This window comes from Pistacia vera, unplaced genomic scaffold (assembly GCF_008641045.1).
Source record: "Pistacia vera cultivar Batoury unplaced genomic scaffold, PisVer_v2 Contig52, whole genome shotgun sequence".
Classification (NCBI taxonomy): domain Eukaryota; kingdom Viridiplantae; phylum Streptophyta; class Magnoliopsida; order Sapindales; family Anacardiaceae; genus Pistacia; species Pistacia vera.
The window spans coordinates 1,546,150-1,618,238 of record NW_022196357.1 but is presented as its reverse complement, the minus strand read 5'-3'; the positions used below and the strand labels follow the sequence as shown (position 1 = coordinate 1,618,238).

Sequence of the window (72,089 nt, the reverse complement as noted above, 5' to 3'; positions counted from 1 at the left end):
ATGATTACTTAATTAATTATAATTTTATAACATTACTTAATTGATTTATAGTATAATTAATTATAGCATTACATTAATTGATTACTACTTAATTAATTCGGCTTATAAGTTATAACATAATTAAATAATTAATTAATTGACTTATATTAGAAATTTAATTAATTATAGATTTATAGCATTACGTTATAGATTTATAATATAATTACTAATCAATTAACATTTATTATAAACATTAGTACAAACTTAATTAATGATTAAAATTTTAATTAATTATAATATACATTAAAATTTTATAGTATGATTATTTAATAGTTAATTCACTATACATTACATTATAGTATGATTATATAATTATTATAACATTACATAATAATAATTACTTAATTGATTATGTCATTATATTATAAATATTAGTAATTCTAATTTACTACATAACATAGCATAATATTTAAATTAAATGATAAGAAATTTAATTATTATAACATTACCTTATAAACATCTATAAACATTAATTAATTATTAAATTATAGTTAAATAATTACTCAATTAAATTATAATATTATTATTTACATTATATATTATGATCACTTACTTAATTATAGCCATATAGTTAAATGATATATAATTACATAATAGTTATGAATTTAAACATTACATTATAACATTAGTAATTTACTATTTACTATATTATTACATTACTTAATTAACAATTAAAAATTTAATTAATAACATTATCTTATATATTTATAATATGATTACTTAATCAATTATAACATTCTATTATAATATTAGTATATTAATCATGATTTGAAATTTAATTAATTATAATATTAAATTATAGATTTACAGTATGATTACTTAATTCATTATAACATTACATTATACTATTATAGTATGATCAATAATTAATTAACATTACATAATTAAATGATTACTTAATGATTATGATTATGATATTATGTTTTAAACATTAGTAATTACTAATTTACTACATAAACATTAGCACAATACTTATTAAATGATAAAAATTAATTAATTATACATTTCATTATAAACATTAATTAAACATTACATTATAGTTAAATTACTCAATTAAATTATAATATTTATTATATAATTATTATTATGATCACTTACTTAATTATAGCATTACATAGTTAAATGATTACATAATTACTTAATAATTATGATTTATACATTACATTATAAACATTAGTAATTTATTATATTATTTTACTTTCTATATTGTTGTTTGTTTAAATGATTTTGGTGAAGTTATTTTATGTGAATTGTGATGAATAATTATTTATGTTTTGGTTTTGATTGACGAATTTTATGTGAATTGTGATGAATTGATTAAATTCAAGTGTTGCTTAGAGATTACAGGTTATGAGTTACATTGGACACAAATGAATGAATAATGAAAATTTGTTAGGGGTGTATTTGTAAACTTATAAGGTGTTTTTATTATTTTTTAAACTAATAGGGGGGTAATTGATTTTTTATAGGGTACACTGGAAAGAAACCGGAACCTGCATTTTAGGTTCCGGTTCCTTGAATTGAAGAACCTGCACTGTGCGGTTCCGGTTCCGGTTCATTTTTTTGGGAACCTGCACTGTACAGTTTCGGTTCCGGTTCTCCCGAAAAATACAGAGTACTCGGAACCGCTCACCCCTACTTTTCAGTTATATCATCATCTAATTCCTTGGTGTCAAGACAACTACTTCTAGCTTACATTGTTTTGGTGAAGTGTACTACTGCTCTGTTACTCTCTGAAGACAATAAATTTTTTTCAAGAAAATCTGTAAAGTCTTAGTTTTAAGGACATGAATTCAAAATAGAATATTCAAACATATATAATTGCTTGCTGTTCTAACACACAAACTTAATAAAGATGATACATAAAGATTCCCTATTTATGCAAAAGACTTGTAGATTAACTTTTCTTGCACTCTCCCACCAAAGACTTCAATTCCATGTGTTATCAACTCTTCAAGTCTGAAAAATAAAATGATTATAGTTCCAGGAAGAAAGAAAAAGAACAATTTAATACTTGTGGTTAAAATTTAGATAACTTAATTGGCACGTCTAAATTTCTAAAATAACTGAAAGTAATTTATAAATATGAGAAAAATATCCTTATGAATGATTAACAAAGTGAATGGTGATCCCAATAAGCCCAGAACAAAGTCAATTAAAATTCTTATGGTTTTACATTTAGCTAGGTTGATCAGAGTTACTCTATTTTCTTTGATCAGAGTAACGGTTGTTCTTAGGGTTTTAGATCTAGCTATGTTGTTCAGAGTAAATAATAGGCTGAAGAAATTGAAAACAACTCAAATTGATAATTTTCAGCATGATATTAAGAAAACCATTTAGATTGTTTAATTTATTAGTTAATATTTGAATATAACAAGTTACCTTATAATGAGGTGCAAACACTTCTTGGCTTCTTGCACTTATGGATTTCTTCTTCCTCGACTTCTTCTGTTCAAGCTTCTCACTCTGGTCAGTCCCTCTCTTTCCACCATCCTTATAAGCCATTCTGGTCTCCTCATTGTGAATACAATATATCCAATAGACAAACCGATCACTAACCCACTTCCATAACCCATCATAGCGATTTTCCAATCAAACCAGCTTGGATCATTGTCGTCTTGAGAAAATATTGCTGATGGTGGTTCAATTGGCTTATCACTGCTACATTCTTTCGACATTGGAAATCCACACAATCCCAAGTTTCCAATGTATGAATCATTTGAAAATGTATTAAACTGAGATCCTTTAGGTATAGGTTCCGCAAGCTGATTGTATGAAAGATTTAACACTGCAAGAGATTATTGACCTCAATCATTTAATAGAATGTTATTTTAATTATTGATGTTTTTGGTGTGACAAAATATAATTAGCAAATAAGGTTGTCAATAATTTTTTTTTCTTCTTAATATCATTCAAAATTATGCATAGGATTAATATAATCATTCTTTAATGTAAATGTTATAAATTTCAAGACATTTTTACTTAATAATATTCATATATATTATATATTAGTTGTAAAATCTGAAAGTATTTGAAATATAACAAAGTAAAACATGCCCGTGCAACTTAACTCTATTTATATCAATACTATTGCATTAAATTTAATAACAATTCATTAAAAAAAAAAAAAAATTATTGACAACCTTATTTGCTAATTATATTTTGTCACACCAAAAACATCAATAATTAAAATAACATTCTATTAAACTGATCTTTTGGCTTAAATTTTCATTAACTTGCCAATTGTTTGGGAATCTCTCCAACAAGCCTATTTGAAGACAAATCCAATGATTCAAGTTTTGTCAAATTTCCCAATGATGATGGAATATGACCAATAAGGTTGTTGTTAGAAAGGTTGAGAAGTTCGAGTGAGTTGAACTTTCCAACTATTTCTGGAATCGATCCTCGGAATTGGTTGTTTGACAAATCCATGGCTGCTAAAATGGATAGAATTCTCTCAAATTCTCTAGTAACTCCTTTAACCACCAAAACAATTGAATAATACTCAAAAACATTTGACCCCACAGATCCCGCGGAATATGCCTCATATTCCCCCATGTAATCAAATTCAGGACTACCTTTATCTCCACGCATCATAGGTTCAGATTTTTCAAAATACCTTACTGGCAAAAGACCAGTAAATTGATTGTGAGAGAGATCAAGTATTCGTAACTTAGTGAAGGGAAATCTTGTTGTTGAATATTCAATAGGACCATGAAATTTATTACTTTTCAAGACAACAACTTGCAATTTTGGAAGACTTCCTAACCAATGAGGAAATGTATCATTAATCATGTTATTCCCAACATCTAAAACTTCCAACTCATTACAATTAACCAAAGAGGTTGGTAACGATCCATTCAATCGATTGCCATTAAGATTAAGATATCCAATATGACCATTTGAGAATGAAGGGATGTGACCATGGAAGTTATTTGTTCGCAGGTCCAAGAACACGAGCGTCTCATAGCTTTCTAGACATTGCGGAATTGTTCCAGTGAAGCTGTTATTAGACAAGTCAAGATGTTGCAAATGGCTCAAATTGCAAAAGGATTCAGGGATTCGTCCGGTCAAGTTGTTGTTTGAAACTGAAAAGTACTGCAGAAAGGGTGGTATAGTCATAAGTGATCCTTTGAGCAAGTTGGATTGAAGGTTCAGAAACTGCAGGTTTGTCATCAATGAAATATGCTCAACACTTGTTAGAAAATTGCTAGAGAGATCAAGATACCGCAAGCTTTCGCAATCTAGATGCTCAACACTTGATAGAAAATTGCTAGAGAGATTAAGATACTCCAAGCTTTTGCAATCTAGATGCTCAACACTTGATAGCGAATTGCTAGAGAGATCAAGAACCGCCAAGCTTTTGCAATCTAGATGCTCAACACTTGATAGAGAATTGCTAGAGAGACCAAGAACCACCAAGCTTTTGCAATCTAGATGCTCAACACTTGATAGAGAATTGCTAGAGAGACCAAGAACCGCCAAGCTTTTGCAATCTAGATGCTCAACACTTGATAGAGAATTGCTAGAGAGACCAAGAACCGCCAAGCTTTTGCAATCTAGATGCTCAACACTTGATAGAGAATTGCTAGAGAGACCAAGAACCACCAAGCTTTTGCAATCTAGATGCTCAACACTTGATAGAGAATTGCTAGAGAGACCAAGAACCACCAAGCTTTTGCAATCTAGATGCTCAACACTTGATAGAGAATTGCTAGAGAGATCAAGATGCCACAAGCTTTTGCAATCTAGATGCTCAACACTTGATAGAGAATTGCTAGAGAGATCAAGAAACTCCAAGCTTTCGCAATCTATATGCTCCTGTGGGGAAATTGGACCAACAATACTATTATTTGAAAGGTCTAAACTTTCCAAACTTTTCATGTTTCTCAAGAAAAGAGGAAATTCAGTTAGGTTGCAAGAAGAAAAATTAAATTCACTGAGCTTGGGTAAGATAAAGTCAACCATATCACTTTTTAATGACAGAAGGTCATTATACGAAAGGTCTACAGTAATGAGATTTTTGAGCTTTGAAAACTTCTCCGACTTCACAATGCCGCTCAAATTATTTGATGAAAGGTCGAGACTATTAAGGTTTACATGTTCAAAGATGGAATTTGAAACTGGACCTGAGAGTTTGTTGTTGCTGAGATCTAAGCGACCCAAAGATGGTATTCTGTCAGTTAAATTTAAAAGATGACTGAACTGTGGAATGTGGCCCTCGAATTGATTATCGGATAAAACCAATTCTGAAAGTTGAATGTGATTGAATGCTGATGGAGGCAAATAACCAGTGAAATTATTTGCACCAGCATATCCAACAATTAACTTGCTGAGGTTACCAAAAACATCCGGAAACTCGCCTGAAAACTTGTTCTCAGACAGATCTAAATAATTGAGTTGGCCAAGGTTTGATAACAATGCTGAAACTTGACCAGAAAAATTATTGGAACCCAAATTCAATAAATTGATTTCCGTGAGGTTCCAAAGTGATGTTGGCAGTGATCCTATGAACTGGCATTCAGAAAGATCCAGCTCATTCAAGTATTTTAGATTACCAATTGTGTCGTACAACATTCCTGAAAAAAGTGTTGAAGAGAGATCCAAAAACCTGAGGGGACTACTCCAGTTTGATTTTGGTAAACGGCCAAAGAGATCCATATTTCCTGATAAACGTAGCTCCTGGAGGAAAGGAAGGTGGAAAATATCATTTGAGAACTCGCCCTGCAGCGAACAATAATCAAGACCGAGTGATATCAAAGAAGAAGATAGGTTTGCCAAAGAATTAGCTTTAACTGAAGACATATCCACTTCATTCAGATGAAGATATCTTAATTCTGTTAGGTTTTGCAACAGCTTACGAAATCCATGTTGGTGCAATTTTAGTCCTCCAAAGCCATATTTAGTAGATAGATCAAGTGAAGTCAGTTTAGACAGGTGAAAGATTTGAGTGGGAACTAGGCCACTGAAATTGGATGTAGACAGATTGAGATGTGTCAATTTCATGAACTCACCAAAATTGGAAGAGATTTTGGATCCACTGAAATCATTACAAGCTAAATTAAGCTTTTGGAGATGGGGAAGCAAGAAGAGACTGCTGTTAGAGTGAATAGAACCAACAAGCCCACTAGAGCCAAGATTAAGGCCAATCACATGACCTGTGAACCTATCACAAGTGATTCCATCCCATGAGCAGCAATCATTGCTCTTATTCCAGGATTCTGTCCTAGGATAAGAACTAGAAGAGGTATATCCTCCACAAAATCTAGAAGCAGAGATATTAACTGAAATTGAGTTCTTGAAATGGAGTAACGCAGAGCTTTCTTTAGGAGGGCAAAGTTTTGTCGATGGAGTAAAAGAGTTGATAGCTTGAAAATGTAAGAACAATAAGACGAGGCAGGGAATTAGACAGTGCCATAATAACCCCCACATCCTTTTCTCTCTACAGAAAACCGAAGAAAATGAAAGATGCATATGACTGTTGAGAGAAATGAAAACTAGAGATGATATCTTTGTCCATAAGTCTATGTTTATATATTCAAAAATTTAGTCCATCAAGTCTTGGTCTTGCAGAGCAGTGAGCACGGCTAGTTGTAAGTCTTGGTCTTGTGGAGCAGTGAGCACTGCACGGCTAGTTGGAAGTCTTGGTCTTGTGGAGCAGTGAGCACGGCACGGCTACTTGTAAGTCTCGGTCTTGTAGAGCAGTGAGCACGGCTAGTTGCCAGTCTTGGTCACCAATTCCAAACATCATGTAAAAGCAGCTAATTTGATTAGATGAATCACCATCAAAATAGACGGAAAGCAATGCGAGTTAACTACTAACCAACCAATTTTTAGAGTGAGCTACTTTTTCCCACCATCATTACGTGGTCGGATTGTAAAAATGCAAAGAGGTTCAACATGAGTTTTTGAGTTTGAGTTCTCTCATATACTAATAGGGATAATTTCTTAAGGGATTAATTACACTTTCTCATCACAAACTTTTAAAATACCACTTTACTACCTAAATTTATATTCTGTTTTTTATTTCAGTATCGTTGCGACCCCGCACTACCACCATTATTTCTTGATCATCACTTATCAAAATCCTTCAAACCCTATTTTCCCTGACCTCGTCAATCGCAGACGAACAATTAGGGTTTGCACAACTGCCCCTCCCAAGTCAAATTCTAATCAATTCCAGTCACAAAAATTCAACCTTCTACCACCAAAAGACTCAATGACCTCCCCTCTTTAAAAGCCCCAAAATCTTAGACCAAGTTTACTCTTTATCTGTCGCCGAAATATAAATTTATATTGTAAAATGGTGTTTTAAAAGTATGTGGCAAAAGAGTGTCATTAAACCATTATTTAGGTGGGAAAATGTTGTTAACTCTCTCTCTCTCTCTCTCTCTCTCTCTCTCTCTCTCTCTCTCTCTCTCTATATATATATACTGGGGAATAGTCTTAACAAAGGTGATTATGAATAGAAAGAGAAATGAAAACAGTATAAAAATACTTTGACCACCAACATTAAATCAACACAAATTTTTTCAACAACCTTTAGCAACATATCGTTTTAGACAGTGAATCAAAGCAATTACAACTAAGATTCTCCAGCCTAAAAGTGGGCAGAGGTCTGCTCTTGTTTAAACTTTTATAAAAATTGAGGCTTCGTTTGGTTCAAGATTGGGAATACTACTCTTAGTATTTCCAAAAAAGTTAAACAGTAAAATACCCAAAAACTCTCATTTTTTGGAATATTATTTTCAATATTATTCAATTTTTTTAAACCCTCTAAATTTGTTAATTCAATTAAATACCCCTAAATTTTTTTTTGAAAATTACAAAAATACCCCAACAATCCACATTTACCAGATTCCGGTCACCACTGCCGGAAAATGACCAGAATCTGATAGGATGGCGCACTACCGGCTGAATCTGGCCGGTAGTGCACCGAAAAAGGCCAGATCTAAGGCCAAAGATCTGGCCGTTGACGGCCAGATCTTTGGCCGTAACAGTCGGTCACGACGGCCAACAAACGGTCGTCGTTGACCATCAACGACGACCGTTTGTTGGCCGTCGTTGAGAGCAAATACGGCTAGATTTGGCCGTTGACGGCCAGATCTAGCAGTAGATTTGGCATTTGCCGGTCAGATCCATGCCGGAAAAGACCATATCGGCGCATAACCGGCAAGATCCAGCCGGTCACGCGCCGATAAAGCGACTCCGGCCACCTCCGGTGGTGGTGGCCAGCTGGGGGTGTTTGAGGGTGGGTTGGGGGTGTTTTTGTTAATTTTTAATATTTATTATATGGGATATTTTGTAAAAAAAACAAATATAAGGGGCATTTTATTAATTTATAAATCCTACATCGTAATATCCGCCCAATTTAACTTTTTTAAAAAAACTTTTCCCAAAACCCCCAAATTTTGAACCAAACGAAGCCTAAATAATTTCACCGTAATTTACCCAAAGTAAATTTCACAATCAACTATTGTTTTCAAAAAAAAATTATTATCATAAAATTCTTTGCTTATTGTTTTATTCCTATTTCTAATGTTCATATCGACTTAACGAGATTTTTTATTTTTTATTGTTATATTAGTTTATGTTTATTTTTTATTGTTATATTAGTTTGTGATTTCATACATATTGTCTTTTGAAACTATTAATTTTAATTTGACAAATCTTTCATCTTCTCGGCTGTTAATTTTGTGAATTAATTAGTGCAAAAGAAAATGGAAAATCTTTTATCTTTTATTCCTTTGAAGTCATTTTGTTGGTTGTAAACTCGATAATTCAAATAGAGCTGCACCCTAAAAACTGATTAATATGCTTTATGCATGCCGTTTCCCCGAAATTGCATATGTTTAAAGAACATAATTTCATGAACAGAATGAAATGAGAATCCATTTAACTTAATAGAAGAAAGTTGATTAAACATGCTTAATGTCAAGCAAAATGCAAGAAGCAAGAAACAGGGCAGGGCTCAAAATGGAAGTAAGGGCTGGTAGCTGTAAGTCTTGGTCACCAAAGTCTACACTTAGATTCCAAACATCATTTATATGTAGGGGTTGGGGCGGTGAGAAGGCAATCAATTTGGTAAGAACAGTCACAACGTCCAGGAACATTCAAAATGGAAGAAAAGCAATACATAACTCTGAGAACGTGAAAAAGTAGATAAGACCAAATTTCAACCACCTTTGGCAATATATCTTTTTCATAGTGGAGTCAAATGGTATTCTCCAACTTTAAAGTAGCCACGGATATTCCACCACAATTGACTACACTAATATAAAAATTGAGTGTTAACAGTATGTTAAATTAGGCTGATTTTTTGTTAATTGGAGATTAATTTTTTCAGTCTTAACTCTTCTACCCACCAATCAATCAAGCCAATTAACTCAGACTCAGCTCTTCTGTCAGTGCAATAAGAATATGTTTTCACCATGACTTCTAATTTGGAGTTAAAACCATAGCAAAGTGCAGAAAACACAACACTGTAACAGAGAATGTCTTCTAAAATAAATTTAGTAACACTGATATACAACTGCTTAGAGGTTGAATCCTGTTTCCAACCATTTCGACTGAAATTACACAAATACTCAAACCTCCCTCCTACACCCTTTACTCATCTTAACCAAACAACACTAACAAGATCAAACACTAATCGTCGCATAGATTTCATGTAAGGCCTAATACCTTCTCCAGGTCATCATCTTCAGTGTCTGCAGCATTAGCGATGAATTTTAAATTCAAGCGGAAGAGACGGCTGCATCTTGATTTATTTGAAGCTAAATCTGTACAGAAATAAAGTGAAACACAATTTGCTGTGGAGAGAAAGGCCCATCCATGTACACCAAGCATGCCCAGCTAGCAGAATACTATGATTTGCTCTTGCTTACTAGTGTTGGGGTAATGGAGACAATGCCGATAAAGAAAAGCGTTGCCATGGATTTTAAATCATAAAGATCCCCCAGAGACTGCAACTCTCCAAGAGCAATTCCAGCCTGTACCGCAGAACCAGGTGACTCAGTCACAAGTGATAAAAGTCTTCATACAATTCAAAAATATATAAAAAAAATTTAGGTAGCTTCATGCTAACCTTCCCCCAGTATCCCAACATATCATACAGTGGATCACGATTCTGATATATTGAGGACATTTGTAGAGCAACCCAAACAAGGCAGATCAAAAAACCTTTTGACATCCATGAATATCAAAAAGAGAGAAAGAAAAAGAAACAATTACCAAATTAATTCTGAGTTTTCCAATCTACTTTCTCACCACGAGAATAAACTTCCTACATGATTTAGATGAAAAACAACAAATTTCTTAGCAAGAAATCACTCTTCAAGAGGATCCAAGACAGTCTTACTTCTCCCACTTTATCCAAGTTCTTTGACATGTGAATGTTATGACAACTTTCTAATAATAATGTCTTGTTTCACTCTATATAAAGTAATAATATGTTCCTCACCTATGTTCAATATAACAATTATAAAAGTCAAATTAGGATAGTTAGGTTTAGAGACCAGAAAGCTTTTGCAAGTTACTCAATAGATAACACGTAAGTTCAGACTTCAGAGCTATTAATCAATAACTTCCCGACTCACATACCTTGACAGTTACATAAGCAGCGGGAATGAGTCATATAACAGTAGCCAGGAAAAATATATGATATGGCACATCAACTATTGGCGAAGCAACATTAATAAATGTGTTAGGCAAAGTTGGGTCAGTCTCAGGAAAAGCATGTAGTTCAACAAACTCTCTCTTCTTCTAGCTACCTGAAGTAAAAACAAAAAAATTTATTCCACCTTTTAGGTTGATATAAACAAAGCCCACTTTGAGTTGAGATTCACCTGATCTTGGAAGAAAACCAGCTTGTCAGGCCATAATGTAAAGACAAGAGGTCGCCCAATCAATTTTGACAAGAAATAGCAAGAAGAAGCACCAGCAGTAGCAGTGAACACAACCAGAGCTACACCCTTGATGACACCAAAAAGGGATCCAGCGAGCAGTGACATAAAAACAGTCCCCGGAATCATGAAAGTTTGCATGAAAATGTAGACCACACAGTAGCCCACCAGGACCTGTACAGTATAGTCACTTGTGTAGTTCTCAAGGTGATCTCTGCAAAATAAACAATCACACGAAATATGGTCAGTATATAGCAGGAAATAAGTACGTCATATAATCGGAAACAAAAAGTATTACAATGTAAAACACAGCAAAGAACAGCAGGTTGAAAGGAGATTAGCCATATTGTTCATTCCAAAACCAAGACCAAAAGGAAACAACAATAGTTTTTGCAAAGATAAAAAGAAATTTACCCTCAACCAAACACTCCCCAACCTAGTGTTAAACAGGCTAGAATGAAGACTTCTTGTATGACTAGAAGAAGCTTTACCAGCTAAGCTAGCAGAGTATCTACAATAGTTCCCCTCTCTCCCGTAAGATTAAAAAATGAATGAGAAGCTGCATATGCAAATTTCAAAATACACCAGATGTATGTATCAGCTGACAATAAGACTTCTGAGAATAATAAGGATTTTGAAACCCAACAATTCAAAAAAGCAAGTTTCTGTTAGATCAGCACCTCTGCCACTCCCGTTAAATGGTACGTAAAAATATAAATGGTAAATAAAAATAATATAACGTCCAATTAAACTCAGTCAAATCTCCACAGACACTAATCACACTTCCAAAAAAATAGCAAAAATCATCAGCATTCTTCAAATGGCCCAATGCCTGTTAATTTTTTATCCCACTGGTTCTCTCCTGGTAATTCTTGGACCATTTTCAGGTCTCCCTCAGTTAACTTCACAAGAAGAAAACGAGCTTTGGAATACCTGAAGAAAACTTAATTTCCCTTAGCAAAGCATCTGTAATTAGTTTTCTCCACCCCTCCAGATTGGTTTCCAACAAAGGCATTTAAGGATTTCCGGTAAGTCTATCACTAAATTCTTTCTAAGAACAACATGCAAGTGGAAAATCATTCTAAAACAATAAGATCCTTATTTCCTAGCACAGATCAATATGGAAAACCATGTTCATAAAATTATTTACTTCAAATACAACAATTTCCTGAACCAGTAATCCTAACTCTACAATTAAAAGCTTCATCCGCTTTCAAAAATGATAGATCTACAAAGGCAATTTCTTTTAATTAACACCTGAAATTAACCCTTTTGTCGGAAAAATTCAATAGCCAAATCAAACACAACTCTGCTTTTGTTTTACACCCCAAAAGAGAATCTACTGAACAATGGATAAACAATCGCACACAAAACAAAATACCCAAACACCCATTTGCCTAAAATGAAACTTATTCCCAAAAAAAATTACATTTCCCTTAGAAAAACCCAACAAAAAACAAAACTTTACCATCAAAAAATTCACCTTTTAATTGTCAGAAACAAGCAGACCAGACCCTCAATTAAAACCCAGAAAAGATATACGATACCTGAGGATTTGAAGATCCTCAAGGCTTCTAGGGAGCTTAAGGAAGCTGTAATCAGATGCGGGCATAGTCAGATAAACCAGCAACAGCCCCACCACGAAACCCATCACCACTGTTGAAGCCACCGCCACCTCCCAAATGCTTAAAGGAAACTTGTTAATCGATTTCACATCCTCATTACTCTCTTCAATCTTCCCCATCTCTTCTCTCTTCTTTCTTCCCTTAACCTTGATTTCACAATATATATGTAATGTAAAAGAAAAAAAGAAAAAAAAAAAAAAAGGAAAGCAACCTAAAAAGAGCTTGATTTTTTCTCCTCTCCTTATTCTTTCCTTGTGGGTCACTTCCCTTCTTCTAATAGCTGATATTTGTTATGGTTTTTCCCTATTTCTCTTCCCTTCTTCTCCTTCCTTATCTTATGAAGAAGAGAAAGAGAAAAGAGGAAGAAAGAGAGACAAAGGATATTCGGAAAGTATATAGAAATTCAATTCGCAAAGCTACTCTACAAGATTCAAGTGTTTATTTATGGGCACTCAGCCTCTGCGTCTACGGTACACACTCTTTGCTCCAACCCAACAAGACATTGATTGGTTTGGCGCCTTCTTCTTCTTTTTCACTTTTGTTTTTTTCCCTTTTTTCTTCTTTAATTTACAATATAAATCATATTTTAATCTTATAAATACAGTATACATATTCAATGCATAGCCAAATAAATTGTGTCCAGGTGCATGATAACCATTTTATTATTATTATTATTATTACTACGGTTAAATTATTGTTATATTTATTGAATTTATTTTATGGTTTTCAGTTTTATGGTTAATAATATGTTAATAACCATTTTATGTTAGAAATGAGTTTGGGTTGACATTAGATTTATACGATTTTGCAAATATAATTTCAACTTTATTAAACTTAATAACCCATTAAAAAAGTATTTTAATTTTTACATTTAAAAATAATAAACCATTTATGAAAAGCATTTGTATTTAAATAATAAATAAAAATAAAAAACTAATTTACATAAATAATAAAGAAAGAGAATGAAATGCAATGACACGTAGTGGGAAGAGCACAAAAACAGAGAGGCTATAATTGCAGCACGTTAAGCAGAGGCATGTGCGTATCCCTCGTATCGCTCGACACTCCACATTTTTTACGCGAATCACCAAAATACCCTTTTTGTTTTCTTTCTCGCTTGGGGATTGTGATATTTTAACTTTTTCACCTTAAATTTATATTCCTTCTTATGCTTAGCTCTATACATCAAATCACGAGATATTGAAACAGCCGGGCCGCCGCGAGAAAGTATATTTTTGAGTCGTGTCCGAAAGCAAATAATATTGGGTGCGTTTGGTTTAGTATTTTGGATAGGATTTTAAGGGTAGTATTGGGTTATTGGATATGGGAGTATTACGAGGTAAATTTTAAAAATTTATAAAAAAGCCCTTAGGTTTACTAATTTAACTAAAGACCCTAACATGTAAAATGACAAAAACACCCCCACCACTGCAGTGTCAGATTCCGGCCACCACCGCCGGAATCTGACCGGAAAATTTCGTTACGGCACAGACTTGTCGGATCTGTGCCGTAACACATCGTTATGGCCTTTTCCGGCTAGATCCATGGTAGATCTGGCCGGAAAAGGCCAGATCTATGGTTTGTTTTGGCCGTCGACGGCCGGAAAAGGCCAAACGACGGCCATCTTTGGCCGTCAGCGACGGCCAAAGATGTGGCCGTCGTTTTCGATCGACGACGGCCAAGATTTGGCCGTCGTTGACCGTCAACGACGGCCATTTCTTTGGCCGTCGCTGACGGCCAGATCTGGCCTTTTCCGGCCAGATCCGTTGTGGATCTGGTCGGAAAAGGCCACAGCGGTGAACTTCCGGCCATTTCTGGTCGGAAGTTTGGCCGTTGTACAGATTCCGGCTATCACCGACGGTGGTTGCCGGAATCTGACAAGTTGGGTTGATGGGGGTGTTTTTGTTAATTTTAAACTTTTTTTTCAGGGGGTATTTAGTGAAATTAATAACCTTATGGGGTTAAAATGTAATTAAAAAAAATAGGGTAATATTTTGAGAATATTGTACCAAACGCGATTTGAAAAATAGGATCCAGAATAGGGATAAAAATATTAAACCAAACGCATACATTATGAATCTTTTAATTTGATAAAAAGATTTTTTAGGATCTGCTGGAAGTCTTTTGTTTGCTAGTTGTGGAAGGTTTTTAATGAGGTTGGTTGCGAAGTGTTTTAAAATTATTATTTGTGAGAATTTATATGTAATGGTTTTAACTAGTTTAAAAACCCTTTGAAGCAGTATAATGTGTTTTTTAAGGGTTTATAAAATATCTTAAATCAGAATGTTTTGATTAGTTTTAAAATTTTATTTCATAAATATCCTATCTATTATAAAATAATATCAATTATATTGCAATAAAATTTAACCATAATATGTATGTCTTACAAGGTATTTAATGAAATTAATAATATTATGAAGTCTAAAAGTAATTTAAAAAATAGACAAATATTTTGAGAATAATGTGTCAAACAACATTTGAAGAATAAGATTGGGAATATGAATAAAAATAACAAGCCAAACGCACCCTTTGAGCCGTGTCTGAAAGCAAATAATATTACGAACCTTTCTTTGAATCTTTTAATTTGATAGAATGGATTTTTAGGATCTGGAGGGATTTTTCTTTTTTTTTTTCAACTAGTTTTCGAGGGTTTTTAATTAAATTAGTTTTGAGTTGTTTTAAAATTATTATTTTTCAGTTTTTTATGGATTGATATTAACTAGCGTAGAAACCCTTCAGAACTAATGTAGTGTATTTTTTAAGGATTTATAAAACATCCTAAATTGGAGTATTTTGGTTGGTTTTAAAATTTTATTTTATAAATATTATATCCACTATAAAACTATCCCAATTATATCCAAAAAAATTAAACATATTATGCGTGCCTCCAACCATATTAAATATAAAATAATTTTAAGCAGTCATAAAAAAATTATTAAAATCACATTTCTACATGTTTTCTCATAGAAGTAGAGCTACAATTTTTTAATCATTCCGAATGTTACAAAAAAATGACAAAAAAATGATAAGGAGACTTTATCACACTTGAAGTTATAAATATAAAACAAATAAAGAACTCTTACCTTGTAATTGAAAAAACAAAACTTTCAAGTACTGATTCAAGTTGTGGTATTTTTATGAGCATATATATAAATTTATCATTTTAAAAAATTATTTGAAACGTTAGAAAATAAACTCTCAAGCATAGATTAAGTGTTTTAAAAACCTTTACTAAAAATCTCTTAAAATCGTTACAGTGATTTATCCTCAAAATCGCTCTGATAGTTTATCCTGATAAATGCTAATATGAAACTCTTAAGTGGACTCTTAAATAAACTTAACATCCTTGCTATATAGTACGAATATTAGAAAGAAATATTTCTTCTAATTAAAGTTTTGAACCAATCAAATCTAAGCAAGTTAAGACATCAAAGCAAACGATTGCTTGCCTAATCTTTTAAGCAATTACAATTTAAATGTCAATTCTGATTTATGCTAAAAATTAATTATAATTATTGAATTATGTTGATTTAAGATCACAGCTGTAATGATATGTGCCACATGCACGAGGAATTATGGTTAATTAGACACATGTTGTAGAGGGCTGTTGTCAAACATGTTGATTTGATTTTTGACATATGATCTAATTGACCAAGCTGACCTCTGCATTTATTTAATCAAAATCATATCATATAAAAAGACTATTAAGTTGCCATGCGTCAATTGTCATAACGAAAGCTATTAGACATTATATTAACATCTGTACAGATTTCCAAACGGCCGTGTTGGTTGACCGTTGAATTCACGTGTAAGCATTCTAAAACGTGCAAGTTAATGGAGTCATTTTTTTTATAATTTTTATTAGTATTTATCAATTTCAAATTTATTGTAATAATATGTTATGTCTGAAAAAGTTAGGCTGACGTAAAGCTTTGTCAGTATGAGATAGTTAAAATTTGGAAAGGATCTGTAATCGCTAAGGCACAGTCATGTCACGCGATGAAACAAGCGACATGTCTCTGCCAGTGCAGTGGATAAAAAATATCAGGTTAGCAAATGGTTAGAATTGTCTACGTGTCTAAATTCTGTATAAGACGATAAAATCACTCCGAAAGATGAATAATGGGACGCAGAGAATGATTTGTAAGATACCCCACCTACTTTCAGATTTAGTAATCATTACTTTGGTTTATCTCACTATAAATAGAGGACTTCCTCTCATTTGCAAGATTGGCCAATCTCATCTTGAAATAGTTTACTCTCTCTCTTGTATTCTCTCTAAAGCGTGTATTAGTTTGCAGAATGTGACCTGATCATATTCTCTCATTAATACAATATCAGTTAGTGGTGTTCGGTTCCGGGTATCCTGCACTTTTTGAAGGAACCAGAACCAGAACCGAAACAGACGGTTCCTTGAAATTTGGAATCAGAACCGGAACCGACGGTTCAGGTTTCTAGATACCCAGAACTAGAACCTATAACAACGGTTCCGGTTCTGGGTATCCTGTCAAATCACAATGACCCCCCAAAAGTTTTTAAAATAGAAAAAAACCTTTAAAACTTACAAATACCCCCCCATCTGACACTTGTTAACAAAAATAAAATTACAAATTATAAATTCAAAATTACAAACTCCATTACTTTGTAAAGGTAGATTCTCAAAAGTCAAACCAACTTACTTTAAATGTTATGAAATATAAATATAAATGTATTCACATTATTTTTCTACAAAAGCTTTTATTAACCCCCTAATATTTAATTTTATTTTATATTAGTCTCGGTTTCTGGTTCCTGGTTCCTGGTTCCTGGTTCCGGTTTCAAAAATTTGGAACCGGAACCTACTCATTGACGATTGGTTCTGGGTAGGAACCAGAACCAAACCCAGAGTACCCATCGGTTCTGGTTCTAACCAGTTCTTTTGAACATCCCTAATACCAGTAGACGTAGGATTCGCTTTTGAGCATCCGAACCACTTTAAATATTGTCTTTCACCCTTTATTAAATTCAATATCCTCATATCGCTTGTCATCTCTTAGTCTCTTTAGCATTCCACATAGTGTCAAAATCAAGCATCTATCATAATACATGCAATTTTTCTCTCTGTTATGCTAATACGTAGTTAACAAATCAATTAGTTATATTATTGGAGATACATGACTAAAATACTTATAAGTGTGGTCTTATTCTTCTGTTTTTCTTTTTTACTTAAATAAAATAAAATTTAAACGTAATTTCTTCTGCTTTTTTCTTCTCATATAATGGTCCCTCTATTAACATTAGCCGACATTATTGAAGTATTTGATATTTGTTAAGATTTGCTTTCAATTGTTGATAGAGACATGTCGACAATTTCATGGACATGATTACGAAATATCATTTTGTATTTTCCTTTGAAATTAAAAAGAACAAAACAAACCGAAAAAAAAAAAAAAAAAAAAATTGGATTTTAAGCCCAATATCTGTGAGCCAAAATTATTGACCATATTGGGCCGGTATCGGCCCAATACTTTATTGTGGTCCTTTTGAAAACAAATTTATAACGTGGAAGAGAAGAGGGAATGTCATATTCAAAAAAGAAAAAAGCTAAGATTAAATCCTAATCTCATAACCTTTTCTTACATCCCTAACATAATAGTAGATTAACACTGTCACGTTAGCTCCTAGTCCCACTACACCCAAGGCACCAAAGGTATCACTAGAAACGAACGGTCGTTCTTTCAGAATGAACGGTTGTTAAGGAAAAACCATTTATTTGGTTGTTCCTCAAGGAAAAGTCATTCATTTGACTGTTCCTTCATAAAGAACGATAATTTCTTTGTGAGGAATAACCATTCCTTCATAAAAAACCACGATTTTTTCATAAAGAACTGTCGTTCCTTTTAAAATCATTTTGATGTGACAATGCCAATTCAGTTACCACGTAGGGATTGTAAGAGAAGTTTGTGAGAAAATATTACTGACGTAACATTACTCTTCAAGAAAACAAATTTAGTAGAGTATTTGGTGGGCTCTGCCTCTGTCCCATGAATATGATTTAGATCATTGGATAATCTAGTCCAGATTATAAGGGATTTCTTTGCAATTTATAGTATTATAAGTAGCCACTTTTGGAGTTTATTACAACAAGGTCAAGTTATTTAAAATTGATTCAATGTAAAATGCTTAGACCATTACTATTAGTATCAGAAAAAGCATCTTTTGGATACTAATTAAGCACAACTTAGATTCTTAAATTGTATCTTAGTTTATGGAAAGGTATTTTCAAATAGACACTTTGCCGTATCTCAAATATTCTACACCGAAGAATTTCACCCTTTGATCGGCTATTATTGAGAAGCAACTTCTTTATGTGGGGAGCCCTATGCAAAGGATATAAAAAAAGGAGGCCCAAGAACACCTCTATAGATAAAATATTTGAACCAACTAAATGTTATAAATTAACAAATGTGTAGCTACAAGAATTATTGTTTTAATTAAAAAATTATTGTTTTGATTTCTTATTTTATAATTCATGTTTTAGTAGCATTAAAATTTTAATTCATTGTTTTAATAGCATTAGGATAGTATGAAAATAATTATCAAAGAGTTGTTTACAAAATTGAGTGATCAGATTCAACAACTTCACAACACCAATCAAATGGATATTAATATTTTCTTTAATCATCCAAATGAGTAATAAATTGTGTAAGTTTTAACTAAATAATAAATTCTTACTGTAATTAGACAAGAAGAGGAAATTGATAATCCTCGGGATTAATATAGTACAAAAATACCAAAAGTTTCATGCAAAAAAGCTCCAAACATACAGTTAGAAATATTTCGGCTTTAATAAGAAGGTGTTCATATTGACGACTTATTACGTACCCCCAAGATAAAATATATCATAAAAACTGTAAAGCTTAAATCATTGTCTCAAACAACTTTAGATAAATATTTTACTTTATCTTAAACATTTAATATAACATAACATATATTTTTTTATAATATACATATAATTATTACTATGTAGAGGCAAGTTCTTTAAGACATGATCTAGAACAACTATAACTTATTACAATGTAAAATTTATTCTTATTTATAACTGGCCCAAGTTGAGACCATAATTTTTTATGACTATATAGAGATTATTCCTATATAGAGTATCACTATAGAGAGGTTCTACTGTAATTTAAAATTTTTCATTCTTCAAACTATGTGAGCAACTTATTGATATTAAATAAATATTAATGAAGAAAGACCTGTTAAATTATTACAATAATATTATACTTACAAAGAAATCTTACAAAAATCTATATATAAAATGAAGTGGAAAAAAATAATGAAATTTGTTATTTCATTTTTTCATTCATTTTTTAATACATTATTTTATATGTAGATCTTTGTATGTGTTAGTATTATTCAAATTATTAACATATATTATAACCTTATAAGAGGAGGAATGTCATTTTCAAGAAAAAATAAAATAAATATTGGATTTGCCCAAGATTAGTGGATAAATCCAGTCCACTTTAACGAAAACATTATTAAAGTACATTGATAGTTACTCAAATCACTATTATAATAATGGGTTATTTTTTTTATTTTTTATTTTTAAAGCAATCATAAGACCTATCTCATAGCCAAGGTCAATAGTCAATACCATAAAATTATTCTCTTCTTTTCATAATTTGTTGTTAGCTTTCACTACCATTTCTAAAAGTTATTATAATATGCTTTCAAATATTATAATTGTACTCTTTGTTTCACATGTAGTGACACTTGATTGAAAAATGAAAACTTAAATTTTCGAGCATTAAAAAAAAAAAAAAATATTATCTCCACTTGGCTTAGAGTTGATACATTTCTGTTATTCTAGGCCATTGCGATTACGAGTTGAAAATTTAACTATTTTTTGAATGCGTATAACTGTACTCAAAACTATTATTGATAATAATAAATTTTGTAACTTGTATAAGGAAATAGTAAACTTAACCGATCATTCGACTATTCATGGTATAATTGTCGAACGTCAAAATATGTTTTGTGGGGGAATTCAAACCCTAAACCTTGTTGAAAGAAATTAGATATTTAACCATGTGTTTCAAGTTACTTATTGGATGGAATGAAATGAACTAGATTTTAATATTAATTTAAATTGAATTAGATTGGATAGGATTTTGGATTGTGATGTTTATATATTGTATATTGTATTAAGTCAAAAATAGCAAGCATTTTTTTGTCGATAACGTGTTGAAATTAGAAGTCATCTTAATAAAAATGTGCATTCTCTTTGTAAAAGCATGCATTATGAATAACACTACAATTCTCTACAAGAAAGTTGGTAAAAGAGGTACTGGGTTGAGGTTGGTGATCCAATCGTCACCTGGGACTTTTGAGTGTATTATTTAAGAGGTCATAAATCTGATCTATTTGAATTACCAACAAGAATGACCACTTAGGAGATTTACTTGATTATCAATTTTAAGGTCCTGAAAAATTAGTTGAGATGTGTATAAATTGACTCGAACACCTCGATAAAAAAAAATTAATAAATAAATAAAAAGTTGGTAAAAGGGAAAAGAAATTAAGCCAGTGTCTAGCTTTTCTTTAGGCTTTTTGGTTAGTGGAAGTAGTAATTGGAATTGTGGATTATTGGCATAGTGCTTTGCATATGTTCCTCGTTTGAATCCTAACCAATCCGATTCAAGATATAAACAGTTCAAATCTAACCCAACCCCACCTCAACAATACAGTACAAATTTGAATTTCTCTTTCATGGATTCAAGTGGTTCAATAAATTTGGATTCCCTTTCTCTATAATTTGATATTTTGAAAACAATATAATGCTCATTTTTCTCATTTTCTATGTCTCTCTTTCAGTAAGACTTGGAATTTTTTACCAAACCTTTTTATTACATTCCACCTCGTTAATAATGGAGTTTGAAAACACCTATTTCGTGTAAATCTGAACCTCCTCGAGATGTAACACTATCATCGAACTTATCTAAATTTTCTAATATTAGAGGAGTTTGGGATTGACCAATGAAAAACATGATTAGCATATATAATTTTGTTTAAATTAAAAAATAATGAATTTTTATATATTTACTCCAAATATAGGCAAGTTCATAACATTTGTCATACTTTTTAGCTTTTTTTTTTTTTTGACAGGAGGTATTCAGGTCAGCTTACTCGCACTTTGACTAATCTTTAAAGACCTTAAAACTACTGATTGGATAAAAGTTTTAGTGGCTATCCCTATTCATATCTGAGAAGGGACTCGAACTTAGAACTTTTTGAGTAATACATCTAAAAATCCATATTGAACCACTCGACCACGTAAAGATAATTAGTTCATAATGTTTGTTATACTTTTTTATTTTTTTTATTAAGCCATTACATAAACGTTAGGTTGAAGAAAGTAAATGATTTATATGGACAAATAATTGAATTTTGAGTAAAAATATTATTTTATATTAAAAATAACTATTATAATCTATTATTATTGATTAATTAAACCGGTTGACTAATGGTAATAAATTCATTAAGAGAAATTTAACTAAATTACAAAAAAAAAAAAAAGAAAAAAAAGAATCAATCTATTTTAGATGGCGACTTGAACTTTGATTATAAGTAACTTAGAGTCAAAAGAACAAATATTCTGAAATCCCAAACTTTTTCTTATCTACAAGAATATTACGACTTTTCAACTCCAACAATCACTATTCTATTCTATATTGTCAAATTAACAATAAATTACAAAAATGTGATAAGATTTCCTTTGTTGAAATTATTTTATAATATTGTATAATAAATCTACGACTCTTAACTTTATAAACTGTTAAATTTTCTCTTGAAATTATTGAAAACTTTTTAAAAAATAAAAGAAAAACCCTTAAAATATATACAAAATCTCTAATAAAACCTTTATTTGGGTATTAAATAATTTTAAAAAAGTTTTAGAGTGCCAAAAGTGGAAGCCAGTGCTAACTTATATAAGCTTTTATTTCATTTTTGATACTATATTTGAAAAAAAAAAAAAAAAAAAAAACTTATTATTTACTGCTAAAAAATTAAATATTCCACAATTCAACCCAACCGGAAGACCCCAGTCAAAAAAGGTCCGATGAATCAACATCAAACAGCGATGATCATCAATCAACCCAATCGCAGCCGTTCAATTTTTGTACACACCATCCATCCCTTCATTTACACGCGTTTGCTCGAGTGTGCGGCGCGAATCCGCATATTACCCAAATAAATATGCCACGTGTGCCCTTTATGCTGACCCTGGTTAACTTATCATTCCCCTTTTCTACTCTAACCCTAGTCGAAGCTATATATACCTTTCCCACTTCCCCATGCATTTAACATTTTTCTCTTTACAACAAAATTTTCTGTTTGTTTCCTTGGAAAATAAGTAGAGCAAATCAAATGCAAACCAATCTTTCTGACAATTAATTAGTTCTGGTTTCTGATCTTGCATTTTAAAAAGAGAATTCAATTGAATTGTGAATGATTGTGAATAAGGGAAAGAAATTGAAATGGCGGAGCGGAGATTCGGAATAGGTTACGCTTTGGCACCAAAGAAGCAGAACAGTTTCATTCAAGAATCGTTAGTGAGCCTAGCGAAATCACGCGGCATCGATCTAATCAAGATCGACACCGAACGTCCGTTAGTGGATCAGGGACCGTTCGATTGTGTGCTACACAAGTTGTACGGTGAAGATTGGAAGAAACAGCTCCAACAATTTCAAGTTCAGAACCCTAATGCGACTATCATTGATTCTCCTGAAGCAATTGAACGGTTACATAACCGGATTTCGATGTTGCAGGTTGTTTCGGAGCTCAAGACTGAGAATCAGTCTGAAACCTTTGGGATTCCGAAGCAGATTGTGATTTACGACAAGGAAACGCTCTTTGATCGACAGGCATGGGAGTCGTTGAAGTTTCCGGTTATTGCGAAGCCTTTAGTAGCGGACGGCAGTGCGAAATCGCATAAAATGTCTTTGATTTTTAACCACGATGGCTTTAATAAGCTAAAGCCACCAATTGTTCTTCAAGAATTTGTTAATCATGGAGGAGTTATTTTCAAGGTTTATGTTGTTGGTGATTACGTGAAATGTGTGAAAAGAAAGTCTTTACCTGACTATTCTGAAGAGAAACTGAAGGGTCTCGAAGGTTCTTTGTCGTTTTCTCAGGTTTCAAACTTGGCTACCAATGAGAGAATCAATGAGAACTATTATGAGATGATGCACCTTGAAGACATTCAGTTGCCTCCTCAGAGTCTTATAACTGATATTGCTAGGGGTTTGAGAAAGGCTATGAAATTGAATCTCTTTAATTTTGATGTTATTAGAGATACAAGAATTGGGAATAGGTATCTTGTCATTGATATTAATTACTTTCCGGGTTATGCCAAAATGCCTTGTTATGAGACGGTCTTGACTAATTTCTTTTGGGATATAGTCAATAAGACTGACGCGGAGGTGTTTGAAGGAACAAGTGAGGAGAAAGCAAGAAGCGTTCCTTGCAAAGAAGAGGGCAAGATGGGAAGCGATATCTGCTGCAATGACGGGGAAGAAGTAATAGAAGGGAAACCCCAGTTGACAAATATGTAGCAAATACCTGAGAAGTGTGTCTGGCTCGCTGGTTCATAGGTTTGGTGATTTGGGTTAACTGAAATTGTGTTAAGAATTTGGATCCTTGTGCTTAATTGTGAACCCGAGCGAGTAGCATATTTCTCTTTTAGGTAGCAGTTGGTCGGTTGGTACAGTGGTGAAATAAGTAGGTTGGTTGGTTGCTTCTTGGCGGTAGTTTCAGCCTCTTGACAACAATATATGGTGTTTCAGTGTTTGATCATGTATATTCCATCCACCATTACTCTGGAGATAGGTACTTCTCAAATACTTTGAAAAGTTTTAGGAAAGCTAAGTTGTACTCCGAGGCTTTAAGTGTTTTTTAGACCTATTCTAGTTTTGTTCCTTTGGCATCTTTAGTCAATGGATTTTGTCATTCTGTTGATGATAATTTCATTTTCGTTTTCTTGCTTTCTTGTGTGGGTTGATTATTGTTGAGAATTGATTCGTGCAGACCTGCTGTGGTTGTGATCTATGCGGTTGCTGGCTTTTTAACATGTTAATTAGAACCAACAAATGAGTTACGAAAACAAAAACACAATAAGCGTGTTATTTGTTGAGTTGGTATCTTCTATTTTGAAGAAATTGAAGAAGAAGCAAAAATATTGAATAGAAAGTTCTAATTTTTGTATATTTGACTCAGCTGAGACCGTTATATTGTCTTGACTTTAATTGAAACCTTTTTCCTTTCAGTGAGTGATTGACATATTAATTTTATTTTTGGATTTTGTTCAAGGGTGATAATTTGACCTGGCTTACAGTTGTTGCTAATAATTTGAGAATTTTATATCTCTTTTGAGGGAAGTTTAGTACAGTAATTGAATTCTAGATAGCATGCATTAAGCTATTCTTCTTTTCTGGGTTTATGATTTGTAATGTGTATTAAAATGGAAGCGCTGGCCAATGCCACAAAATAGTGGTACTGTGCTAGCGTGCACTTCTCTTAGACAAAATTTATCTTTCTATGATTTTATTCATTCTATTGCTTTCATGCTTTCATTTGTATGGTTGATTGCATGGTTTGAATAATGCTTTTAGAAGTACGCTAGTAACATTTTGGATTCTTTTAATGAAAAATATATGCTTCATCCCTAATGGTGAACCATAAAGTTGACATTTAAATGCATTGTTAATTAATAATGCCAAATCAAAAAAGGTTAACTAAAGTTAGACTACCGATGAATTGGTTTATCAATTAATGTACACTAGGGATTGCACAATCAAATTTGTTGTAGACCAATGCTATGTCAAAGCGGATGGGGAAATTTCACATCTGTGTCTTATATAAGGGGTGTTGTACAAATGTCATGTCGTTGAGTCCTATGTTTGAGGGTTATCTAAAGTTTAACGGTCAGGTTCGAGATCTTTTATCAGTATCTGATCACGACAGAGGAGGTATTGGTGTTGAATCTTACACTTGTCATAGTGGACTGAATATTAACACCTTTTTATTTTGTCTGATGCATGATTTGAGCAGTTATGTTTAGTAACCGCACTTCCGTTTGTCCTGAAATCCTAGTTTAACTGTGGGATCTAAACACGTGTCATCTTTTGGTTTGAATAAAATATGCGTTGTTCTTGATTTCTTAACGTGTTTGTTTCTGATTCGAACAACCATTGCTGGCTCACATGTATGCTTCTGTGTTTAATCATTGGTATACTTATTGTATACTTATGTGTTTTCTATTTACAGATATTGTAATACTATGAGTGTGTGTGCTTTTGACGTTATGTTGTCGTCTGAATGGTGTACTCCAGTGCATGCTACCTGAGTATTGTTTAATTATTGAAAAGTTACTCTAGAGTTGTATTTTCTTCTCGATGCTGTATAACTAAAGTAGTGTCAACTTCTTGTTGTCCAGTAGTCGCTTTGTCTTCTAGACATGGGTTTAGGAAAGGTGATTTGGTCATGGTTTGTTCTGTGACAATTCCTTTCCTTTTTGTTTATTTTGTTTTGTCTTTTATGAAGTTAAGGCTACATAATACACTCAAGTTATCTTAAGTTAATTTTCATACATCACTATTTTGTATATCATCGTTGATAAGAATACCTTTTAAAGATACATGGAATACCATCTATAAAGATTTTCATCCTCTTGGATCTTGAATCTATTACTATTTAACCCTTCATGCTTTTCATTTCTATTCATGGTTCCTTTTTGGGTAAGTGGCCCATGCCAGTTTCTTTCATTAATTACAAAGTAATTTTATGTTGAAATTAGTAATATTCATGACCTGTGTTTCTGTATTACTGTTAGTACATTTTGATGCCATTGAATTCTTATGATACTAATTCCTTTTGCCTATGGTTGGATGCATAGATGGCTAGTTTTGTGAGTTATTTTTATAATAAATGTAGGAGATATTTTATTCCTTTCAAGAAAGTTTTGTGTGATGAATTGAATTCTAGATAGTGTTTAACTTCTTTTTTTTTTTTTCCTTTTAGGACTTTGGATTGCTTTTTGATGGATAATGGAAAATTTGATTTGTAGGAAATGTTATATATTATTATTGATGAGATTATTATGACTACTGTGCATTAGGAGTTGATCATAATTTTGCATTTAGATTAATATTTATGAGATGGTTTATCATCACTGTGCACCAGGAATTATATGGCCATGTTGTTTGCATGCGCTGCTGTCTCAGCACAGGTGGGGAGGGGTTGACGTAAGTGCATATTTTTGGGTGTCATTAGAAATTTCATCTTATAAACTTAACGTTAATAATAGGATTGTGAAACTGTGACAAACAACTGGTAATTGTTTAGAACGAAATCCGCCTTCTTAACCAAATTTATTTGGTAAGAAAACTTGTGAAGATATTCATTGTGAATCTGGTTCTCTTCAGAGGGGCTTCTCAGTTGACTGGTAGAAATTGTGTTGGCCAGCCTAAATTACTGCATTTCTGCTTGAATTTATGCTGTCTTGATGTATTAATAATAACTTTTGTTGTTAGAATAGATTGTACCTCAATTTATGATTTTGCTGGGTTGTCTCTGTAGATCAATTATAAGGTAAATATATAAGTGGTATATGCTATTTCCTTCAAGGTTGGGATCAACTACCTGATGCAGCCTTGACTTAACCTCTTCTCTCTAGGGTGGTCCATTCATTTGGAATAATATGTGGTACCTTCTGGAGTTTTGAATTTCCATGTCTATATGATTGTTGATTATCTAACATATGCATCGAGGGATCTGAAATGAATGGAAAATCTTTTGCCAATACTACAGTTGTTCTGCTTTTAGTGTACTTTGTTTCCTTTGTATCTATTTAATTTTAGGTAGCTTTGAGATGGAGAGTTGATTGATTGAGGGCTTAACAAGTTTTAATGTGAGTAATTTTCAATCCAAAATATTTTGAGGGTTGTATTTCAAAACAGGGAAACTGGTATTCTCGATGATCCAATCTGCTTTTGCTTTGATATTTTATATGGAGAGGTAAAGGTGGGCTTTCTTTGTCACATGAAGTGAGGTTTTTGGCCTATTGATTTTTGAAGTTATGGAATCTTTCGCTATGGATAGTTGTGCATTTTAAGCAAAAATGGATTTGTATGTATGTATGTATGGTTACTGGTTAGATTCATTGGCTGGCTGTAAAGCAGTTTCTGGGGAAATTCAATTCCCTACTGATGTTCGTCCATTTGTTCAAAAGGCCATTAATTCGGCTGAATTTCTGTCAGAAACGGGCCTGTGGATTCAATCAAGTATGGCTCATTTAACTAGAATATGTGATTGGCCAGTTTTTTTTGAAAAAAAAATGACAGTTTTTCCAAAAAATTTAATCTGAAGATTCTGAATAGCACCACAGCCAAAGACAGTGGGTCCAAAACCAACAACACCGGCCATAGGCTTGTGGCGTTGGCATAAGGCAAATCATAAATGATAGTATAAATTTTTTTCTATAAGTTTGACGTGACAATATTGTTTATTTGATTTATTATCTATTATTTAAAATTATTCACTTATTTTATACATCTAAAAGAGTATGTATAAAAACATTGTATCAAAATTACAAATATATTTAACTAAGAAATGTGTAGGAAGATTGAGTTGTAGATAATTTTAACATGTTCAGCTTCAAACAGTTGGAAAACTTGTTTGAATTACAAATATTTCGACTAGAAAATGTTATTGTTTTTGTTGTTTAGTGTAGCAGCAGTGGATTAATATTCTTTGTTTGTTTGGTAGCAAATCAAAGTTTGATTAAAATGTTATTGATACTGTCACATGAATTACTCTGCTTAGCGAAGACATTTCCATCTGTATTACTATTTATCTGAACACCAACATATTTCAGAAGCAGAATAATAAGAAACCAGACGGATCGAGCACATACAAATCACAAATAACTTGATTTATAAATATTTGCAAAATGAAAAGTCAAAACATTAATTCAAGCATATCCATATAATGTTGACAATCTGTCCTACATTCATCACTCTCAAAAGTATAACAAAAAAAGTAAATCAAGAGTTTCAAAAGTTCTACCTTTATATACAAACTAGAGGACCAAACCTTGCGCGGGTGGAGGTCCTGGCTTGGAAGGCTGCTGCTCACTTGGTTCCACCGATGCTTTTGGAGACTCAGATAGGTGAATCTGAGCATAGTCATCCACCATTTTTCTTTTTTGTTCTTCTTCAGCTATTTCAGCCATTCCCACTTTCTCCTTCGCCTTCTGGCCAACATCGCCAGCAGCCTTTGCAACCTTATTGAAAGCCCCTGTGACCCATGATGCCCCAGTGAATACATACCGGTTTTTCATTATGGCAGATCCGGCACTACTAACTTTTTGCTCAGCAGCAGCAAATGCTGATTTGGTTTTCTCTGAAACCTGGAATTTCTGATCAACTTCCCGGACTTTATCACCCACAACAGTAGTGCCAACGCTAATCTTCTCACTGAGCCCAATTTTTTTGTCTATAGAAGCAACTTTAGCTGACGCTGTTGAGGTCAATTGGTGCTTCTCATCAAGAGTCCTTGCTTTGTTGACAGCATCTTTGCCTAATATAAAACCCTTAGCAAGCATACTACTGACCACATCCTCTGCCTTACGGAAAGCAGATTCACCACCACCATTTTTATTTTCTGTTCCCTGCAGAAAAATGAATAATAATCAATTTAATGATGTGATAATGAACCAATTATAATAGAAGTTCAGATCAAGAATCTTACAAGGGGTGCCGACGCAGCAGGAGGAAGCTTATAATCTGGATCCGGAGTTATGGTCACAGACAGATCAACAATTGTTGCTCCCTGAAATAAACATGCACTTTTTACATAACTTCCATGAAAAATCAGGCAACCTTTATTATCCAATATCTCTATATATAACAATTCAGATTCTCCATATTACATGTAACAGGGTCTGGTGTGACAGGTCTTTCAGGTGTCAGAAATGAACAAAGGTATGTCTATGGGCTAATATAAATCTTCCACTAAAAACTTCTGTAAACCAGGTGAACAAGCTTGACAATAATGCTTGCTCCAGAAGTTCCATTTGACCAAATTCTCTAATCTAATGGAGGAATGGTATCACATTGTAGCACCACCCAAATGCATTCGTTCAACACCTATCTTTTTCTCCAAGCTTAAGCCATCCATTTCAAACAGTTGAGACACAACTGGACTTCAAATGGAAAATTTCTCTCGTAAAAAATTAATTTAGGATCATTTTTTCATGCTTGTTACCATAAATTTCTCTTATCTTCACACCAACCAAAATACATCTTGAGATGAAACCTAAATATCATAATAACATTTTACACCAGCTTGCACCAAATTTGTACTTCAATTTTGATGAGACAAATTCACTTTTCTATTCATAGATGAAATTTTTTGAAAGATTCTATTGCTTTGCTGTTATTCATGAAGGAAAACAAATAAGTTTTTAGCATCAGAACACTTAGGTCCAGCTATAAGAAAGTTTCTTATAATCAAGAGGTTAAACATCACACTTAGGTCCAGCTATAAGAAAGTTTCTTATAATCAAGAGGTTAAACATCAAAACATTATGGATAGCAGACTAAATGAAACTAATTTCCTCTCACAAGGAGAACAGGAAGTCATAGACATATTCCAATCACAGCAAGATTTCAACCTTGATGGAAAATTGCAAACATTAATATTTTATGAAGCAGGAACTATAATTATAAACATACTAATTTTAAGTAATAATTACTGGTTGAAACTATTAATCTTTTATCATGCTCCAGAGTCATTCGAGTTTAGCATATCTTATCAAGAAGACAACAAAAAAGATGGCCACATGTTGCTTAAAATTGCAGATTGTCTTATCATACTTGAGAGACACTGTGATAAACATATAACATCTGATTAATTCCAAAACAAATGTGTTGAAGCACTATGTTACTAAAGCACATATAGTATCTTTATTTCCCCTCTGAAAGAAAAAAAAACATATCCAATAAAATGATATCATGTGTGCCAGAGATGAACATGAGGAAGAAAATGATATTTCAATGTAATAAGTACTGAGAGCTGATATTACTGAAAGGAGAACTGCAGTCTCAGCTCCTTGTGAATCTTTGAAGGTTACATATGCAATTTGAGACCGTTCAGTATCACTGCAAAAGTGTATGATAAGCTTAATATTCATAGAGCAAAAAATGGTGAAAGAGGAATAATGAAATTAAACAAGGAAATAACCTCTGCATTTCAACATATTCAATATCACCAGAAAAGGAAAAAAACTCCTTGATGTCTCTCTCAGTTGCTCCCAGAGAGACATTGCTGACTTTGACAGTTTTGACCTGCTAGAGAGCAAATATGAGTTCTAAAACCTTATTGGAAACATAATGATCCCAAGTACTATCAATGATGTTCAGAGGTTGTATTTTGAAAGGATAACAGGTTTCTATTAAGAAATATTAAAGATTACATAGCATGAGATGATCTAACAAAACTTGATTCATCCTTCACTTAACCAAAACCAAGAGTCCACCAGGCCATTTAATTGGAATATCTGACCCTAACCCATATGACTATTGACAAAAGTGATAAATAGAGTGAATATGAGAATGATGCAAACATAAATATAGATAAACCACTAGATGTAGATGAAAGGGATTCAGGGTCAACAAATTTTAGCAATTACAAGTAATAGCAAGCTATGGATACACTAGTAGAATAATAATGCTTTTTTTTTTTTCCCCCATAAATGTTGTCCTTTGTCCTTTTTAAAGCAAGTCAAGATGAATACTGCAAATGAGCCACATGCCTTCAATGTGAAATCAAGCATAGAACTTTCACAAACATTTCAAACTAAATCTTGAAAAACATGTTGGATCAATCTATTTCATCAAAAAGATAGGAATTCTGAAATTTTTTTCTTTTGCTTTCATCTCATCCAAAAAAAAAAAAAAAAAAAAAAAAAAAAAAAAAAAAAAAAAAAAAAAAAAAATTCTGTACCAAAAGCTTAGGGATCGCAATGGAGCAAAAGTTTAGTTACTGAGTTTCCCAAAAAGATGAACACATTGCATTTGGAAATCTTAATTAATGTAGTCTTGAAGAATGAGACCACACTGCAAGGTTCAAGAAAAAAAGGCCTAAACTATTAAAAGACAGCAGAGGATAATTAACGCACGTTGTCCTTTAAACGTATCAATCAGCTAGTCACCAACTATTGATTCTCACCACCTAGTTTCCATCAACCAGCTTTTTAAATACTAGTGTGTTCATATAAAAGTGTGTGCGTGTCTATGTTCATTGAGTTAAATATATATAGACAATACCTTTTAGAGCTTAATACCATCGTGGAACCCTTACCAATCAGCTCAAGCTTTTGATGTGGTCACTAAATACGATGTCAGAGTCACGTTGACCAAGTGGTATTTTCTTAGGTGCAAATGAGGGGCGCTAGAGTTTAAATTCTACAGTTGGCCCTCGCCTCTAAGATTAAGATATAGGTATTGAACAAGAGCAATGGCCAATTTGAGAGTTATTGCGCAATTAATGATGCCAAGGTTCATGAGCAAAACCTAGGCAGGGAAGGGATCAACCACACAAATCTCAGAGAATCGATTGCATCAACTCAATGTATTACTTCACAATATCATGAATCCATAATTGTTAACAAGAAAACAAAAACAGAGAGAAATGAGCATGCTACAGCAAACAAATTCGATAAGCATCAAATCAGTTAAATATCTCTCCATCTTTAACGAACAGAAACAATACATTTCAACCATTTCAATCTGATTGAATCAAAACAAACAGATCTCCAAAATCAAATCAAATCAAATGAGAAGGTAAATAAATACTGACCGACATGATGCGGAAGCTTAGCTTGGAAGAAGATAAGAGTTAACGCGTATCCAAACAGAGGTTTTGTTTTGTAATTCAAATGCGAATTAGAGAAAAGAAGAGAAAGATGGTTATATATAGTATAGGTGGGCTGGGGTTGGGGTTTTTGGAGACCACGTGCGAGGCGTGGGGCTCATATCTCTCGCCGGCAGAAGCAGTCGTAGGCAGCACGTGCAGATCCCGGTATTGTGTTGAGAATGGAAATTTTAAGTTTTAAAGAAAAACGACGTGTAAACCGGTTAATTGAATTAAATGATTTAGCGTGTAAGAAACTCGAACATGGCCTTGAATTCAATGCTGGAGTTGGAGTTTCCGAGCATGGGCCCCATCTCCTGGGTCCTTGACTCCGTTACTAATTGGAAATTTACCTTCCAGTCCTGATAGAATGACACTAATCCATATTTACCCTTATTTTATTTATATAAATTACTTCAAACAAATAAATATGCATTCCCGTTGAACTCCCTTGTTTAAATATTATTCAGACTTAAATTACTGAATTGTCCCTGGTAATTAGTAAGCAAATAAGATTTTAACAAATTTAAAGGATAAGATAATCATTAATTGCAAATAGGAAGGAAATTATTGTACAATTATTCAAATACTATATACAATAAAAATCTCACTATATGAATAATTTCTATATAATCATACAAAATTATAGTCTCAACTTGAGATAGTTATAAATAAGATTAAATTTTATATTGTAATAAGTTATAATTTTTAGTTAGTTATCTTCTTCCTCTTCTTGTCAAATTGGAGCGATGGTTTCTTTTTTAGTTAAAACATATATGACTTGTTGCTCATTTGGATGATTAAAGAAGACATAAAATTTATTCAATTAGTGTAGTACAGTATTGCTCATGGATACAACTATTAGATTTCTGAAATTATGTCTATCTCTTTTATCAATGCCTATACCTTAGATTTGACATGCTTCATTAATTAATTATTAATGTAGTGCATACTTTATCTCTATATCACTTGCAATAGGGATAACGAAATCAAAACAATAATTTTTATAATCATGTCTCTCTTAAAATACAACCTGTTTATAGTAATAAATCAGTTTGGTCTCATCATTATGATTATAGAGAGATTTTTACCGTATAATATAAAATTCATTTTAATATACTTGTAAACTTCATAGTCATTAGCCTTTCAATCATTTGTCAATAAAGATTTTATCTTAAAATATTCTTAAAATATTCGTCCATTATTTATTTTACATATACTATAAAACCTCTCTATAGTTATAATAGTGGGGTCAAATTAATTTATTACTGTAAGGAAGTCATAACTTAATAAATTTATAATTAAAAAAATTACTGTTTTGATTTCTTATTTAATAATTCACGTTTTAGTAGTATGTATTAGGATTTCAATTTATTATTTTATTAGTTATTACTGCAATTAGACAAAAAGAGAAATGAAGCCATCTTGAGGATGATAGTACGAAAATATAAAAAGGTTCATGCCAAAAAAATTTAAACATGCTTGAAAAATTAGAAATATTTTGGTTTCAACAAAAATGTATCCATGTTAGCGAGTTATTACGTACTCACAAGTTAAAAAACGTGGTAACAACTCTAAAACATAGATCATTGTCTCAAACAACTTCATATAAATATTTTATTTTATTTTAAACTTTTAATGTAACATAACATATATATATATATATATATATATTGCAATATATAGATAATTATTTCTATGTGGAGACAACTTTCTTAAAATGAAAATTAGAAAAAATGTAACTTATTACAATATGAAGTTTATTCTTATTTATAACCATTCCAAGTTGGGATTAAAATTTTTTATTACTATATCGAGATTATTCTTATATGAAGCATTGTTATAAAGACATTTTATTGTATTATCATAAATTTACTACAACTTACAAGAGTAAATGACGTTTTCCCACCCAAATAATGGCTTAATAATACATTTCCCCCCATAAACTTTTAAAATACTACTTTATTATCCAAATTTATATTCCGTTTTTGAAATCAGCATCGTTGCAACCCTACACCACCACTATTCTCTTCCCCAATCATCACTCATCAAAATCCCTCAAACCTTACTCTTACTGCCCTCATCAATCACTGAAAATTGAGTGATTAAGGTTTGTGTAGCCGTCTATTCCAAGTCAAGTTTTGATAAATCCCAACCACCAAAATCCAATATTTTACTACTGAAAGATCCATCTGCCTCCCCTCTTTAAAAGCCATAATAGTTTGAATCGAATTTGCTCTTTATTTATTATGAGAATATAAATTTGGCTGATGATATGGTATTTTAAAAGTCTATAAGTAAAAAAGTATCATTAAATTATTATTTGGATTAAAAAAAAAACCTGCTAACTCAACCTAGAATGATAACTTTTCGGTTGGTCACATAAAATAAGTTGACGAAATCGACACAAAGAGTTCCCACACTTATGCCATATTGTCCTCATTAATTGTTTTACTTTTTTTTTTTTTTTTTTTCCTTATATGTATACACAATCAAAATCAATCTTTTGTCTTTCTTTGTCAGTCCTTCATACAAGCTGAATACTTATCCTCCTTCATACAACTGCCCCACAAAACAGTACCTTAGAGCAAGAAGTAACTGATAGATTAACAGGATATTTCTTTCTTCTGTTTTCCTTCTTGCGTTGTAGGAAAAAAAAAAAAAAAAAAAAATATATATATATAATATATATATTAAAGTTCTATATTAAATTCAAGAGTTGGTCTGATAACGAAGGAGGTTTGTTTCATTACTTGAGTATTGAGTTCAAATCTTGAGTCATCTATCACAATAATTATAATTTCCTAATCGTTGATTGTAAGATGTTCAATCGACTTTGAAGATTAATTAAGGTATGCATAAATTGTTTCGAACACAACATTATTAAAAAGAAAATTTCTATTTCAACTTGCGGTAACATGCATACAAAAACCGATTTTCAGCTAAGTTTTTTTTTTTTTCTCTCCCCCTTTCCTATGGCTTGACTCAATTTTGTTGACTTAGTAACAAATGAGCCTTTCCTAATTAGTCATCTTCTCTGGTTATGTGCTCATCATAAATCTGATAAAATACATCATAACTATATACGAGCTCCATGATAATTGATTTCTAGAAAAATTCCAGAGTTCTCTGCTACAAAAGAATGAAAATGCCTTCATTTAAATTCTTCCTTCTTTTTCAGTTTGTCTATCTTCTGTGCTCTCTGATCAATTTGATAAATGCAACCCCCATTTTACCTTTATCACATTTGCCCAAACACTTCTACTTCCCCCAGGAACAACACTTATCAAACAACCGGAATCTTTTGTTCACTTCGTTTTCTTCCTTGTCAACCGGAACTTTTTGTTCACTTCGCTTTCCTCCCATGTCAACGATAACGGTTTCTTCAACGACACGCAGCACCACCCCAACAAGGTCTATGATCTGAATTCCATCAATTTTGCCATTTCGGATGCAACTAAACGTTGCCCTGTTCAGAAAGAATTTGTAATTGCTACGAGGGGTGCCTTTTACGTTACTCAGATAAGCCTTTCTTCTCTACAGTGGATGATGACGAGGGAGTTATGAGACTAATGTAGACAGTTCTTCCAGAACGACCCGGTTTAGCGACTAGTGAGCGAATGATAAACGAGACGGTAACTGAGGCAGCGAATTTCTCGAAAAGGTTCATGACGAAGAGGGGAAATATCACATCGTCCCAATCACTGTACTGTCTTGCACAGTGCACACAGGACCTTTCAAGTCTTGACGGTAAGAGATGTCTTCAAAAATCTATTTCATTCATCAGTTGCGGACGACGCAGCAAGGAGGAAGAATGCTGTATCCGAGTTGTTATAGCCGGTATGAACTGTACCCGTTTTATAATGTAAACGGATCTGTGGCTCCGGCAGTGCCTCAATCTCCTCCGCCTCTTGCTTCTGTGACAAGGCCTGAAGGTAAACTGGAACGCACTTTGAATTAGAAATTAAAATTGTTACCAAAATACCCATGAATTTCTTGCATATCTAATGAAACATTTTCCTGTTTCTCGCAGGAAGAAGCCGAATCTCAACTTCAATAACCATTGCCATCATTGCTTCAATTGCTGTCGCTGTGGTGCTTTCCATTGCGATATATTGTCACATACGTAGGAGAGCAATAAAGAAGAATAGTGATATACAGGAAGATGATTTTGGTAAAATTACTTTAAATAGTTACAATATTATTAATCTTTCATGTCCCATTTTTTCAATCTTTTCAAGTTTGTATACCAAATTTTTAATTAAATTCGTGGAATGTATAGTATTACTTATAGTTTACACTCTGTGCATCAGGGAATGATATTACAAAGGCCTTGCAATTTGATTTTGGGGCAATTAAAGTAGCCACAAACAATTTCTCAACTGATAATAAGTATAAGTTGGGTGAAGGTGGATTTGGTGAGGTTTATAAGGTATAACAATATTATGTTGCATTCATCCGAGAAGTTTCATAGGAATTCATGATCTAGTGATTGACTAATGAACATTCTCAGGCATACTTCCTAATGGACGAGCAATAGCCGTAAAGAGGCTTTCGAGAAGATCCTGCCAAGGTTCTGCAGAATTCAAGAATGAAATCGTATTGGTAACCAAGCTCCAACACAGAAATTTGGTTAGGCTGTTGGGATTCTGCTTGGAGGGAGAAGAAAAGATTCTTACATATGAATTTGTTCCCAACAAAAGTCTTGACTATTTTTTATATGGTCTGAACAGTCTCTATGAATCCAATGACTCTTGAGTTCAATATCCTTTATTCACATATCACATTAGACTTGGTGAATTTTTATTTTATTTTATTTGTCCTCCGTAGATGCATGCCATGGAGTTGATCATTCAGTAAGCATTTGAATCTGGTCCTTAGAAATCAATTTTCAAACTTTATTTGGATATATGCAGATCCTGAAAAGTAAGGACAATTGGATTAGTGAAGACACTACAAGATAATTGGAGGCATTGCTCGAGGGCTGTATTATCTTCACGAGGACTCTCAGATTAAAATTATTCATCATGGTCTCAAAGCTAATAATGGATTGTTAGAAGAGAGTATGAACCCCAAAATTTCCGATTTTGTCATGGCGAAAATAGTTGGAGTTGATTCATCCCAAGTACATACAAACACACTGGTCGGGACATAGTAAGTTTTCACTCCCACAACTTGCTCTGCATATTCTGGATTTATACTGCATCGTGACTATTGATAATTATTTACACATTTCTAATTAAAATTTGACAACACAAAGTTGGATCGTGTCTACTTTACAGTGGTTACATTTCACCAGAATATGCTATACATGGGCAGTGTTCAGTGAAATCTGATGTGTATAGTTTTGGAGTTCTAGTTTTGGAGATTATTACTGGCAAGAAGAACAGCAATTTCTATCAAACAGATGGTGCTGAGAATCTCATGAGCTACGTAAGCAAAAGAAAGATATTGTATTTACCTTTTCCCTTTAAGAGTCAGCATCTTTACATACTTGATTCATTATTGCAGGCTTGGAAACACTGGAGAGATGGAACACCCTTGCAATTGTTGGATTCAACTCTGTCAAATTCTTATTCAAGAGATGAAGTGATCAGATGTGTCCATGTGGGGTTGTTATGTGTCCAGGAATATCCAACAGAGAGACGAACAATGGCAACAATAGATCTCATGCTTAATAGTTACTCTGTTACTCTTCCATCACCTCAACAGCCAGCGTTTTACCTCGGCACTGGAAGGGAGGTCAGCATGCCACTGCAGCTTGGCTTTGAGCAAACTACAGACAAGACAACGGCATGCTCTGTGTATGAAGAGTCCATTACTGAATTATATCCTCGATAATGGGGGATGACTGCTGAGCTTGTGCTTCAAGAATCAAGATTTTGTATAATATGGTTAACTTATATATATATATGTATATATATTATCTTTTCAAAATGAAAGGTGAAGGTGGTATACTAGAATTATGAAGAAAGTGGAAGTAAAAAATTTTACCTGCAGTACTGAGTCCTCAAATTTTGTTGTTAATTTGCATTTTGTACTTTTTATTTTGCATCAACTCAATGTATTACTTTACAATATCATGAATCCATAATTGTTAACAAGAAAACAAAAACAGAGAGAAATGAGCATGCTACAGCAAACAAATTCGATAAGCATCAAATCAGTTAAATATCTCTCCATCTTCAACGAACAGAAACAATACATTTCAACCATTTCAGTCTGATTGAATCAAAACAAACAGATCTCCAAAATCAAATCGAATGAGAAGGTAAATAAACACTGACCGACATGATGCGGAAGCTTAGCTTGGAAGAAGATAAGAGCTAACGAGTCTCCAAACAGAGGTTTTGTTTTGTATTTCAAATGCGAATTAGAGAAAAGAAGAGAAAGATATTTAAGGAGCGTTTGGTTAAGGGGATGTTGGATTACTAAAAAGTTAGATTATCTTAAAAATTATTGAGAATCTTTAGGAAAATGTGTTTGGTTAATTGGTGGGTATGTATTTAAATTACTGAATTGTTCTCTAATTAAATATTATTATTATATTATTTTTTTATATTGATTATTATAATCCCCCTACATTTAAAAACTTAGCAAAAACTACTGCGTAATAAAAGTTTGAAAAATCAACAAAGCACCCTCACCAACCCAGTCATTGCCGACTGCCAACAGCCGGCAACCTAACGACGCACGAAAGGCAAGAAATGGCCTCCATACACCGTATGGACATATCAGCACACAACGGCCATTTTCGGCCTTTTGTACGCCGTTCTGGTGGCGACGACGACTGGCCGTGGTGGTGGTTAGTGGGTGGGGGTGGTGGCCTGGTTGGGTTGTAATTTGTTTTGAATTTAAAAGTAATTTTGTTCAAAAAATTAATTAATTGCGGTGAAATAGAAAAAACCATATCATGTAAATAAATTCAAAAATAAGAGCATTATTGTCCTAAAATTTTATTAGTAAGGGATAAAATTGTAACAAAAAAAGATAGCCCTAGTAATCTTAGAATACCTAAGAAAATGGAGGTAATCACCCGCTTAACCTTAGTAATTAAATATTATATAAGATGACTTAACCCTAATAATCCCACATAATCTTTAACCAATCACCGCTTATAGATAATATGGTGGGCTGGGGTTGGGGTTTTGGAGAGCATGTGCGATGCGTGGGGCTCAGATCTCTCGCCGGCAGAGGCAGTCGTAGGTAGCACGTGCAGTTCCGGTATTTTGTTGAAAATGGAAATTTTAAGTTTTAAAGAAAAACGTGTAAAGCGGTCAATTGAATTGAATGATTTAGTGTGTGAGAAACTCAACCATGGTCTTGAATTCAATGCTGGAGTAGTGGAGTTGGACTTTCCAAGCGTGGGCCCCATCTCCTTGGTCCTTCAGTCCGTTACAAATCCAAAATTTACCTTCCAGTCCTGATAGAATGATGCTAATCCATATTTACCCTTGTTTTATTTATGTAAATTACTTCAAACAAATATGTATTCCCTGTCTTTAAACTCCCTTGTTTAAACTTTAAATATTATTCACAGAGTTAAATTACTGAATTATCCCTGGTAATTAGTAAGCAGATAAGATTTTAACAAATTTATAAGATAAGATGATCATTAACTACAAATATCAAGAAAACTATAGTACAATTATTTAAATATTGTATACAGTGAAAATTTCTTTATAATGATATTTCGTATAAGAATAATTTTTATATAGTTATAGAAAATTATAGTCCCAACTTTAAATAGTTATAAATAAGAATAAATTTTACGTTGTAATGAGTTATAATTTTTCTAATTTTTGTTTTAAGAAAGTTGTTTTTACATAGTAATAATTATATGTATATTGCAAAAGTATATATGCTATGTTACATTAAAGATTTAAGATAAAATAATTTTTTTTATCTAAAGTTGTTTGAGATAATAATTTATGTTTTACAATTGTTATCACATTTTTGAACTTGTTGGTACATAATAAATCGTTAGCATGTACACTTTCTTGTTGAAGCCAAACATGTTTAAAGCTTCTTAAAAACTTTTTGTAGTTTTATACTATCATCTTCAGGTTATCTCCTTCCTCTTCTTGTATAATTGTAGCAATTGTTTCTTCTTTAATTAAAACATACACGACTTGTTACTCATTTTGATGATTAAGGAAAACATTAATATTCATTTGATTAGTATAGTATAGTGTTGTTTAAGAATAAATGTACTAGTTTTTTAAAACTATGTTTATCTCTTTTATTAATGCCTATACCTTGGATTTGACGTGCTCCATTAATTAATTATTAATATAATGTATATTTTACCTCTATATTACTTGCAATAAGAATAACTAAGTCAAAACAATAATTTTTGTAACTACGTACCTCTATTAAATTATAATCACCTTATATTAATAAATTAGTTTAACCATATCATTATGAGTATACAGAAGTTTTACTGTATAATTTAAAATTCGTTTTAATATAATAGTAAATTTCAATCATTTGTCAATAAAGATTTTATCTTAAAATATTCTTAAATTATTCATTCATGGTTTATTTTACATGTACTATCAAATCTTTCTATAGTTATAATGGTGAGATCAAACTAATTTATTACTATAAGCAGGTTATAGCTTAATAAAGATATAGTTAAAAAAATTACTGTTTTCATTTCTTATTTTATAATTCACATTTTAGTATTATGTATCAGGATTTCAATTCATTATTTTAGTAGTTATTACTGCAATTAGACAAAAAGAGAAAATAAGTAATATTGAGGATAATAGTACGAAAATACAAAAAGTTTCATGCCAAAAAGCTTTAAATATATTTGAAAAACTAGAAATATTTTGGTTTCAACAAGAATATGTCAATGTTAGCGAGTTATTAAGTACCCACAAGTTAAAAAATGTGATAACAGCTCTAAAGCATAAATCATTGTCCAAACAACCTCACATAAATATTTTATTTCATTTTAAACCTTTAATGTGTGTATATATATATATATATATATATTTCTTTGTGAAGACAACTTTCTTAAGATGAGAATTATAAGATATATAATTTATTATAATGTGAAGTTTATTCTTTTTTATAACTATCCAAATTTGGGACTAGAATTTTTTATAACTATATAGAGGTTATTTCTATATAAAGTATCACCATAAAGATGTTTTATTGTATTATCACAATTTACTACAACTTAGAAGAGTATACGACTTCTCCCCCTCCCAAATAATGGGTTAATGACGCTTTTTCACCCACAGACTTTTAAAATACCATTTTATTATCCAAATTTATATTCTATTTTCGATTCTAGTATCGTTGCGACCCGCACACCACTATCATTCTCTTCCCTAATCATGACTCACCAAAACCCCTCAAACCCTACTCCTACCGACCCTGTCAATCATCGAAAATTAAGCTATTAGGGTTTGTGTAGCCGTCCCTTCCAAGTCAAATTTCAATTAATCCCAATCATAAAAATCCAACATTCTACCACTAAAAGACTTATCTGCCTCCCCTCTTTAAAAACCATAACAACCTAGATCGAGTTTGTTCTCTCTTTGTTGTCGGAATATAAATTTGAGTAATAAAATAATATTTTAAAAATATGTGAGTTTAAAAGTGTCATCAAATCATTATTTGGGTAGAAAAAAGTCGTTAACTCAACTTGGAATGATAACTTTGGATGCGTTTGGTTTAATATTTCTACCCATATTCCCAATCCTATTCCCCAAATATTGTTTGGCACATTATTCCAGAAATATTAGTGTATTTTTAATTACTTTTAGACCCCTTAAGTTTATTAATTTTACTAAATACCCCCAGAAAAAAGTTTAAAAATTAGCAAAAACACCCCCACCCACCCATACTTGCCAGATTCCGGCAACCACCGTCAATGGTAGCCGGAATCTGTCACAACAGTGAATAACCGACCTGAACTGGTTGGTTATTCACCTATCTGGCCTTTTTCGACCGTCCAAATCTTGGTCATCGTTGACAAAAAACGACGGCCATATCTTTGGCCATTGTTGACGGCCAAAGATGCACCTTTGCGGTCATAGATCTGGCATTTTTCGACTAGATCTGCGACGCGTTACGACACAGATTCGACCGTTGTCGTAACTCAATTTTTTGGCTAGATTCCGACGGTGGTGGCCGGAATCTGGCACTGCGAGTGGTGGGATTGTTTTTGTCATTTTATATATTGGGGTGTTTAATTAAATTAGCAAACCTAGGGATTTTTTATAAATTTATAAATTTTATCTTGTAATACTCCCCTATTCAACTATCTAATATTATTCTCAAGAATAAGTCTATCCTTACAAAGACTTATACAAAGAAGCCTACAAAGTGAAAAAAAAAAACAAAGAAAAAATGGAAAAAGAGAAAGAGAGAGAGAGAAATCATGAAGATCAAGGGTGGATGTTATATTTCTATACTCTCTTTGTATTTATCTTTGTAAGATTAACACTTCTCAATTCTCAAAATCTTATCCAAAATAATTAACCAAACCACCCTTTAATGTTAATTATTCTGCGGTTGGTCACATAAAATAATTTGACGAAATCAACGCTAAGAGTTCCCACCCTTATGCCATATTGTCCTCATTAATTGTTTTTTTTTTTTTTTTTTTTGGTCTTTAGTGTATACACAATCAAAATCGGTCTTTATCAGTCCAGCTGAATACTTATCCTCCTTCATACACGCTGCCCCACAAAACAATACCTTAGAGCAAGAAGCAATGAATTAAGACCCGACCCAGGTTTAGACCCGGTCAAATGTCTGGACTTATTTAGTTCTTTGAGTTTGTAGGATTTTTAATAATTCTAAAGATTAATTAAGTTTTTTTTTAGTTTTTAGGTTCAAACCTTTAAGTCTTTATAACATAGTATTCTAACTATGTAGTTCTTTTGAGTTTGTAGGATATTTAATAATTCTAAAGTTAATTAGTGTGTATAAGTTGGTTGGATACATCATTATTAAAAAAAAAAAAAAAACTATATTCCAACTGCGTAACATGCATACAAAAAATCGATTTTCAGCCAAGTGTTTTTTATTTTTTTTTTCTCTGCCTTTTCCTCTGGCATGATCAGTTGTTGACTTCTATAACAAGTGGTCTTTCCTACTTAGTCATCTTCTCCGGTTATGCTCTCATCATAAATCTCGTAAAATACATCTAACTATATACGAGCTCCATGATAATTGATTTCTAGAAAAATTCCAGAGTTCTCCGCTACAAAAGAATGAAAATGCCTTCTTAATCTTCGTTTTTTTTCAGTTTGTCTATCTTCTGTGCTCTCTGATCAATTTGATAAATGCAACCATCCCATTTTACCTTTATAACATTGCGCCCAAACCCTTCTACTTTCACCAGGAACAACACTTATCAAAACAACCGGAATCTTTTGTTCACTTCGTTTTCTTCCCTTGTCAACCGGAATCTTTTGTTCACTTCGCTTCCTCCCATGTCAACGATAACGTGTTTCTTCAACGACACCGCAGGCGACCACCCCAACAGGTCTACGGTCTTTCTGCCGAGTGATCTGAATTCCACACTCCAAGATTGCCATTTTGCCATTTCGGATGCAACTAAACGTTGCCCTGTTCAGAAAGAGTTGTAATATGCTACGAGGGGTGCCTTTACGTTACTCGATGCCTTTCTTCTCTACAGTGATGATGACGAGGGAGTTATGACGACTAATGTACAGTGTTCCAGAACAGCCCGTTTAGCGAGCTAGTGGAGAATGATGAACGAGACGGTAACTCAGGCGCGAATTCTCCGAAAGGTTCATGACGAAGAGGGAAATATCACATCCTCCCAATCACTGTACTCGCTTGCACAGTGCACACAGACCTTTCAAGTTTTGACTGTAAGAGATGTCTTCAAAAATCTATTTCACAGTTGCGGACCGCAGCTAGGAGGAAGAATGCTGTTTCCGAGTTTTTATAGCCGGTATGAACTTTACCCTTTTATAATGAAACGTACTGGGCTCCGCAGTGCCTCAATCTCCTCCGCCTCTGCTTCTGTGACAAGGCCTGAGGTAAACTGGACGCACTTTGGAATTAGAAATTAAACTTGTTACCAAATACCATGAATTTCCTCGCATTCAATGAAACATTTCCTGTTTCTTCGCAGGAAGAAGCCGAATCTCAACTTCAATCATTGCCATCATTGCTTCAATTGCTGTCGCTGTGGTGCTTTCCATTGCAATTATTGTCTCATAGTAGGAGCATAAAGAAGAATAGTGATATACAGGAAGATGATTTTGGTAAAATTACTTTAAATAGTTACAATATTATTAATCTTTCATGTCCCATTTTTCAATCTTTTCAAGTTTGTTACACATTTTTTTTTAATTAAATTCGTGGAATGTATAGTATTACTATATATTTACACTCGTGCATCAGAATGAATTACAAGGCCTTGCATTTGATTTGGGGCAATTAAAGTAGCCACAAACATTTTTCAACTGATAATAAGTTGGTGAAGTGGATTTGGTGAGGTTTATCAGGTTAAACAATATTATGTTGCATTCATCCGAGAGTTTCATTGGAATTCATGATCTAGTGATTGATTAATGAACATTCTCAGGGCATACTTCCTATGACGAGCAATAGCCGTAAGAGGCTTTCGAGAAGATCCTGCCAGGTTCTGCAGAATTCAAGAATGAAATCGTATTGGTACCAAGCTCCAACACAGAAATTTGTTAGGCTGTTGGGTTTGCTTGGAGGGAGAAGAAAGTTCTTATATATGAATTTGTTCCACAAAGTCTTGACTATTTTTATATGGTCTGAACAGTCTCTATGAATCCAATGACTCTTGAGTTCAATATCCTTTATTCACATATCACATATACTTGGTGAATTTTTATTTATTTTATTTATTTGTCCTCCGTAGATGCATGCCATGGAGTTGATCATTCAGTAGCATTTGATCTGGTCCTTAGAAATCAATTTTCAAACTTTATTTGGATACATGCAGATCCTGAAAGGAGGACAATTGGATTTAGACGCTACAAGATAATTGGAGGCATTGCTCGAGGGCTGTATATCTTCACGAGGATTCTCAGTTAAAATTATTCATCGTGTCTCAAGCTACAATGGTTGTTAAGAGAAGTATGACCCCAAAATTTCCGATTTTGTCTGGCGAAAATAGTTGGATGTTGATTCATCCCAAGTACATACACACAAGTGTGGGACATAGTAAGTTTTCACTCCCACAACTTGCTCTGCATATTCTGGATTTATACTGCATCTGACTTTGATAAGTATTTACACATTTCTAATTAAATTTGAAACACATTGGATCGTGTCTACTTTACAGTGGTTACATTTCACCAGAATATGCTATACAGGGCAGTGTTCAGTGAAATCTGATGTGTATAGTTGGAGTTCTAGTTTAGAGATATTACTGGCAAGAAAGCAACAATTTTCAAACAGATGGTGCTGAGAATCTCATGAGCTACGTAAGCAAAAGAAAGATATTCTATTTACTTTTTCCCTTTTAGAGTCAGTCATCTATACATACTTGATTCATTTTGCAGGCTTGGAAACACTGGAGAGATGGAACACCCTTGCAATTGTTGGATTCTACTCTGTCAAATTCTTATTCAAGAGATGAAGGTGATCAATGTCCATGTGGGGTTGTTATGTGTCCAGGAAGATCCAACGGAGACACAATGGCAACAATGATCTCATGCTTAATAGTTACTCTGTTACTCTTCATCACCTCCAGCCGCGTTTTACCTCGGCACTGAAGGAGGTCAGCACCATGCCACTAAACAAGACACACTGCTCTGTGTATGAAATCCATTACTGAATTATATCCTCGATAATGGGGGATGACTGCTGACTTGTGCTTCAAGAATCAGATTTTGTATAATGGTTAACTCGCATGTACTATCAAACATAAAAAAGAAAAATCTAAGATGCATGATAAAAGGGCAGAAGATTCCATAGTTCCCTGTTCAAAAGAATCAAAATGCCTTCCTTCATTCTTTCCGTTGTCTATCTTCTCTATGCTTATCAGTTTGAACGTTGTCGTGTTTTGCCCACCTCGACCGACATCTATCATCCAACGTCAACTTTTCCTCTCCAATCGGCAGCAATCTTTTGTCCTTCAGCTTTTCTTTTGTACCGTGACCGATGATTACAACGTTTCGATGTTTCTACAGGAACGCTACAGAACAGTCGCGTTTGACAAGCCGGCGAAGAGTACGATAACGAAAGTGCAACGCAGGCTGCAAATTCTCCCGACAATTTGATGGCATCAAAGGAATTTCACAGCCTCGTAATCACTGTACTCTCTAGTCCAGCACGCAGGACCTTCCAGTTTTGAGTGTAATCGATGTCTTCACCACTCCTTGCAGAATTGCAAACTACAAAATGTGAGGAAGCTCTGATAAGTGAAAATACATTTAGAATGGTAAATTTGTCTCACTTTTTTGAGGTTTAATGTAAGGCGATGGTAAAAGAGTGATTTAAATAATAGTGGCTGGAGAAATATAAAATGTAATTGACCAATGAATGAAAAATTTAGCACAGTACACAATATAATAACATTATTTTATTGAGTAAATGATTCCTCACCCAAGGTTTGCCTAATGGCACTTTTCCACCCAAAAAGTTTCAAAATACTACTCTCTCACCCAACTTAAAAATTCGTTATACCTAAAGCCAATTTCAACCACAAAAATCTCCTCCATCATGATCATTTGAACCTTCGGTCTCTTATATACAATACTTCTCCTCACTTTAGTATTTGATTTCTCACCGATTGTCGACTATCGCAAAGCTGGTTTTTGTCTTTTTCTTAAATGATTCTAATTGTGATATGCAATCGATCACCACATCGATCCCGGCCTCCACTCTACAAAACCCCTCTTACCTTGGTTCATGAACTCATAGAACCCATTGAGAGAGTGAATGTATTTTATTTAACAGAGTATATTTTTGGATGAGAAAATAGTATTTTAAAACTTTTGGGTGAGGAAGTGCCATTAAACACCTGTTGGTGGGAAAAAGTTTTTACTCTTATTTAGTAAAAGGACAATCTCACACAACTAATTATGATAATGGCGAGACTATTGCACAGTGATGAAAAATATTGGATTTATATAGATAAACATAGTGGATTCATTACGTGAAAAATTCAACGTTTTTATCATTAGCGCAAGCATGAGAAGGAAAAGAGAATTTATGTTATTTCATATGCAAAACCACTTAGCCCTTGCTTTATAGCTTACAACTAGATTTGCGTTTTGACCAGGGTAAAAAAAAAAACTTTTTTTTTTTTTTTTTCTATACAGACTGTGGTGGGAATCTCATGAGCTGTAAGTAAAATAAATTTAGTTGTATTACTATTTTACTCTGTTAGAGTCAATATCTTTACGTACTTGAATTATTATTGCGGCTTGAACATCGGAGAGATGAACTACCATTGCATTGTTGGCTTCAACTTGTCAATTTCTTATCCTAGTGAAGAACTATAGATTATGCATCCATGTGGGTTGTTATGTGTCCTGTGTGGAGTTGTTGCTACTTTAAAATAAGTCCACGTAAATGCATCAGGTCCTCATGAGCAGTGGGGTCGAGGGGGCAACGCCCCTAAACCTGTAGGTGTTTGAGCCTATACCATAACGAGCCCTATAAAATTTCTTAAGTAATTAAATTCTTAATTGGGTTTGAGCTTAGATAAAAGATTCTAGTAATATTAGGTTTATTCTTCAAACCTAATATATAAATTATTTGAAAAATGCTATTCTACAAAATTCATACAAAGAGGGCTACAAGTGTTGTATCATCCACGAAAAAAACAAAGAAAAAACGAAAGGAAAAGAGAGAGAGAAATCATGAAAATTAAGGGTGGGGATTGTTTTTTATAGCCCCCTTTGTATGTGTCTTTGTAAAACTACATGCTCAATTTATTTTTCTCTTTATGATGTGATAGCAATCAAAATGACAAACGCATACATTCATTTGTACGAGAGGGTAGACAATATTTCCATAATTGACTCTGTTGAAGGTAACATTATGAATCAGGATAACCGCGTATAATTTTTATTTTTTTTCCTAGTTTGATATTTGTGTGTGTTTACTTATTTGATTTCATTTTACCTTGATGGTAAAAGTAGGTGAGCCTGCCAAGAATTTGGCTTTGATCAAACTACAAACAAGTCCCCCATGCACGTGAACCTCGTAAAGGGTATACAGAATCAGATTTTGTAGGTGGTAAGGTGAGGGTGATATTAAGTAAGAAGAAATGTCAGATAAAAACTTTTACCTGCAATACTAGTACATAAGTTCAATTTTTTTCATTAAACAAAATAACTAAGGGGCGTTTGGCCGGAATCTGTACAACGTCCTCCCTGCGACCAAATGGCCGGAATCTCACGAAGAGTGCCTTTTACGTTACTCAATAAGCCTTTCTTCTCTACAGTGGATGATGACGAGGAGTTATATGACTATGTAACAGTTCAGAACCGCCCGGTTTAGCGAGCAATGGAGAGAATGATGAACGAGACGGTAACTCAGGCAGCGAATTCTCCGAAAAGGTTCATGACGAAGAGGGGAAATATCACATCGTCCCAATCACTGTACTGTCTTGCACAGTGCACACAGGACCTTTCAAGTCTTGACTGTAAAGATGTCTTCAAAAATCTTTCACAGTTGCGGACGACGCAGCAAGGAGGAAGAATGCTGTATCCGAGTTTTATAGCCGTATGAACTGTACCCGTTTTATAATGTAAACGATCTGTGGCTCCGGCAGTGCCTCAATCTCCTCCGCCTCTTGCTTCTGTGACAAGGCCTGAAGGTAAACTGAACGCACTTTGAATTAGAAATTAAAATTGTTACCAAAATACCCATGAATTTCTGCATATCTAATGAAACATTTTCCTGTTTCTCGCAGGAAGAAGCCGAATCTCAACTTCAATAACCATTGCCATCATTGCTTCAATTGCTGTCGCTGTGGTGCTTTCCATTGCGATATATTGTCACATAAGTGGAGAGCAATAAAGAATAGTGATATACAGGAAGATGATTTTGGTAAAATTACTTTAATAGTTACAATATTATTAATCTTTATGTCCCTTTTTGCAATCTTTTCAAGTTTATCACCATTTTCTTTATTAAATTCGTGGAATGTTAGTATTACTTATAGTTTACACTCTGTGCTCAGGGAATGACATTACAAAGGCCTTGCAATTTGATTTTGGGGCAATTAAAGTAGCCACAAACAATTTCTCAACTGATAATATTGGGTGAAGGTGGATTTGGTGAGGTTTATATATAACAATATTATGTTGCATTCATCCGAAGTTTCATAGGAATTCATGACTAGTGATTGATAATGAACATTCTCAGGCTACTTCCTAATGGACGAGCAATAGCCGTAAAGAGGCTTCGAGAAGATCCTGCCAAGGTTCTGCAGAATTCAAGAATGAAATCGTATTGGTACCAAGCTCCAACACAGAAATTTGGTTAGGCTGTTGGGATTTGCTTGAGGGAGAAGAAAAGATTCTTACTATGAATTTGTTCCCAAAAAGTCTTGACTATTTTTTATATGGTCTGAACAGTCTCTATGAATCCATGACTCTTGAGTTCAATATCCTTATTCACATATCACATTAGACTGTGAATTTTTATTTTATTTTATTTGTCCCGTAGAGCATGCCATGGAGTTGATCATTCAGTGCATTGAATCTGGTCCTTAGAAATCAATTTTCAAACTTTATTGGATATATGCAGATCCTGAAAAGTAAGGACAATTGATTAGTGAAGACGCTACAGATAATTGGAGGCATTGCTCGAGGGCTGTATTATCTTCACGAGGACTCTCAGTTAAATTATTCATCGTGGTCTCAAAGCTATAATGGATTGTTAGAAGAGAGAATAACCCAAAATTTCATTTTGGCATGGCGAAAATAGTTGAGTGATTCATCCCAAGTACATACAAACAAAGTGGTGGACATAGTAAGTTTCACTCCCACAACTTGCTCTGCATATTCTGGATTTATACTGCATCGTGACTATTGATAATTATTTCACATTTCTAATTAAATTTGACAACACAAAGTTGGATCGTGTCTACTTTACAGTGGTTACATTTCACCAGAATATGCTATACATGGGCAGTGTTCAGTGAAATCTGATGTGTATAGTTTTGGAGTTCTAGTTGGAGATTATTACTGGCAAGAAGAACAGCAATTTCTCAACAGATGGTGCTGAGAATCTCATGAGCTACGTAAGCAAAAGAAAGATATTGATTTACCTTTTCCCTTTAAGAGTCAGCATCTTACATACTTGATTCATTATTGCAGGCTTGGAAACACTGGAGAGATGGAACACCCTTGCAATGTTGGATTCAACTCTGTCAAATTCTTATTCAAGAGTGAAGTGATCAGATGTGTCCATGTGGGGTGTTATGTGTCCAGGAATATCCAACAGAGAGACCAATGGCAACAATAGTATCTCATGCTTAATATTACTCTGTTACTCTTCCATCACCTCAACGCCAGCGTTTTACCTCGGCACTGGAAGGGAGGTCAGCATGCCACGAGCGTCTTGGCTTTGAGCAAACTACGACAAGACAACGCCAGTCTGCTGTGTTGAAGAGTCCATTACTGAATTATATCCTCGATAATGGGGGTGACTGCTGAGCTTGTGCTTCAAGAATCAAGATTTTGTATAATATGGTAACTTATATAATATATATATATATATATATATATATATATATATCTTTTCAAAATGAAGGTGAAGGTGGTATACTAGATTATGAAGAAAGTGGAAGTAAAAAATTTACCTGCGTACTGAGTCCTCAAATTTGTTGTTATTTGCATTTTGTACTTTTTATTTTGCATCAACTCAATGTATTACTTTACAATATCATGAATCCATAATGTTAACAAGAAAACAAAACAGAGAGAAATGAGCATGTACAGCAAACAAATTCGATAAGCATCAAATCAGTTAAATATCTCTCCATCTTCAACGAACAGAAACAATACATTTCAACCATTTCAGTCTGATTGAATCAAAACAAACAGATCTCCAAAATCAAATCGAATGAGAAGGTAAATAAACACTGACCGACATGATGCGGAAGCTTAGCTTGGAAGAAGATAAGAGCTAACGAGTCTCCAAACAGAGGTTTTGTTTGTATTTCAAATGCGAATTAGAGAAAAGAGAGAAGATATTTAAGGAGCGTTTGGTTAGGGGATGTTGAATGTTGATATAAAAGTTAGATTATCTTAAAATTATTGAGAATCTTTAGGAAAATGTTTGGTTAATTGGTGGGTATTATTTAAATTACTGAATTGTTCTCTAATTAAATATATTATTATATTATTTTTTTATATTGATTATTATAATCCCCCTACATTTAAAAACTTAGCAAAAACTGCGTAATAAAAAGTTTGAAAAATCAACAAAGCACCCTCACCAACCAGTCATGCACTGCCGCAGAGCACCCAACCTAACGACGCAGAAGGCAAGAAATGGCCTCCATACCCGTATGGACATATCGACGCACAAACGGCCATTTTCGGCCTTTTGTACGCCGTTCTGGTGGCGACGACGACTGGCCGTGGTGGTGGTTGGTGGGTGGGGTGGTGGCCTGGTTGGGTGTTAATTTGTGTTTTGAATTAATTGCGGTGAAATAGAAAAAACCATATCATGTAAATAAATTCAAAAATAAGAGCATTATTGCCTAAAATTTTATTGTAAGGGATAAAATTGTAACAAAAAAAGATAGCCTAGTAATCTTAGAATACCTAAGAAAATGGAGGAATCACCGCTTAACCTAGTAATTAAATATTATATAAGATGACTTAACCCTAATACCACATAATCTTTAACCAATCACCGCTTATAGATAATATGGTGGGCTGGGGTTGGGGTTTGGAGAGCATGTGCGATGCGTGGGGCTCAGATTCTCGCCGGCAGAGGCAGTCGTAGGTAGCACGTGCAGTTCCGGTATTTTGTTGAAAATGGAAATTTTAAGTTTAAGAAAAACGTGTAAAGCGGTCAATGAATTGAATGATTTAGTGTGTAGAAACTCAACCATGGTCTTGAATTCAATGCTGGAGTAGTGGAGTTGGACTTTCCAAGCGTGGGCCCCATCTCCTTGGTCCTTCAGTCCGTTACAAATCCAAAATTTACCTTCCAGTCCTGATAGAATGATGCTAATCCATATTTACCCTTGTTTATTTATGTAAATTACTTCAAACAAATATGTATTCCCTGTCTTTAAACTCCCTTGTTTAAACTTTAAATATTATCACAGAGTTAAATTACTGAATTATCCCTGGTAATTAGTAAGCAGATAAGATTTGAACAAATTTAAGAAAACTATAGTACATCATGATTTAAATTTATACAGTAAGAAAATTTAGTCCCAACTTTAAATAGTTATAAATAAGAATAAATTTTACGTTGTAATGAGTTATAATTTTTCTAATTTTTGTTTTAAGAAAGTTGTTTTTACATATAATAATTATATGTATATTGCAAAAGTATATATGCTATGTTACATTAAGATTTAAGATAAAATAATTTTTTTATCTAAAGTTGTTTGATAATAATTTTTTTTACAATTGTTATCACATTTTGAACTTGTTGGTACATAATAAATCGTGCATGTACACTTTCTTTGAAGCCAAACATGTTTAAAGCTTCTTAAAAACTTTTGTGGTTTTATACTATCATCTTCAGGTTATCTCCTTCCTCTTCTTGTATAATTGTAGCAATTTGTTCTTCTAATTAAAACTACACGACTTGTTACTCATTTTGATGATTAAGGAAAACATTAATATTCATTTGATTAGTATAGTATAGTTGTTTATAATAAATGTACTAGTTTTTTAAAACTATTTTATCTCTTTATTAATGCCTATACCTTGGATTTGACGGCTCCATTAATTAATTATAATATAATGTATATTTTACCTCTATATCACTTGCAATAAGAATAACTAAGTAAAATAAAATTTTTAACTACTACCTCTGTTAAAATTATCATCTCGCTTATATAAGAATTGGTTTGACAATCTCTAAAGTTGTTTGGGACAATGATTTATATTTTACAGTTATTACCACATCTTTGAACTTGCGGGTGCGTAGTAACTTGCTAGTATGAACACTCTTTTGTTAAAGTCAAACATGTTTAGAGTTTCTTGACATGAAACTTTTTGTATTTTGTATTTTCATCTTTAGGGTTATTTCCTTCGTCTTATTGTCTAATTAGAGCAATAGATTCTTCTTTAATTAAAACATATATGACTTGTTGCTCATTTGGATCATTAAGGAATACATAAAATTCATTCAATTAGTGTAGTATATTTTTGCTCATGGATACATGTACTAGTTTTTTGATACTATATCTATCTCTTTTATCAATGTCTATAGCTTATAGTTAAAAAAATTACTGTTTTATTTCTTATGTTATAATTCACGTTTTAGTAGTATGTATTAGGATATCAATTTATTGTTTTAGTAGTTATTACTACAATTAGACAAAAAGAAAAAAGAAGTAATCTTGAAGATGATAATACCAAAATACAAAAGGTTTCATGTAAAAAAACTTTAAACATGCTTGAAAATATAGAAATATTTTGGTTTCAACAAGAATGTGTCCATGTTAGTGAGTTATTACGTACCCCTAAGTTAAAAAATGTGGTAACAACTTTAAAGCATAAATCATTGTCCCAAACAACTTCACATAAATATTTTATTTTATTTTAAACCTTTAATGTAACATAATATATATATAGTATGTGTGTGTGTTTTGCAATATATAGATAATTATTCTATGTAAAGGCAACCTTTTTAAGATAAAAATTAGAAAAAAATATAACTTATTACAATATGAAACTTATTCTTATTTATAACCATCCTAAGTTGGGATTAAATTTTTTTATGACTATATATAGATTATTCATATATGAAGTATCGTTGTAAAGATGTTTTACTTTATTATCATAATTTACTACAACTTAGAAGAGTAAACGACTTCTTCCCACTCAAATAATGGCTTAATGACATTTTTCTGCTTACAGACTTTTAAAATACCAATTTACTATCCAGATTTAAATTCTGTTTTTGAAACCGGTATCGTTGCAACCTCACACTACCACTATTTTCTTTTTCAATCATCACTACCAAAACCTCTCAAATCCTACTCCTGCCAACTCCATGAATCGTCGGAAATTGAGTGATTAGGGTTTGCATAGCCGTCTATTCCAAATCAAATTTCAATAAATCCTAACCACTAAAATCTAACATTCTATTATTGAAAGACTTGTCTGGCTCTCCTCTTCAAAAGTTATAACAGTTTGAATTGAATTTGCTCTTTATTTGTTATGAGAATATAAATTTAAATAGTAAAATGATATTTTAAAATTTTATGAGTAAAAAAGTATTATTAAACTATTATTTGGGTAAAAAAAATTCCCGAACTCAACTTGGGATGATAACTTTAATGTTAATTATTCTGCGACTGGTCACATAAAATAGGTTGACGAAATCAACAGAAAGAGTTCCCACCCTGATGCCATACTGTCCTCATTAATTGTTTTTTTTTTCTACAGTGTGTACACAATCAAAATCAATCTTCTGTCTTCCTTTGTCAGTCCAGCTGAATAATTATCCTCCTTCATACACGCTGCCCAACAAAACAATACCTTAGAGCAAGAAGTAACTGGTAGATTAACAGGATATTTCTTCTTCTTCTGTTTTTTCTTGTGTTCAGAGAAGAAAAAAAACAAAAAAAAATCATTAAAGTTCTATGTGGAACCAAGAATTAGTCAAGGAGATTTATTCTTTTTTTTTGAGTTTTTAGCTTCATACCTTGAAGTTATTTATTACAATAAATCAGTTATTTATTATAATAAACCGTTTTTTTTTAGTTTTTAAGTTCAAACCTTTAAGTCATTTATCATAATAGTATTTCTACGTATTTAGTCTTTGAGTTTGTAGGATATTTAATAAATTCTAAAGATTAATTAGGTGTGTATAAGTTGGTTGATACATCCATATTAAAAAAAAAAAAAAAAAAAAACTATATTCAACTTGCGGTAACATGAACAAAAAATCGATTTCAGCCAAGTGTTTTTTTTTTTTTTTCTGCCATTTCCTCTGGCTGATCAAGTTTGTTGACTTCTAACAAGAGTCTTTCCTATAGTCATCTTCTCCGGTTATGTCTCATCATAAATCTCATAAAATACATCATAAATATATACGAGCTCCATGATAATTGATTTCTAGAAAAATTCCAGAGTTCTCGCTACAAAAGAATGAAATGCCTTCCTTAAAAATCTCTTTTTTTTTCAGTTTGTCTATTCTGTGCTCTCTGTCAATTTGATAAATGCAACCGATCCATTTTACCTTTAACATTTGCCCAAACACTTCTACTCACCAGGAACAACACTTATCAAAACAACCGGAATCTTTTGTTCACTTCGTTTTCTTCCCTTGTCAACCGAATCTTTTGTTCACTTCGCTTTCCTCCATGTCAACGATAACGGTTTCTTAACGACACCGCAGGCGACCACCCCAACAAGGTCTACGGCCTCTTTCTTTGCCGGGTGATCTGAATTCCACAACTGCCAAGATTGCCTCAATTTTGCCATTTCGGATGCAACTAAACGTGCCCTGTTCAGAAAGAAGTTGTAATATGCTACGAGGGGTGGCTTTTACGTTACTCAATAAGCCTTTCTTCTCTACAGTGATGATGACGAGGGAGTTATGATGACTAATGTAGACAGTGTTCCAGAAGCAGCCCGGTTTAGCGAGCTAGTGGAGAGAATGATGAACGAGACGGTAACTCAGGCAGCGAATTCTCCGAAAAGGTTCATGACGAAGAGGGGAAATCACATCCTCCCAATCACTGTACGTTTGCACAGTGCACACAGGACCTTTCAAGTTTGACTGTAAGAATGTCTTCAAAAATCATTTCACAGTTGCGGACGACGCAGCAGGAGGAAGAATGCTGTTTCCGAGTTGTTAATGCCGGTATGAACTTTACCCGTTTATAATGAAAACGAACTGGGCTCCGCAGTGCCTCAATCTCCTCCGCTTCTGCTTCTGTGACAAAACCTGGAGGTAACTAGGACGCACTTTGAATTAGAAATTAAAATGTTACCAAAATACCATGAATTTCTCGATATCCAATGAAACATTTTCTGTTTCTTGCAGGAAGAAGCCGAATCTCAACTTCAATAATCATTGCCATCATTGCTTCAATTGCTGTCCTGTGGTGCTTTCCATGCGATATATTGTCATAAGTAGGAGAGCAATAAAGAAGAATAGTGATATACAGGAAGATGATTTTGGTAAAATTACTTTAAATAGTTACAATATATTAATCTTTCATGTCCCATTTTTGCAATCTTCAAGTTTGTACAGCAATTTTTTTTAATTAAATTCGTGGAATGTATAGTATTACTTATAGTTTACACTCTGTGCATCAGGGAATGACATTACAAAGGCCTTGCAATTTGATTTTGGGGCAATTAAAGTAGCCACAAACAATTTCTCAACTGATAATAAGTTGGGCGAAGGTGGATTTGGTGAGGTTTATAAGGTATAACAATATTATGTTGCATTCATCCGAAAAGTTTCAGGAATGCTATGATCTAGTGATTGATTAATGAACATTCTCAGGGCATACTTCCTAATGGACAAGCAATAGCTGTAAAGAGGCTTTCGAGAAGATCCTGCCAGGGTTCTGCAGAATTCAAGAATGAAATCGTATTGGTAGCCAAGCTCCAACACAGAAATTTGGTTAGGCTGTTGGGATTTTGCTTGGAGGGAGAAGAAAAGATTCTTATATATGAATTTGTTGCCAACAAAAGTCTTGACTATTTTTTATATGGTCTGAACTGTCTCTATGAATCCAATGACTCTTGAGTTCAATATTCTTTATTCACATATCACATTAGACTTGGTGAATTTTTATTTTATTTTATTTTATTTGTCCTCCATAGATGCGTGCCCATGGAGTTGATCATTAAGTACGCATTTTGAATCTGGTCCTTAGAAATCAATTTGCAAACTTTATTTGGATACATGCAGATCCTGAAAAGCGAGGACAATTGGATTGGTCTAGACGCTACAAGATAATTGGAGGCATTGCTCGAGGGCTATATTATCTTCATGAGGATTCTCAGCTTAAAATTATTCATCGTGATCTCAAAGCTAGCAATGTATTGCTAGACGAGAATATGAACTCCAAAATTTCCGATTTCGGCTTGGCAAAAATAGTTGGAGTTGATTCATCCCAAGTACATACAAACAAAGTGGTTGGGACATAGTAAGTTTTCACTCCCACAACTTGCTCTGCATATTCTGGATTTATACGGCATCCTGACTGTTGATAAGTATTTACACATTTCTAATTAAAATTTGAGAATACAAAGTTGCATTGTGTCTACTTTACAGTGGTTACATTTCACCAGAATATGCTATACATGGGCAGTGTTCAGTGAAATCCGATGTGTATAGCTTCGGAGTTCTAGTTTTAGAGATCATTACTGGCAAGAAGAGCAACAAATTCTATCAAACAGATGGTGCTGAGAATCTCATGAGCTACGTAAGCAAAAAGAAAGATATTCTATTTACTTTTTCCCTTTGTTGAGAGTCAGTATCTTTACATACTTGATTCATTATTGCAGGCTTGGAAACACTGGAGAGATGGAACACCCTTGCAATTGTTGGATTCAACTCTGTCAAATTCTTATTCAAGAGACGAAGTGATCAGATGCGTCCATGTGGGGTTGTTATGTGTCCAGGAAGATCCAACTGAGAGACCAACAATGGCAACAATCGATCTCATGCTTAATAGTTACTCTGTTACTCTTCCATCACCTCAGCAGCCGGCGTTTTACCTCGGCACTAGAAGAGAGGTGACCATGCCACCAAACAAGCCCTGCTCTGTGTATGAAGAATCCATTACTGAATTATATCCTCGATAATGGGGGATGACTGCTGAGCTTGTGCTTCAAGAATCAAGATTTTGTATAATATGGTTAACTTGCATGTACGATAACAAACAATAAAAAAGAAAAGATCTAAGATATATGATAAAAGTGCAGAGGATTTCCATAGTTCCCTGTTACAAAAGAATCAAAATGCCTTTCCTTGAATTCTTTCCGTTTGTCTATCTTCTATGATTTCTTATCAGTTTGAACGTTGTTGTGTTTTGCCCACCTCGACCAGCACCTATCATTCCAACGTCAAACTTTTCCTCTCCAATAGCGGCAGCAATCTTCTGTTCACCTCAGCCTTTCTTTTCTACCGTGAACGATGATTAGAACGTTTCGATGTTTAATACAAGGAACGCTACAGAAGCAGTCCGGTTTGACAAGCCGGCGAAGAGTACGATGAACGAAAGTGCAACGCAGGCTGCAAATTCTCCCGAAAAGTTCATGGCATAAAAGGGGAAATTTCACAGCCTCCTAATCACTGTACTCTCTAGTCCAGCGCACGCAGGACCTTTCCAGTTTTGATTGTAATCGATGTCTTCACCACTCTATTGCAGAATTGCAAACTACAAAAGTTGGAGGAAGAGCTCTGATAGGTGAGAAATATATTTAGGAGATGGTAAAATTTGTCTCGCTTTTTTGAGGTTATAATATATATGCGATGGTAAAAGAGTGATTTAAAATAATAGGTGGGGTTGAGGAATGATAAAATGTAATTGGCGGTCAAATGAAACAAAAAATTTAGCACATGTACAAGAATATATAACATTATTTTATTGAGTAAACGACTTTTCGTCACCCAAGGTTTGCCTTAATGGCACTTTTCACCCAAAAAGTTTCAAAATACTACTCTCTCATCCAAAGTTAAAAATTCGTTATAACCCAAAGCCGATTCAGGCCACAAAAATTCTCTCCATCATGACCATTTGAACCTTCGGTCTCTTATATACAATACTTCTCTCACTTTAGTATTTGATTTCTCACCGATTGTCGACCATCGCAAAGCTATGGTTTCTTTTTCTTAGATGATTCTGATTGTGAATATTCAATCGATCACCACCATTCGATCCACGGGCCTCCACTCTACAAAACCCCTCTTACCTTGGTTCATGATAACTCATAGAACGCCAATTGAGAGAGTGAAATGTATTTTAGGTATTAACAGAGTATAAATTTTGGATGAGAAAATAGTATTTTAAAACTTTTTGGGTGAGAAAGTGCCATTAAGACAACCTTTGGTGGGAAAAAGTTTTTTACTCTTATTTTAGAAAAGGACAATCTCACCAACTAATTATGATAATGGCGAGACTATTTGACACAGTGATGAAAAATTATGGATTTAAATTATAGATAAACATATGGATATTCCCCCCCCCCCCCCGAGAAAAATATAAAATTTCTCATCGTCCTATTTACTTTGAGTCTTTGCATGTTATTGTGATAATAGCATCCTCTAATCAATTTTGTAATTAATCACGTGTAACTTTTAAGCTTGTTATCATTTACATATGCGAGGTCGTTGGTGTCAAAATCACGCATCAATAGTTTAACGCTAGAAGGAGGGCTCAAATTCACATTAGCTCTCTATCGGTATTTCAATGATCAGTCAGTTTCACCTTCAAAGGCTAATCACAAAACTCATAGCTCATGGTTTTGAAGTCAAGCGCTCTGACACAATTAACCGGGAAATTCCCAGCAATCAGGAGATATATACACCTGAAGTAGTAAATCTTCCCAAACTGTTGCGGAGTAGGGCATTCTGTCGACTTCCCAACCAGAGCTTGCTTTGATTGGTTACTTGGAGAAGTTCGATAACGTATCCAAACGATGAACAGAGGTTGGATCATTTGGACCAGGTTGTACACCAAAATGGTAAGTTTTTAATAAGACAATAATTGTTGTAATTTCTTATTTTTATTTTCTTTTTTGATAAATGAATAAATCTAATTTTTTCTTATATTACAATTTAATTGTATAAAATTAAATAAATTAATATTGAAAAGTTAACTACAAAATTAATTGAATTGAATTAATATTAAAAGTAAACTATAAGAAATTACAGAAAAGACAAAAACATTAAAAAATAAAAAATAATTTTTTGGTGGCCTGGCCCGGCCTGGCTCACCTACACAAAAACCCGTCAGGTTTGTGTTAATGGGCCCACCCACCCGTTTGAAAAAGTGGCTGGACAACCGGCCACACTTGTTGGCGGGTAGGTTAGTTTTGGCTGCAACCATGCGGGTCGGGCCACTTTCCACCTCTAAATTGACTTCTACAACATATGAGTCTTTCCTATTAGTCATCTTTCTTATGTTTATCATACTCATAAAATACGTTATAACTATATACTAGCTTCGATAATGATTCAGAAAAATTCCAGAGTTCTCCGCTACAAAAGAATAAACATGCCTTCCTGTAAATTCTTTTTTTTTTTTTTTTCAAGTTTTCTATCTTTGTGTTCTCGATCAATTTGATAAATGCAACCGATCCATCTTACCTTTATCACATTTGCCCAAACACTTCTACTTCCCACGGGAAAAACACTACAAACCAACCGAAATCTTTTGTTCAATTCGCTTCTCCCATGCAATAGTCACTCATAACGGTTTCTTCAACGCCACCGCAGGGACGACCCCAACAAGGTTACGGCCCTTTCTTTGCCGGGGTGATCTCAATTCCACAACCTGCCAAGATTGCGTCAATTTTGCCACTCGGATGTACTAGACGTTGCCCTGTTCAGAAAGGAGCAATAATAGGCTACGACGAGTGCCTTTACGTTATTCAAATGAGCCTTTCTTCTCTCCAGTGGATGATGACGGGGGAGGTATGATGGCTAATGAGACAGCGTTTCAGAAGCAGTCGGTTTAGCGAGCTAGTGAAGAGAATGATGAACGAGACGGTAACTCAGGCTGCAAATTCTCGGAAAGTTCATGACGAAAAGGGGAAATTTCACACCTCCAATCACTGTACTGTCTTGCACAGTGGCACACAGGAACCTTTCAAGTTTTGACTGTAAGAGATGTCTTCAACAATCCATTCACAGTTGCGGACGACGCAGCAAGGAGGAAGAATGCTGTATCCGAGTTGAATTGCCGGTATGAACTGCACCGTTTTATAATGAAAACGGAACTTTGGCTCCGGCAGTGCCTCACTCTCTCCGCTTCTTGCTTCTGTGACAAGACCTGAAGGTAAACTAGAACGCACTTTGAATAGAAATTAAAATTTTACCAAAATACTCATTAATTTTTGCATACTAATGAAACATTTTCCTGTTTCTTGCAGAGAAGAAGCCGAATTCAACTTCAATAATCATGCCATCATTGCTTCAATTGCTGTCGCTGTGGTGCTTTCCATTGCGATATATTGTCATAAGTAGGAGAGCAATAAAGAAGAATAGTGTATACAGGAAGCTGATTTTGGTAAAATACTTTAATAGTTACAATATTATAATCTTTCATGTCCCACTTTTGCACTCTTTTCAAGTTTATACACCAATTTTTTTAATTAAATTCGTGGAATGTATAGTTTACTTATAGTTTACACTCTGTGCATCAGGGAATGACTACAAAAGCCTTGCAATTGATTTGGGGCAATAAAGGAGTCACAGCAATTTCTCAACTGATAACAAGTTGGGTGAAGGTGGATTTGTTGAGGTTTAGTAATTATAACAGTATATGTTGCAAAGTTTTTTCTCCCTCAACAAAAGGAGGAACACCCAGATGGTCTATAACTTTGAAAAGGAACTCCATATTGTCCTATATGAGCTGAGGCATGAAATTGATCACTCAATGCAGGTACACTATGAGTAGGAAATCCATAATAGGGAGGATAATTTGATGGAACGATGACTGGAGGATTATGGACAGGTAGAAATGAGGTAAAATTGTTGGCAGGTTAAAGGATCTAATAGGTGACATAGTATGGATGGTGTGATGATACTGATGTAGGTAAAGGATTGGTGTAAAGAGAATGAGATCTTGGGGTGCTAATGCAGCCATATTAATAGGGCTTTAAAAATCAGCAGAATTAAACTTTCAATCATTTCATACTTGAAGCGTACTAGTGCTTCTTGTAAGGTAACTAAGTCAAACTGGACTCAATTGTGAAGTAAGGTTAACAATCACAAATAAAATGAATTGCAACAATCTATCAGAGATCATTTGACCACAGTTGATAAACTCTCAGTATTCCTTCATTTTTCGATATAATCACTATACTAAGGTTCCCTTTCTGAGTAGCTTGAAATAGAGTTTTTAAGTGAAGAGCTTTGGACTTAGAATCATTTAGGAATTCATTTTCAAGAGGTAAACAAATGGATGTAGACCATTGACATTTGACACATATCCAAACATGCACTCAGAGATCGAAGTAACAGTCAGGTTACTAAAAATTTATCTGTCCTTTTCCAAGGAATAGGCAGGAAACTTTTCTTTTGACTTAATTCACCTCATTCACTAAATTGTACTAATGCTACCCTTTATGAGCTCCACAGTTGAAAGAACTTGAGATTTCCAAGAGATAATTGTCTCTGTAGTTACTCTGGTTATTTGGGTTACAACTTGAAGACTTGATGGAGCTAAAAGAGCTCGACGTTTGTGGATCATTTTTAAAACTAGTTCTGACTGATTAGAATCGGAGATCTTTGCCATTGACGTTTGTCTTAGGATCGATACCATGTGAACCTTAAGAATTGAGAAAATCAATTTGAGAGAATTGAAACGAGAAAGAATCCCAAATCTTTGATTAAGAGAGAAAAAATAGACAGAATACAAAGATGCTAACTTTATAATTTAGTCAAGCAAATCAGTGGCAAGTAATCAGTGTAAAATGGAGACTAATTTTGTACAAATTAGGCAATTGTCGAACGGTCGTTAGACCACAAAATATACAACTAAATACCATAGTTAGCGGTAAGCAGGGTCGAATCCACAGAGAGCAAGACTCAAACCTAAGTGTATATTGAGTTAACGAAAGGGAACTTGACAAATTGATTGATTAAAACTAAGGAGACTAATTAATTGCAGGAAATTAAAAGCATAAAATAAATGCTAACTAAAACACAATATTAAAGGGTTGCCGCTACAGATTCAGTTCGACTTAAGACTAACTCCCACAATTCCTCTCCCTACTCTTCAATTTCCTAAACCTACAAGGTAGGCAAATCAATAAAAATATCTCCTGGCAATCTAGGTATAATCTATCCTGTCCCCCCGTCGTCTTAGTTACAGACGATGGTTAAAGATTATCATTGACAACCGAAAAATGCTAAACCTTTAAACCACTAGTTGGTACAACGTTAACAAGTACGACCTATCAACTTGTATCATCCAATTAATTAACAACAAATGCATTCCTGGTAGAAATGAATTAAACGCTAATACAACTTGATTGCAATCATACTGAAGTAGTTTAAAGTCATAATCAACATTCAATAATCTCAAAATGAGTTCAATTATGCGAAAAAGTTATATCAACAAAAGTTCTCAATGGACATTATCAATTAGCACGTCGAGCATCAGAATAATATTAAAGCATCGCAAACAAACTGAAACGAAAACAAAATAATTGAATACAAGAAACTTAACCAAAATCCAACATTCGGGCCATCAACTAGTGAGAACTGCCAAGAAGATCCATGAGTGCAATCGATCTCCCTAAATCGTAACAGGCAACTAGGAGCTCAACCGTCATGGTGGTGTCGACGAAGGCCGAAACGGTGGGAATGGAGCTGTCATGGCAAAGGGACGTAACCGACAATGAGATGATGTGAAGAAGGAGCAAAAATGACCAATGGACAGCCCGAAATACGAACAGTCACACTCGCCGAAATACGTTAGTTTTCCGACGGGTCTTTCGACAAATGGTGCGGAAAGGGATCCAAGGTACCGATGGAAAGCTCAGGTGATGGGGAGTTCGGATAAGGTCTTAGGGAGAAAAGGTAAACTGGAAAGTGAGCAAAATCGAGTTGGGAAGTCAAAGAGTCGTCAGACCAAGGTGATGGATTCGTCGGAAAAGGGTAGATCGGCGGCAGAAATGTGATGGGAAGTGTGATGGAGTGGATGGTCAGCATAAAAGGAGCTCAACGGCACCGGAAAACGATGCAAACTCCGGTGGAGGTGAAGTGTCGCGGTGTGGAAACGTGTGGTATGTCGCCGGGTGGGGGGAATGATGGTGGAGAGTGACTGGTCGGCGGGAGAGAAGGCAAAAGAGTCGCGGCCGACAACCAAACTCCGCGATGGGGTGAAGGTCCCTTCACGGATGGCTCCTGTTTGCGACCTTCACTTCATTTTTATACAAAATGTGGCAAATACATTTGGTCACTGCCTATTGAAAAATGACAAATCAAACCAAGTGTTATTGCAATTGTCCCATTAAACATGAATGGATAACATCAACCCTAGAAAATAATCACATCTTTAATATCAACTTACACAATTCAATTCAATCCAAACATGCCAAATTAGTAAGAAAAACTCAAAATATGATTTTTATACGTAATTCATAATTTCTCTTAATGTCTCAATATAACTTCAATTTAATTACACAAAGGATTTTTTTATCAACAAAATAGAGTCACTTTCGACTGTAATAGCAACTTAAAACGACACCAGTTTGAAACCATAGTATTTTAATTCTGACTCTTTGGTCACCAAACTTACAAGTAAATCTGGCTCGTGTACAAGAAAGCTATTGTACATGAAAAGAAAATGTATTTTACTAATGCCTGTTCAATTCATAAGCAGAGTTCCATAGTAAGTTCTTAAGTGCAATACAAGATAAGAACTTGGATTCTAGGATAAGAACTGGATTCCAGGTTATTAAAAGGAACAGAACTATGCCATCTTTTTGAAACAATATGGAACTCTGGTTATTTGTTTTTACCAAATTGCTTACCCTTCCGGCACAAAACTGTGTTACAATGCCATGATTAGACAATTGCATTTGTTATTTCCAGCATTTCACATGTCTGACTTGACAACCCCGCTATAGTATTAATTGACAAACAAGTTCGATAGTAAGCTAAGTTTGGTAAATTACGATGGTTCCCTAGAAAATAGATCAAGTATACAGTGTCCACAAATCATTGTAGAAAGTATAGAGAATGCAGCAGGCAAGTAAACAGTGCATCTTGGGCTTGAGCTGGTCGTGTTGGAGTTGTCGACTACTTCAGCATTTATGGGTAACGGAGACGCACTCGAGGGGCTGTGCCCGGTCAGCGGGGGGGTCGCGGGGGCAGCGCCCCTGAGCCCGTAGGCGGTTTGGGCTTTCCATGTATAACCGCTGTAGGATTCTTTTAAGTTATTAATTCCTTTTGGGTGGGCTTAAGAATAGGAATTTTTGTAAAACTAGGTTAATCTCTTAAACCTAGTATAAACATATATTTTTCTTGTTATGAGTGTGAGAGCATTCATTCATTGTAAACGAGAGAGGTGAGACTATTTCAATAATATTGACTCAGCTGGAGTACCCACATGGGTGAACCAGGGTAAATCGCGCGTATAATTCTTTCTTTACTGTTTGTTTGTTTTACTATTATTATTTTTGTTCCTGTTGCTTCTCTATTTCGTTCAGGTCGAAGGTCAAATTAAGAGGTGATTGGAAAGAAAAAAGAGAGGGGGGGGGGGGGGGGGGGGGGGTTGCATTTCCTTATCTAAAACAGTGTATTTACAGAGCTCAAGAGAAGGAGGACAAAAAAAAAAAAAAAAAAAAAAAAAACTGGCAGTTAATCAGCCTAACACTAATGATTACATGCTAATTCAGGGTTTATTTCCACCTAATAATCATTAATAATCTCTTAAACATTGCGGTCTGCCATCTAATGCATCAAGAATGGTTTTTACATTGATAAAATTAAACAATCATAAAGGGCTGATCACTTCGCTACACAAATGATAAATAATAATGGTTCCAAATTTTTAGTGATGAGCACCAGCAGCCCCACCAGATGACCAAGTTCCCAGCAAACCTTTCCAGTAGCCATCTCAGTCTTCTTGAAGTTAAACAGTCTCTTGAAGTAATCCTTGAACGCAAAGTTCAGGGCCTGGGTGGGGAAGTATTTGATAACATTAGCTGTGTTTCTCTCCAAAGAGAAATGACACCGTCATCTTCCTAATTTGGCAAAGCAATCAGAAATTCCCTTGTATGGTTCAGACAGTCTACCAGCCTTAATCACTTCATCCTGATTTTGAATCAAAAGCTTAACACGCTCATGGGAGCAGCTGCGGTCTTGGAAACAGCAGTAGAAACTCCTCCCATAAGAAAATTCACCAGAAACCATAGGCACCTTCTCTGATGGAGCTTGTAAAGTTGTGAACGTATGGGAGAAAGAGATGCAAGTGCAAGCCATTGCCCTGTCTTGCTGGCTGCAAAGAATTTGCAAACCTCCATCAACATAACCAGTCTTATTATAATTACGGGTGTGCAAATTGGGGGACAGCTTGGAAATGAAGTAGGCTATCCTTGAATTTTCAAAAATAACGAAGGATGGTGTGATCCATCTGCCATGCTGGATAAGCCAATGAATGATGGGGAGTCCAACGTCAGAGAGGTTGGTTGGGCGGTAGCTCTTTGAAATGGACCTTCCAATGAATGAAGCAAAGAATATGAATTCAGGAGTGGAGAATAAAATAGGAAGTTTGTTTTAAAAAAGTGCCAGGCAGGTTGGTGGCAATGAATATAAATTCCTCTGGCAAATGAAATTACTCTATTGTGTTCTATATGCACAAAAATAATAATAAAATGGGTGCGTTTGGTTTAGTATTTTGGATAGGATTTTAAGGGTAGTATTGGGTTATTGGATATGGGAGTATTACGAGGTAAATTTTAAAAATTTATAAAAAAAGCCCTTAGGTTTACTAATTTAACTAAAGACCTAACATGTAAAATGACAAAAACACCCCACCATGCAGTGTCAGATTCCGGCACCACCGGGAATGACGGAAAATTTCGTTACGGCACAGACTTGTGGATCTGTGCCGTAACACATCGTTATGGCCTTTTCCGGCTAGATCCATGGTAGATCTGGCCGGAAAAGGCCAGATCTAGGTTTGTTTTGGCCGTCGACGGCCGGAAAAGGCCAAAGACGGCCATCTTTGGCCGTCAGCGACGGCCAAAGATGTGGCCGTTTTCGATCGACGACGGCCAAGATTTGGCCGTCGTTGACCGTCAACGACGGCCATTCTTTGGCCGTCGCTGACGGCCAGATCTGGCTTTCCGGCCAGATCGTTGTGGATTGGTCGGAAAGGCCACAGCGGTGAACTTCCGGCCATTTCTGGTCGGAAGTTTGGCGTGTACAGATTCCGGCTATCACCGACGGTGGTTGCCGGAATCTGACAAGTTGGGTTGATGGGGGTGTTTTTGTTAATTTTAAACTTTTTTTTCAGGGGGTATTTAGTGAAATTAATAACCTTATGGGGTTAAAATGTAATTAAAAATAGGGTAATATTTGGAATATTGTACCAAACGCGATTTGAAAAATAGGATCCAGAATAGGGATAAAAATATTAAACCAAACGCATACAATAATTCTACCCAAGGGCACTTTATCATTAGAAGCTGTTTATCCCATTACTCAATTGTGGATTGTTATGAGGTATATGGGTGTTGGACTCCCTCCTCTCTAGAGCTAACTTTTGAGGGAGTTCTACCCAGTTTAAGCTTCAACACAAGTGGTAAGCCACTTCCAGAAAAAGGTCCTCCAGATGACAATGGAGGCATGTGATCGAGCACTTATTCTAGACTCCCGATTCAGCGAAGAAGAAAATCCTCGATTTCGGAGTAGATTTGTACCTTTTTACCCTTCTGTCTGTTAGCTCAATTTTATTAATGCATATCTGGGCAGCTTCCAAACGAGCTTGGCATGCTTCCTGAGTAGTATTGTATGCATAAAGTTTGTCCCTTCTACTTCTAATTCATCTAAAGGGTCTGCTTTGTACTTGCATTGCAATTATAACTGAAGAACAAATATTCTAGGATGCAGGGATTGGAACAACAACTCCGGTACTGTGCCCTCTGAGCTGTGGTAAATTGTCAAATCAGAGCAACTATATATGGGAACAAACAGCTTCTTGGCCCTCTGTCATCTGAACTTGGTGATTGTAAAATTAATGCTTTTAAGCCTTTGTTTGGGTTGCATCATCATGATGATAGCACCAGTGAACATTTATTATTGCCAGTCTCAAAAACTAAGGTACTGTTATGTTAATTGTGAATTCTAAAGTCTTGGAAGACATGATATAATTCCGACAGTTAAAATGAGTCAAGTTCTCACCTTTAAAAGATATACATGGGTAAAAATTGATGTGCATGCCATACTTTTTTTTTTTTTTACTTGTGATCCAATCATTCATATCATTGAAGAATTGTCCAAATTGAACTGGTGGACTTCAAATTATCAAAATTCAATGAGAAAAAGGTAAAACGCCGATAGGTGTAGCTCTTTTGTTACTCAAAAATTGCACTCATCAAGGCCATCGATGTCTCGTGTAGTTGCTATGCTTTGTGGAGATACTGAAGTCAGTGCAGTAACTTCGAAGCTGGATACTTGACAGCGGTTGGAAATTTGATGAAGTGACAACCTTTGTTCGTGATGATACGACTAAAGAAAGTTGTGATAATAATAGCCATTACATCTCATTAGCAAGTTTAAGTACAGGGATAAAACCCCCCCAATACGTGGTACTAAAGCCGTGCTCATTGATTGGGAGAGCCTCAAATTTAATGTGGTTATTGATTATAAATTACAGCATGCATATCCTTCTTTTACGTTGGGCTTTTTATGAAACATCTTCATTTCTTAATTTCTAAATACACTCATACTTATTATTGTATATATATATTTAATTTTTACTAAATGATATATTCCTGTGGATCCAGTCTGCATTTGTTACCTGGGTGGGGACTGGGTGTTGTGTTTCATCTGAGAAGTCTTGGCCTTGCCTTTTGGGTTGTAGGATTCTCCACTGGTGTTGGTCTGCTGCTAGTAATTACAGCCGGAAGACTTTTTATTATTTTTCTTGCCCTGGTATTGAGTGCATTCGGGCTCAGAATGTGTTACATTGGATGACTGGGAATGTGGCAACAGGACTAAGGATGTTGCTTCTCTTGTTATCACATTACAATGTTCTTGGATGTCATATAAGATGATTGCTGGTCCTCCCCTCTTGTGTTAGGTACAGCCCAACAAGCATTGGCAAGTCCCAATTACTTTGGCTCTTATTTTGGGTTTCATTGCTGGGATTGGGCTTGGGAAGTTTTGTTAGGGTTGGTGAACACTAGCACTAAGGTTAGCAACCATTTAAAGCACAAACAACAAAAACCAAATCAATAATGAACGAAAAAGGTAAAACACTCAAGCATAAACATGGTTTAGCTAAAACCTTATTTACCCTACATTATGGGACCTTGTCCAGATGAAGCAAATCACTAGTAAACAAACATTACAGAAAATGATTAAAGTAGATTTTAGTTACAGCAAAGAGAACACCCTGTTCTAATTATACTAAATACCACGCTCTGATCTTTAATGTCTTGTTACTTTGGGAACTTCTTCACACCGGGATTACACCAAAGTCACTTGAGCTCCACCAAGCTAACCAACCGAAGCCACACTCCAACATCAATGACTGAAACCGTCCTGTAGTCATCAAAAGGAATGAGGTGAAAAAGAGATTTTGTGCAATAAGTACTCTTGGTGAACCTTTGAGGAAAAGAAAATCTCTGAAAGTTCAGAACTCAAACGCAAAAGCAGAATGTCACAAAGGTTTGAGAGAAATAGCAAGAAAAGTTTCTTGCCCACAATTCTTGCATAGACAAAGAGTTGCCATGTTGTCCCAAATAAAAAAGAATCCTCTTTTGTTTGGACCACAACCAAATTGGGGAAAAAGCAAACTTTTCCCTAGGACCACAATGGGGATCTTACAAAACCTGTAGGTGATCCTAAAACCGGTATAAGTGTGAAATAAATATTAGGTAGATCGTACACAAATACAACTTTCGCCAAGTGTAAATATCTGAAAGAGTATGCACAACGAAAAGGAGGCAACAATCAACACGAAATAATCAAACTCAGAAGTTTGAAACCTGTTACACATACACCTGCTGTGAACACAGAAATCATAAGTTTGGCAAATATTCACAAGTTGATGGAGCAAGGGGTGACAGAATCGGATATAAGGCTACGGAGCTGTCAATTATTGTATTAGTGTACAATTCACTTATCATGCGGGTAAGGCCTGTCTTTGTGTTTTTTGATCTGGCCCGGCTGTATAGGTTTTGCTTAGCCTGGTTAGCTGGGCTTCTTTTATTTGTGTGTCTTGGGCCGCTCCAGTGTGCTCACTTAGTTGTAGGGGTTTTTGTCCCCCGGTGTCCGATATTTTTACTTTATAAAATTTTAGAATATCAAAAAAAAAAACAAAAAAAACTCTAACCCTAAATTTTCATAACCTTATTAAATTTTTCATACATTAAAACATTGTTTTACTTAATATTTGGTATTTGATGAATAATACTAAAACTACAAAACATAGAAGAATAAATGATGGCCCCAATCAACTCAATATATATAGAAGAATAAAGATGGTCCCAATCAATCAATATATTATATTACACTTAAATGATCAATTTGGAGGGTGATAGCTTGTATAAAAATATTTTTGCCATGCTGTGAAATAAGCTTATATATTAATGAAAATAAAATCACAATAGCAGATTTAATTAAAACAAATTTTGTATGCTTTATCCTTCAAGATTTAAACAAAAATCACTATTACAAAATTTGTCGCAATAAAATTGTACCATTTATATAGTGACAAAACTAATAGCTCTCTGAGCATATTAGTATAGTAAATTTGTAGTGTATGTCTCTTTTAACACTTTCATTGGTCTTCGTATTACAATAAATTTTGAAGCAAAATATTGTGATAATAAATATCTCTCGGAAATTTATATAGTTTGAAGCATCTTAAACTTTAGTCTATATACCCATCTGAAGGAATAAAAAAAGTATACATACTAAATGATGTACCATCTTATGAAGCATTGTCATATCAGCAGCAGGCGTAACAAAAATTTTCTGGGCGGGTCAAATATGAAAATAGGAGCACATGCGATAGAAAGTTACTTTCAAGAGGTTAAACGTTAAAAAGTAAAATACTAAATTTATAGGAACTAAATAAAAATTTCCATGACTTAAAATTTTTTGCAAGAATATTTTGTGCACTAACTTTTGCTAATCAAAGTACTAACATTGAAAATTTGAATTCCTTAAAAGAAAAAATTTAAATTTCAATATTAATACTTGGATTAGTAAAAATTGATTAGTAACATATGCATAATCAAAATTTTGCGGGGCTCGAGGTATCCAGCTGGCGCATGGTTTTGGTAATTTGGAAGAATATGTCAAACGTTGAATCAAATGTGTGGGGTATAGAATTAATTGTTGTCTTTATAAAGTTGGTATTTAATTCTAAAGAAGGAAAACTGTGGCTCAATATGAAACTAATAAAGAAATATCATGGCCGCCCCAATCGTATGTACTCCGTGATTCATTGGATGTCAGCTATAATAATAATGGCTGTGATCAGGTC

At 34.0% G+C, this 72,089-nt stretch overlaps 5 protein-coding genes, 1 long non-coding RNA gene and 2 pseudogenes across 7 annotated transcripts; 4 read left to right on the top strand and 4 right to left on the bottom strand.

The window, feature by feature from the left end:
* Window positions 1-3,270: 3,270 nt before the first annotated feature.
* On the bottom strand, window positions 3,271-6,471 carry LOC116106643 (receptor-like protein Cf-9). The gene has a single exon (XM_031392998.1). It carries the CDS (start codon window positions 6,469-6,471, stop codon window positions 3,271-3,273), a length of 3,201 nt encoding a protein of 1,066 aa, XP_031248858.1.
* Window positions 6,472-9,474: 3,003 nt separating this feature from the next.
* On the bottom strand, window positions 9,475-13,087 carry LOC116106541 (annotated as a pseudogene).
* Window positions 13,088-22,868: 9,781 nt separating this feature from the next.
* Window positions 22,869-24,983, top strand: LOC116106681 (inositol-tetrakisphosphate 1-kinase 1-like). Its single transcript, XM_031393029.1, has 2 exons — window positions 22,869-24,442; window positions 24,641-24,983. Exon 1 carries the CDS (start codon window positions 23,092-23,094, stop codon window positions 24,166-24,168), a length of 1,077 nt encoding a protein of 358 aa, XP_031248889.1. The 5' UTR covers window positions 22,869-23,091; the 3' UTR covers window positions 24,169-24,442; window positions 24,641-24,983.
* A 3,582-nt stretch (window positions 24,984-28,565) lies between these two features.
* LOC116106563 (binding partner of ACD11 1-like) lies at window positions 28,566-32,581 on the bottom strand. 2 transcript variants are annotated; one of them, XM_031392938.1, is made up of 5 exons: window positions 32,474-32,581; window positions 30,857-30,960; window positions 30,699-30,774; window positions 29,363-29,443; window positions 28,566-29,282 (listed from the first exon to the last, which is right to left on the bottom strand). In XM_031392938.1, the coding sequence occupies exons 1-5, from the start codon at window positions 32,477-32,479 to the stop codon at window positions 28,692-28,694; spliced, it is 858 nt and encodes a 285-aa protein (XP_031248798.1). In that variant the 5' UTR covers window positions 32,480-32,581; the 3' UTR covers window positions 28,566-28,691. The 2 variants fall into 2 exon arrangements, with proteins under 2 accessions (XP_031248798.1, XP_031248797.1); XM_031392937.1 differs by having other exon boundaries at window positions 30,857-30,963; window positions 32,474-32,570.
* A 4,297-nt stretch (window positions 32,582-36,878) lies between these two features.
* LOC116106534 (cysteine-rich receptor-like protein kinase 10) lies at window positions 36,879-38,380 on the top strand. The gene is made up of 5 exons (XM_031392903.1): window positions 36,879-36,959; window positions 37,041-37,250; window positions 37,444-37,681; window positions 37,810-37,960; window positions 38,039-38,380. The coding sequence occupies exons 3-5, from the start codon at window positions 37,593-37,595 to the stop codon at window positions 38,366-38,368; spliced, it is 570 nt and encodes a 189-aa protein (XP_031248763.1). The 5' UTR covers window positions 36,879-36,959; window positions 37,041-37,250; window positions 37,444-37,592; the 3' UTR covers window positions 38,369-38,380.
* Window positions 38,381-56,793: 18,413 nt separating this feature from the next.
* LOC116106535 lies at window positions 56,794-57,437 on the top strand. Its single transcript, XR_004124329.1, has 3 exons — window positions 56,794-56,853; window positions 56,992-57,104; window positions 57,185-57,437. It is a non-coding gene; the product is annotated as an uncharacterized LOC116106535 (long non-coding RNA).
* Window positions 57,438-57,507: 70 nt separating this feature from the next.
* On the top strand, window positions 57,508-58,585 carry LOC116106642 (cysteine-rich receptor-like protein kinase 10). The gene is made up of 4 exons (XM_031392996.1): window positions 57,508-57,511; window positions 57,596-57,833; window positions 57,962-58,112; window positions 58,195-58,585. The coding sequence occupies exons 1-4, from the start codon at window positions 57,508-57,510 to the stop codon at window positions 58,492-58,494; spliced, it is 693 nt and encodes a 230-aa protein (XP_031248856.1). The 3' UTR covers window positions 58,495-58,585.
* Window positions 58,586-66,419: 7,834 nt separating this feature from the next.
* On the bottom strand, window positions 66,420-67,008 carry LOC116106641 (annotated as a pseudogene).
* Window positions 67,009-72,089: the final 5,081 nt, after the last annotated feature.

Excerpts from the sequence above, each read along its gene's own strand:
- LOC116106643 (XM_031392998.1), bottom strand. The coding sequence starts at position 6,471 with ATGTGGGGGTTATTATGGCACTGTCTAATTCCCTGCCTCGTCTTATTG.
- LOC116106681 (XM_031393029.1), top strand. The coding sequence starts at position 23,092 with ATGGCGGAGCGGAGATTCGGAATAGGTTACGCTTTGGCACCAAAGAAG.
- LOC116106563 (XM_031392937.1), bottom strand. Across the intron at positions 30,775-30,856 it reads GAATATGTTGAAATGCAGAG|TGATACTGAACGGTCTCAAA; the intron begins GTTATTTCCTTG and ends ACACTTTTGCAG. Across the intron at positions 29,444-30,698 it reads AGACTGCAGTTCTCCTTTCA|GGAGCAACAATTGTTGATCT; the intron begins GTAATATCAGCT and ends TGTTTATTTCAG.
- LOC116106534 (XM_031392903.1), top strand. The coding sequence starts at position 37,593 with ATGAACCCCAAAATTTCCGATTTTGTCATGGCGAAAATAGTTGGAGTT. Across the intron at positions 37,682-37,809 it reads AACACACTGGTCGGGACATA|TGGTTACATTTCACCAGAAT; the intron begins GTAAGTTTTCAC and ends TCTACTTTACAG. Across the intron at positions 37,961-38,038 it reads CTGAGAATCTCATGAGCTAC|GCTTGGAAACACTGGAGAGA; the intron begins GTAAGCAAAAGA and ends TCATTATTGCAG.
- LOC116106642 (XM_031392996.1), top strand. Across the intron at positions 57,834-57,961 it reads AACAAAGTGGTTGGGACATA|TGGTTACATTTCACCAGAAT; the intron begins GTAAGTTTTCAC and ends TCTACTTTACAG. Across the intron at positions 58,113-58,194 it reads CTGAGAATCTCATGAGCTAC|GCTTGGAAACACTGGAGAGA; the intron begins GTAAGCAAAAAG and ends TCATTATTGCAG.